Source organism: Falco punctatus (assembly GCF_963210335.1).
Source record: "Falco punctatus genome assembly, chromosome: 9".
Lineage (NCBI taxonomy): Eukaryota > Metazoa > Chordata > Aves > Falconiformes > Falconidae > Falco > Falco punctatus.
In genome coordinates, this window is record NC_137589.1 from 46,304,785 (window position 1) to 46,365,732 (window position 60,948).

At 49.2% G+C, this 60,948-nt stretch overlaps 1 long non-coding RNA gene across 1 annotated transcript; it reads left to right on the top strand.

Moving 5' to 3' along the window:
* Positions 1 to 7,702: 7,702 nt before the first annotated feature.
* On the top strand, positions 7,703 to 38,035 carry LOC308069103. The gene is made up of 2 exons (XR_013930288.1): positions 7,703 to 18,031; positions 19,347 to 38,035. It is a non-coding gene; the product is annotated as an uncharacterized lncRNA (long non-coding RNA).
* Positions 38,036 to 60,948: the final 22,913 nt, after the last annotated feature.

Consider the following 60,948-nt stretch of genomic DNA (forward strand, 5'->3'; position numbering starts at 1 on the left):
GTGCCTGGGGCTCCCTGTTCCCCCCCCATGAGACCAGAGCCCTTGCTCCTGCCCCTCTGCCCTCTGCCCAGCGCCCACAGCCCTGGCCGTGTCTCTCTGCGTGGGGTGCAGAGGTGCCCTTGGGGGCAGGGAAAGGAGGCGGTGCTGGGGGGCACCCCAAGGTGGGACTTGACCTCTGGTTTCTGCCATCTGTGCTTGCGGTGGAGTTTGGTGCCACAGGGATTCAGCCTCCTGCCCCGGCTGCCTGCGGCCAGTGCCCACCCGGGCTGCGGGAGCTTTCCCCTGGCTTGCGGGTGGGGGCTTTGTGCCTGGGAAAGCTCCCGGCTTGATTAAGAGCTTCCTGGGCCGATGCTACACCGAGCCCTTGGGTTACTCTCCGAGAGCCATTTCCAAGTAAAACCTGGATCAAAGCAAAGCGAATCCAACTGCACTGCTCTGTGCAAGGATCATCTTTAGACCAGTTCCCCCTGAGCTTTATAGGTGCTGCTTCCTCAGCTTCCCAAAATATCATCATCCACAGATTTGTCCTGCAGGATACTTCTTACAGCTCCTGGTTTATCAGGGAAAGATCTATGTGCAGATTAAAGCTTCTCTGGATCTGCGTGAACAAACAGCACAAGTATACAAGATGGTTGGGGGGGTGCAGGAGGGAACATCCTTCTGGGTGATGCTGGAAAACCTTCCTTGCAGTGAAGGGAGTTTATTTCACAGTCACAAAGTGGGGGACTGCTGCCTGGAGGTGAAGCTTTCCCCATCCTCAACCTCTGCAGCAGGGGAGGGAGCTGGTCTGCCCACGGCAGCCCCTGAGATACCCCAGTACCTGCATGTGCATGCTGGTGGCCAGCAGGAAAGGCGGCTGTGAGCAGCCTCTGGGCAGCTGGAGTAGCTGGAGAGCTGGATCGCTGGAGTAAAAGGCTATTTTTCACCCTTGGATGTCCCTCTTGCCTGGCAAATGGCTGGACACCAAAACGCATCCCCACATTCCCAGCACAAGCTGTGTTTGGAGAACTGGGACTTTGCTTCAGCCTCTTGCGGAGACCAGAGCCAGCTGGAGAGCTTGGATTTGGTTCCCAGCTCAGGGCCCACCTGCGGCTCCAGAGCCCAGCTGAGTGCAGGGAAGCAGGGTCAGGGCTGCAGGGAAGGGTGTGCAAGGGGAGCCAGCAGTGCCCGCCCCATCTCCGAGTGCATCCCAGTGCATCCCAGTGCTCCACTGCTGGGATGTCTTTCACTGCAAGATGTCTTTTCACAGAAAGACATCCCAACAGCGGAGCTTTTCTGCAGGCAATCGAATAGCAGCCTTCAGTCTGCAGGCATTTAAAATATGCAGCATTTCCTCTCATTCGAACCTGGACAAAGCCTCAAGAGGCTGAACGCTCCCTGCCCAGGTCCCAGGCAGGCAGACACCAGTCCAGGCATGGCTGGTGTCCCCTGGGACTGGATCTGCACATGCATGGTGTGCCCAGAGGCAAGGTGTGCTGGGGGGACCGGTGCATCAGATCTGCTGCAGTTGTGCAGCTGCCTGGGGAAGAGCTGAAGGGAAAAACCTCTCCCGAGCAGGCAAGTGGGAAATTTCTCATCTCATTCTGGAAGCTGTTGCCAATGACTCCTGGGCGTTGCAGCCACAGCCGTTCAGCTCGCATGGCTGTCATCTACCTCGAGGAGCTGACAGATGCATTTATTGCATGGGGCAGCCCCAAAGCCCGTCTTGGGCTTTTCCACATTAACAGCTTCATGTTCAGTCGCTTCCTGTGACATTTTTCTTTTTTTAACTTGACAAAATGTGGCACTTGGTCAGAATTCTTGCTTAGAGTTCTCCTCTCATCAAGGTGCAGCTCAAAAGGCCAAGGGGAAGTGGCTGCAGCGATGCCTCAGCCAGGTTCCTGCAGAAACATCTACACTTGCATCTTTGTCTCACACCTAGCTAAATCTTAAATAGAATGGTGATTGCAGCAATAAATATTATTTGCTTAGTTTTTTGCTATGACACTAAGATAAGGTTGAAATCCCTTTGGGACAGACAGTGGGTTTCCCAGAATGCTGACCTCAAGCTTCTTGCCATTTTCTCAAGAGAGGCAACCAGGAAAAAGGAAGCACGGGAGGAAGAAGCGACTGCTCCAGGGATACCAAAGCTGTGCTTTTCCTTTTTCTCTGTCCTGACTCTGGGGCTGAGCAATTCGGTCCACATTTGACCATTTTGCTAGCGAGTTCTGCAAGGCTTTTGCAGAGTTGCCTGCGTCCTTCTCCAATGCAATCACTTGAAATGGAGCATGAGCTTCTGGGGAGCCCAGCTCGCCCCTGGCACACGCAGCTCACAGCAAAGCGCGGCAGCCCAAGCCCAGCCAGCCTGGCTGGAGCTGCTCTCCCTAAGCTCCAAAGTGTGCCATGATTGCAGATGACAGCCAAGCCTGCATTAAAAGCTCACGCAAGCCAATGCAAATCTTCTGCCCGCTGTAGCGGCTTTTGTGAGGCTTGCTCCGAGGGAACGGGATTTTTGCTGCTTTTATGGGTTATCAAAGCCAAAAGCTAATTTACACACACACACACTGGAAACAACGAAACACAAATGTTCCTGGAAAGCAAATACATCAGGACGGCAAATATGGATGCATTAACAGCTGTAGCTGGATTTAAGCAAAGGCACACACAAAAGCCTCTTGGGGGGAGGGATGCGAGGAGCACCCTTGGGCTGCTGAGCACTGTGCAGGCTCTGGGTCCCTTCTGCTCCAGGGACAATGACACCTACAGAGGGGCAGAATGAGTGCAGCAGCTGGGACCGGTCAAGTTTAAACTTGCCAAGACTCATTCTGCAGAGCCCTCAGCAGAAGGAGAAGAAATCAGGTCCGCAGGTCCCAGGACGTGACCTCTCCTTGCAGCACGACGTAGCCCTTGTCTCTGCTTTGTGCTTTCGGGGTGGCTGTGCTCAGTGAACGCCCCGTTTATACATGCATTCCACACAGCCAATTTACACCTCAGCTGTCCCCTGTATAGATATGTTTTTAGTAGCCTGACCTTTTCAAGCTATTAACACTGTCCACGGGATGATGTCTTGAACCCTTTACAAGATTTTTCACCGGTGGCAGTAAATAGCATCTCCTGACATGTTTGCAGAGATGCAGGTTAGGCCTTTTGATAATACACCGCAAACATCCTGCACGCGATGCTCTCAGCATCCTGAAAGTGTTTGCTGGCTTTTTACAAATCCTTAGGGGGAAGCAGGAGTGCAAATGAGAATTCAAGTGTTTACAGCTTATGGGGCCTCACAGCCAGCCTCCTCCAGCTCCTCTTGGCAAGCGATTCTCCTGTCCAAATGTCCTTTGTGTCACAGAGACACAAAGACAGCCCTGAAAGGATACGTAGGGACCTGAGTCACACTGGTTTCCATCAGTTGGGTGTTGAACAGGAGATACCTGACCACCTCCAGCTCCCTCCCAACACCCGCCTTTGCTTTCCTAATCGCCATATGAAGAAAATATTATTCCTTTACTGCTATTCTTTACACAGGCTATTACACTGTGCTATTTCAGCTCATGTTACAGTTCTAGCCTCACTGTTTGAAGTCAAGACTAATCCTAAATCATGAATGGATATTAGGCAGGTAGGGTGAAGGCGAGGGCACTGCACAACATGCCTGGCTAAACTCCCTGAGTACGTGGAGGAGCCCTGGGAAGGGCTGGGAGCTGGAGCCACTGGTCCCTGTCAGCCACACTGCCACTGCTACCTCTGTGCTGCTACTGCCTCTTCCTCTTCCTCCTCCTCCTCCTCCATCCATTTCCATCAGCATCTCCCTGGATGATTCTTCAGGGCTGCAGCCCCAGCAAAGCACCCACGGGTGCCCTGTAGTTTAGGGCATTTGGCTGGAAAAGTGCTGTAAAGCAGTGAATTCCCCTTTTTTCAACCCAATTAAAATGTTCATTCAAGGACTTCAGGCCTCAGATTACAGCAATTAATTCATTTCCGTGTCCCCAGGCACATCTTGCTCACTTGCTCGGGCGAAATCAGGAAAAGTATTCCAGTTTCTATCTAACCCCACCACTTCAGCTGTCCCTTTGGTGGCTGGGAACTGAGCCTAGACATGAAATAATGAACTCAAATGCTTCAATGCATTGACCAAAGAAAACAAGCTGTCAAACAGAAATATTCCCTCGCTTCTTTTTGAAGCATACCACATCTCCTTCCCATCTGTAGGTATCGTTATGTCGGGAAGGCAGCATAAGTAACTCAGCATGAAATTGTCAGCGACAGCATGTGATACTGTTTGTAGAGCATAAATCAGTCTAGGAAATGAAAAGTGCTATCTTCTTTTTTCCAGGTTTGCTCAGCATTTTATACCTCTGCGGGGATGTTGTGAAGGAGGTTTTTTTGGCAGGTTAAACTCAAGTCCAACATTTGTCGTTAGGGTCTTAATGATGTTCATTCTTCTTTGTGCCATTTGCATCAGCCCATAATACCTCCCTCTCCTGAGCTCCAGTGAACCCCAACAGAGTCAGTGACTCCACTTAAGCATGAAAATGCTGGTGGAGAAGTTGAATCTCCCCAGGTTTGGCGGCTTTCAGCTCCTGGCTCAGCCTGGAGAATGAAAGAAGCCAGAGCAATTTCATTGCCTCTTTTGCATGAGGTTCCCACCACGGCTGTGCTGAAGCTCCTGCCTCCACAGCAACAGTAAATGTGACGGAAGATAATATAGCAAATTGGGCAGAGATTTCTGGGTGTTTAAAGCTGAGAAAGGGCAGCTTTGTGCAGAGCCTCCCTGCAAACTCAGGGGGTTGCTGGCCTTGGCATCTGAAGTCTTCAGGAGCAGCCTGAGCTCAGTCACATCCATGCTGCAGCACTTCCAGCCCAATGCGGTCGACACTTTCCCTGAAACAGAGAGAAACTTTGTGATAATCCTTTAATCCTGTTTAAAGATGACCCAAACCACCAAGTCCTGTACTGAACTCTAAGCTAAATGACAAGAGGCTGTCTCCGTTCTCCATCTGGGGTAATGCAGGAGAGGAAATGTTTGAAGTTGTCTGATATTTGCCAGCAAATACATGTTTCCAAGTCGCATTGGAATAAATCAGGTCAAATCTTACCAACAAGTGGCATCTGGGTACAGTGGTGATGGCACTGTCAGGCTGGCGTGCATTCTCCTCTCCATGCCTGTGTCTCTAATTCTGCTTCCTTGCATTTTGGTATTTTAGTTTTAGGGTTCAGATCTTTACCCAACTTTACACCCCGCCTTCCTGCCTCTCTTCCTTTCCAAAAAGCAAACCAGAGCTGATCACCATGTTTCTTGGAGCTTGCACAGTGCCCGTGCTTTAGTTGCTGTTCAGATCACACAGCCAAGGCTGTGAATTCTCCAGCAAAGCAACAATTAGCACAAATTTTCCTAGACAGCTGCTCCCATCTGCTCCGTGGGTTATTTGTGTTTGCTTAGTGCAGATAGCAGATTTTTTGCTGCTGACATGGTTTCTTGCAGTTGAGTTTGACAGAGTGAGATGGGCCATATAATTTAAGCCAGTTCCTTCCTTTTTTTGCAAAGAGCCTAGCTAAGAGTTTTGGGTTTAACTGCACAATAACGCTGCATAGACCAAAACCTCTGAGGAGGCACAAGCATTAGATATGTCTCAGCTGCTTGGCTTGATGAGCTGTAGAAATGGAATGAGCTTTTTGCATGGCTTTGCATTCAGCACAATCATTGCATTTTTGTGTGGTTTTGCTCAAAGGCACAGGTTTCGCTCAGCTGCGCAGGGAACAGACCCCTCCTTTCTTCCCCACTCTCTCCTGCTCAGATTGCAAATTCAGCTGTGGCTCATGGCCCTGAAGACCATGATGGTGCATCATGATTGCAGATCCTGAGCTGTGACCCAAGCTGCAAAGCTGGGAGAAAATGCTTTCTGGGGTGGTTTGTGTTTGCAAAGAAGAGGGCACCTTTGGGAAGGTGCTCTCTGCAGGACCCCTTGCCTCAGCCTTGCAGATGCCATTTAGAGGAAGGGTGCTGGGTGCTGGGAGGTTAAATTTCCAAGAGCTGCAGCACTGAGTGCACTAGAAAGTGAGACGGAAGGTGGACATTGATCTATTATTTTTATTAGTAAAGAAAGTGATCATCTGACCAGGTAGCAGAAGTTTCTCAATATATCCTTGACAAATCAGGGTTTCAAGGGCTCACTTTTATGTGGCATTAATGTAAATGCTCTTTCACCCATTTCTTCATTCATTGCTGTTCCAACAAGATCCGCTGACTCCTTGCTAAACACCTTGCTGCTACGTTGCCTGCCTCATGGCTTTGAAACCTCCTTTCCCTGCTGAAATACAGATTACTCCTTCCAGCTGAGCAGGTGGGAGGGATGGAGAGCTTCTATGTGGGGCCAGCACAGCCACCAGCTCATGGTGGGGAGGAGCAGGCAGGACGGCAGCTCTGCCAGTGGCTGCCCACCCTTTTACAACCCCCTCTCCCCAGTAACACTGGGGGAAAGCGGGTACATGGCTGAGTATAAGGTCTGCTCCATTCCTGCTAGCAGAATGGCACTGGTGTGAATAGGACCTCAGGGGAGGGCATAAAGCACAGTCATGGCTTTCAAATACGTGTTTGCAAAGAAGCAGGGAAATGTGGACGTTGTTCAATGCAGAAATAAGGAGGTTATGGCTGAATGGAGTTTCCTTCTCTGGAGACATTCAAAACCTACCTGGAGATGATTCTGTGCAACCTGCTTTAGGAAAACTTACTTTAGCAGCAGGTTGGGCTACATGACCTCCAGAGATCCCTTCCAGCCCCAGCCATGCTGTGATTCTATGAATGGGTGCCTTGTGCAGCCCCCCTGGGACACAGGAGTCCAAGGGAGAAGGTGTCCTTTGGGGCTGGGGGCTGGGTCTCTGGGGGTCTTTCATACCATGATAATTCAGACTCTCAGAGCTGGTTCAGCTGATATTGCCAAGCTGAATTCTGCTTAGCTGCAGCCCTGATCCTGGCATGTTGTCAGCTCTGAGTTCATTTCTCCTGGCTGGCAGGTGGGGAAAAGAAATCCCTGCCCTGGGCTGGCAGAGCATCAGGAAACCCTAGAGAGCCCTGCAGGTCCAGGCACCACCTTCGCTGGTATTTTCTGTTCAGCTTGACACCTCTTGCATTTGCAACCTTGTCCATGATGGGGCTTCTTGTCGTTCTTGTAATCCATGCGATATAATCTAGTCCATCTAACTCTTTGGGAAATGGTGTTGCCCTTTCCCGAGGAGCAGCATGAACCAAAAAATTGATAGAGAGCTCTGCAGCTGGCCCCATGATCAGAAAGCAACTGGTCCCCAAATAGAAATGTCCCCCAGATTAAAACTTTTCTGGCCAGTGGAAAGTTATTATGAGGTGTTGCTCTAGCAGCCTTGCAAAACTGGACCCTGCTGCACACCGCTCTGCTATCATCTGGAACGCATTTGGGATAGCGTGTGGTTCAGCCTTGCATCTTGAGCCCAGCAGGGCTCTCAGTTAATCGCACAGAAAGGCTACGCCACGTCGTGATGCTCTGCAGCCTGGAGGTATTGATGCAATGGGTGGGGAGAGCCAGGCAAAGCATTCCATCAAACCTGCTGGCCCCTGGAGGAAGTTTTTATGGGGGCAATGGAAAGTTGAAGAGTGAACTGGCGATAACAGGCAAATAAGTTCATGATTTTTATGTCATATTGATGCTCTTGGGGCCAGTTACATCAGCAAAGGAGAGGGGAGGCAGTGGCGGGCATTGCCTCTGGGGCAGGGGTGTCCTCCCTTGATCTGTGCCGTGTCCCACAGCCCACCTCAGAGCCTGCCTGCGTGTTTTCCTATCGGCATTTGAGGAGGGGGACACCCCTCAAGAGGTTGCTTTCCATTTGGTTTTGATTTCTATCTCCTGCCAAGCTGCTATTCCTCCTTGAAAACCTGCCATCTGTTTCTCAGGGGAGAGCACGGTGACAAGGGAGCTTTGTCCCGCTGCCTTCTCCGTGGAGGAGCAAGGCAGTGTTAGCTGCCTGCTTGAAACGGGGCATTCAAAACCCGTGGCCTTGCGGACTTGGTGTGAAACACCCCTTTGCCATTTTAAAAGCACTGGAGCACGAGTATAGCTGGCCAGGCTGCATTCCCTTTGCCTGTGTGCTGTAGATGCTCAGCCTCCTTGTCCCCGCAAGATCTTGTCCTTGCTGTCCCAAAGCCCTTTGGCCCTGGGGTGCACCAACGGTCCGTGTCATTGCCCATGCCCGTGCATGCCTTTTTCACCTAAGCTCTCCTGTCTGCATCACGGCTATCGGCCAGAGAGATGTGCCCTGGTGCCTGTTGGTTTTGTAGAGCATTTGGAGACATAGAAGCGGCTGCCGTGTCACTTCTGTCCCCAGGCGGCCAGCAGCTGCTGGCACCAAGTGCAGCGCACAGCACCTGAGCCCACGGAGGGCTGCACAGCTCCGGTCCCAGGTGGCAGTGGGGACCCCAGGGGCATCCTACTGACAAAACTTCACTCTGTGATGGAGGGCAGGGGCAAAACATCACATCCAAAAATGCTTGCACCAGCCTCAACTGTGAGCCTCCGAGACTGTCCTCTCTGTGTGTCCTGGGGCTGCCCAGCACCAGCCTTGGTGTGTGCATGAGTGGTGGCTGCGGGGGCGCCGGAGGGGGATTCTCAAAGGGGATGGAGCTGATGGGGCAGGGGAATGAATAGCACTTCTGTTCAGTGGAAAGGGCTTGGATTTCAGCTCAGGGAGGGAGTGTGTGCTGGAGCAGCAGGAGAGGCTCTGGTTTACAAAACAAATAAACCACTGTGGCTTATATGCACAAGTAATCTGTTATTCTAAAGAGCCCAGGGATAATTTACCACCTGATGTCAAACTCCGTTACATTTTGAAAGGGAAGTTAACAAATGGAAGCAGACACATAGAGAGGGGAAGGATTTTTTCCCAAAGCTCCTTTGTTTCTTAACTCCCTTAACCCACCCAGCACATTACTCTGTCTCTGGAGACCCGGGTGAAGACGGCCACGGTTTGTCCCTGAGACCAGGCAGCACATCTGCAGAAGAGCTGGGGGTGCTGCTACCCCAGCACGGCCCACCCTGTCCCATGGGCTGTGGCACTGCTCACCCTGATGCCTCTGTGTCACCTTTCTCCCGGCCTCAGGGCAGCGCCCGCAGGAACCACGGTGTGAGGACACAGGGGGTGCATCCCAGGTAGTCCACCTGCATCTGCTTTGGGGTCAAAACCTGAAACCTTCAAGGGAAGAATAACCTTATTATTTTCTTTGGCAGCTCCATCTGAGTCCTGACAATAACGGTGGCCACCCCTTCCCTGTTTATATGACATCATTCTGTGGTGGTTAGCGTGAGTCTTTTTGTTTGGACTAATTTAATCTTTCTATTTTCAAAATTGCTGATATTGTAAACAGTTTTAAGCCAGTGGCTAAGCTGGATGCTCTATTTCCTTGGAATATGGCACTTGCTCAGCAGTGCTATAAAATCCTGTCTGGACATTCTGTAACCATGGGCAATTAATGTCTGAGATTCCTAGGAACAAAGTATAAGGAAAAAGGACAAGTATCTGATAGACACAGTGACAAGTTCATAAGCCATCAGGGCAACTTAGGAGCTGGGATTTTCCCCCTGGCAGCAGGGGAGGGCTTTCCTAGAAAGTTTCCTGCTGTGTTTGTGGAAGAAACATCAGGTCAACCCTTAACCAAAGAAGCAGCGAGCTGTTTTTTTAAAATTCTGATGCCCAGACCCACCAGGCTTCATCAATCAGCTCCGATTTTTGCCATTTCCCAACTCATCCAGGTAGCACTTTGCATTAGTGTAATGTTTCCACGTGGGCTCGGTGGAGCCCTTGCAAGGCTCTCACCAGAGCTGCCTGGTACGATTGACAACCGTGTCTGTGACAGGGGGTGTCTCTCTGAGATGTCCCCTTCACATAGGCATCACATTGGGGTTCTCATCTTGCTGCTGGCTTTCAGGGACACAGACTGCAGACAGCAATGGAGAGCTGTGAGGCACGGGGAGGGGGGCTCACCAGCAGTGAGAGTCAAGCTCTCATTGCTGATAAAGATGAGCCGTGCTGTGGGAAAAAATTAGTTTTGGAAAGAGGGAGGAAAAAAAGAACAGCAAAAACTCCTTGTAGCCTTGAAACGCCCTTAATCTCCCTGCTGATCCCCCTGTCTGCTTGCTCTGCTGCTGGCGAACCAGAGCAGGAGCCCAGCAAGGGGGAGTGTGTCGATGGGGGTCCTGCTGTCAGAGCTGCAGCGCTGGGCAGCCTCGAGCAGCTCCAGATGCTGAAGTGAGGTCAGGCGGGGACTCGGCCCTCCCTGGTGGGGCCCGCTCTGAAGGGGGGCCAGCCAGCAGGACAGCGCCTTGCCTGCATTTTGCAAATGCCAGGGCAAAGCCCAGCTTACCTTCAGGTTTGCCCCCAGCCCCGTTTGCAAACCTGATCCTGAAGCGCTGCAGGATGCGGAGCAAAACAGGGTGCTGCCAGAGCTGGCAGGCTGTCCGTTCTGTCCGGACACGGGTGTGAGACGTTCCAGATTGAGCTCCAGCAGCTGCAACGGTGATGTAGTGAGCATGTGGCAAGCTCCCAGTCCTGGCTAGAGAGTGACTGGGAGGAGGTGGGTACAGACAGCATCCCCGACCACTGCCTGCACACCTGCGAAGGGCACAGGGCATCCTTGGCAGCAACCAGGAGGGGATCAGTGCCTGTGGGCACCAACACCTGGGATTTTATAGTGTCTAACCCAGGCTGTTGCATCTGCTTTTGGTGATGGGAGCCAGGCAGACCCTCTCGCCCCGCTGCTCTCAGGAGTCCCGTTGGAGATGTCGCTGTGGCTCCTTCTGCCTCGCAGCTGAACTGAATCGTGGGCTGTGTTTCCCTGCCTGCTGCAGGCTCTGGCAGCTGGTACAGGGAGGAAAACACTAGATGGCAGGTTGAAGCCGTGTCTGAGCACCTGGCTGCCAGCCCAGCCCCAGGACAGGGCAGCGTGGGATCACTGATGGCTCGTAGGGTTGTGCTGACCCTGTTTGCCAGTTCTCCAAGACGGGACAGGTACAGTGTAGAGGAATGAAGGCACTGGGTTGATTGACATTGATAATATATGGCTGTGGCCTTGCCGAGAAGGCAGTGGGTTGATTGACATGGACGATGTGCAGCTGTAGGTCATTCCTGCAAAGTGGTTAAATAGCCCTGAGGAGTGTAGGGGAAGAAGCTGGGTGGAGTAGGAGCCCTGAGAAGGAAGAACCTGGATGTAGCAGAGATGAGGAGCAGTGTGGTCTGGACTTGAGAGGCTGAAGAAACAGCATGGACAGTAGAATCTGACCAATGGTAAAGCCTTTGTTGCAGCTTGCTATTTTGCTTGTGATAGTACAGCATCTTTCTGGCTTTATCCAGTTGCATGCTTTCATGAAACTTTTTCAAATGCTTCCCCCTGGGATTCCACCAAATCTGGCAGAAGTTGGCAAGGAGGTCTGAGATGGGCTGGCAGCTTATGCAAGCAAGGCAATAGCCTGAATACCACGTTTACAGAAAGCAAACTAGACTAGAGAGAGATTATTTCAGCCTTGCTCTGTAACACCTGTGCCTGTTTGCTGCAGGTGCTACCTCTGCTCACCATTGCAACCTCAGTCACTTCTGAGGTGCTCGATGCAAGCTGGAGAGAGTCACAGGTGTGGGAGCAGAGTTGGACCCTGTGTCCCCAGAGCAGAGGGCAATGCACCCCAAAACACAGCCCCTGCCCCAGCCATCATCCTGAGCCTTGTTCACTCTGCAGAGCACCCTCTGCAAGGTGCTGTGCAAACTGGGACAAAATGGGATTTCTGTCCCAGAAAAGTTGCTGTTAAAGGGCAAATTCTGAGGAACAGTTTTTCCTTTTATTAAATCTGTGCAAGCTGGAATCCCCACATTTATTACTATCCAGGGATCTAGCAGCTACCTGAAGGGCTGATTGGAGGTATCTTGGGACTTCTTAAGGGTGGGGACGAGAGGTAAGGCCATTCTCTAGCATGACACTCACAGTTACCAGGCTCTTGTGTACCTGTACCGTAGTTTGTAGCCACTCGGTGTCTCTGAGGGCTACCAGGAGCTGCAGGCTGGGGAGTCATGGAAAATCCAGGAGCAAATCGGGGAAGCAAGATGCAGAGGTCTGGGCTTTAGGTAAGTGTTTGCCAGTGAATACACAAAGCTGTTGATGAGCTGTGGTTCCCCTGTAGCTCTTTCAATTCTGGAGAAAAATATTGTTAAAACAAAGGAGATGGGAGCTGTGGGCTGCTGCTTCTCGGCTGAGAGCTGAGTTCTGTGTAAAACCTGTCTGGAGAGGTGCTGGTCGGCTCCAAGTTTGTTATCCGCTTTTGGGATTTTAACTTTAAAGAGAAGCCAATGGTTGGGACACAGCTTTTTTCAGGCCAATTTTGCAGATTGGAGATGTTTCACGTCAGCCGTGGCTGAACTCTTGAACTCCTACACACTTCCCAGAGCTGCAGCCCAGCCCCTGGCTCCAGGGAAAGCCACCTCCCCAGGTCCCCCAGGACACAGAGGGATGTGGCTCCCCAGGGGTAGTTTTTTCACCCGTGGAGCCTCCATCACTTTTGGCGCTTGCTAGTTCAAAGCAGGCACTCAGACCATGCCCTTGTGGGTGCCAAGAGCCGAGGAAGCAACATCCAACCAATAAAAATGGCAAAAGCATGCGTTTGGGCTGCGCACAAAAGAGCAGTTGATTCACGAGGGAGGGTGGTCTGTCGGGAGAGCAATATTTAGCGGGAGATTCCCCCAGGGGCTTGCTCTGAAAAGGGAAATCTGCTGGTGATGTGGCTGTTTTTCGAGCATTCCTGGGAAAATGGGCTGTGATGAGAGCTTGCGGCTGATTTGGATGAGGAGTGGGGCTGCCCCCCGGCCACCGTGTCCCCCAGCAGCCCCTGGCATGTGATGGGCAGCAGCATGGCAGTGCCTCCAGGGCTCTTCACCCACCGAGCTGTGAGTTGTGTGGGTGCTCAGATCCCAAGTGGGGCTGCCCAGGACTCGCTCCTGCCCAGGGTGCCTGTGTGGGTTGCTGGAGAGCTGCGGTGGCTGGGACCATGCCTCAGCAGAAGGGAATGTTCTTCTCAAGAAATTTTAAAAGCAGCCTGAAATGCTCGGTCCAAATCTCATGAGTCACCTACCACTGCACATGTGGGCTCCGATGCAGCCAACATCCCTCAGCGCCAACAGCAACACTGCGTAGCCTAGCAATCGGGAGCAACCCTACAATAATAAACCAGAGGGAGAAGCGCTCACAACCCTATACAGTAAACCCATATAAACTAATTATGCTTGATGAGGATTTTCCAGCAGGATCTGCAATTGTGAGGAGTGAAAGTAGAAGCAAAGTATTTGTTTGATGCAGCCTCAAGGTCAGGGCTCTGTGTCTGCTTGCTGCTCTCACACCTCCTCTGTCTTTTTTTCTTCCCCGTTCTCCCCCCATCCATCTCTCTCTTGAAGCTTCTTTTTCAAATCCCTTCCATGAGGTGTTGGTTGTTGGCCTTGCATTGCTGTCTGAGACTGCCACGTGGACCCCCTCCGGCCATGCAATGCCCCCAGAGCCCAGCTGACATCAGCGAGAGCTGCTGGCTGCAGGCAGACGGCGTTGGGAGCCAGGTCCACGTGTTGCCCAACGGCAGCGTGATCTTCTCCAGGGACTGCAGCAGACTCCGAATCAGGCCCTGACGGCTCAGCGCATCTTGTCTGCTTGGTGTTTTCACATGTGGTTGGCTTTAACTGAGCTCCTCCTTGAAATATAAGCATATGCTTGAGCACTGCTTTCAGCTGCAGGATGCATCCCTCTGCCACAGCTGAGGAACACGGGGCAGTTACTCCGACCCAGGGAAAATATTTCATCCTGAAACATGCTCTCTTTGCTGTTGGAAAAAAACGATTCTTGGAAATGACAAGTTCTCTGGAAGGTCCCTGTGTGCAGGAATAGTTTGTTGCCTCCTGCTTGCTCAGCCCCACGGCCAGCCCAGCTCCAGACACGGGAAGAGGTGCGATGTGGGAAAACACCAGCTATTAGTGTCTCTGAGTGCTGGTTCAGCAATGAAAAGAAGCACCATTAAATGTTCTGAAATTGGGTATAAATTAACTGGTCCAGCTATGGTCATTTATGATGTCTTTCAGGTGAAAAAAATGGTCATCGTTTCTTAGAATTTAAAGTCCCCACCTGCCTTTAATGGGACTATTCTCCTTACAGCTATTGCCGTAGGTAAAGACTTAAAGTCAAACAATAATTACTCCCAGGAAAGAAACACTGTTTTCTTGTCATGTTCCATTAAATAGTTCACAGCATGAGCCAAAGAATTAATGGCCTTATTATCTGGCCTTCAAAATAGATCATATTAAAGAGGAGAAGGCAGCTCTGAAGAATACGGAAGACACCAGGTATGCCACTGCCCTGGATGGTATGGCTGCAAGGCTGTAGGGATCTTTATTATGTTTTAGCTCTGTCTTGGCTTGGTCACCAAGGGATGGAGGGTGGCGGTGGGAAAGGACCCTGGACCAGGAAAGGTGGCTGGGCAGACTGGAGGTGTGCCCTTCCCACTGGGATTTCGCTGCTGCAGAGATGAGGTTTGTTTTTCATCCTCATGTGCGATCGGCTCCATCCTGGCTTCGCTGGAGTGGGTTAGCTGCAGAAGGTATTTTTGCTGCTATGTGAGGGCTGGCATCCACACGTCTCTGCACGATGGCAGATGTCAACTCAGGAAGTGAATGTGCTGCAGCCACGTGCTGGCAGCGGGAACCTGAAATCCATTCGATTAATGCGCTTTGTTGTTGTTTCCCCTTGAGCTGGAGGACCTGGCAAGCTCCAAATGGTTTGGAAGTACATCAAATCCCCCAAGGAAGAGAGATGGAGTTTCCAGCCCTCCCTCACAACCTGAGGGCTCTTCGTGGAGAGGATTCAGATCAGTTTGTCTCCCAGACACCTGTAGACACACTCAGGCATGTGCACATAGGTGGGGTGCTGGCGGCTGAATTCCTCACGGCTGAAGGGCTGCATGTTCCACCTTTCTGGGTCGGTTGATTAAGGGATTTGCTCAGTTTTGATGAAGTTTGAGCAGTTGAAGTTGGATGGCTCTGATTACCCTCAGCTGCTCACAGTTCAACTTGGCTGTTTGGGACAGCAGGGGAAGATGTGGCAGAGCAATGCCCTGGCCAGAGATCCCTTTTCCCTGTACTCCCCTTCTGTAGAAGCCCCTGCATAGGGATGTCAAAGGTTCAGCTCATGGCACAGGCAGTGGTCTCATGTGGATGCACAGCTGGGGGGATGCAGCCCTCCCTGCTGACCTGGGGCTCATTGCACCTCCAGAAATACACAGTGTGACTGTGGCTGGCTCGATCCCCTAAGCCTCTTCTGTAGCTTTTGTTTCCTAGTTAGCCTTCAAATGGTGATACGGGCTTTTTTTGGCCTTTCATGAATATTAAATAGCAGAGTGGAAATGCAGGGAAAATCACTCATGGCTGTCATGGACCAGTGTCCATGTTGCCTCATTTGTCAGCCTTTAATTAGTTTAAGGACAGATCCGCCAATATTTTCATCTCCTCATTTTATGGGGCCAGTGGAGAGAATGAGAGCTCCCTGGTTGTGTCTTTTTATTTTCCCCTTTGCTCAGGAGGTGAGGATCTCTGCTGCTGAACGCTGGCAGAGATCTGGTGCTGCAGGGCCATAGCACCCCATGTTGCTGGACGGGCTTATACAGTCTCCTCTGTTTTGTGCCCGATGGCTTGTTTCCCCTCCGGGGCGTCACTGAGAGGCACTCACTGATGCAGATGGATGCAGGACCCCGGCACCATTCCAGGATGCTGTGCTTGCTGCTGAGGCTGGAGAGGAGAAGCAAAGGCAAGGAAACCACTGGTCAGCTCACAAGCATCGTGTGGAGCCAAGTGCTGCCATCAGGAGGGACGCGGGTCTGCTGCTCCCCGGCAGGGGCCCTGGCCGCCCCAGAACACGCACAGCAGTGTCCTAGACGAGACCTCATGCAGCCTGGGCAAAGTCTGGGAAGGCAGGAGAGAAAAGGCCAGTTGTTTTTTGTTTTCCATCCTCTCCTCTCTTCTCCTTCTGTCTCAGGAACTGGCAGAGACCAGTGACGTTTTAATCAAATTTGGCACGTGGTGAGAGGAAAAGAAGGAAGGCAGGGAATCGCAGGAGGCCAGGAGCCCCCTGGAAAGCAGACAAAGGGGAGGGAGAAAGCACAGGGAATTGGAAAGTCCATTCTGCGTCCATCTGGGGGGAAGATTTCTGGGCAAACCCTTGCTGAGAACTGGACCAGCGGTGAGCAGCCTCTTCCCCCTGGGAACTGGCTGAGGACACGCTGCTCCTCTCATTCTTCCTTTTCTTGCATTCCTTGTTCACCGTTGTCTCTTAACCACTGATTCCCATACATTTGCTGGCTGTTAAATACCTCCAGGATGGCTCCTCCTACAGAGTGGGTGCATTTTCCCCCGAGCCATGGTTTCAGCTAAAGGCACGTGGTTTGAACTCCAGAAAGCTGTTTGGGGAACGTTTTTTGAGCTACTCCATTATGTTGCCTCTTACAGGGGGAGGCCAGAAGTGATGGCAGGCTGCACGACTGCTCCGGAGCTTCCTCACTCTGCGAGGAGGGCAGCTCACACAGGGACACCAGGATCAGGGCCGTGTCTACCAACAATTTGTATAGCACAAGGAAACCAGCACAAGCCAAATGCCAATCTAGGTCTGCCCTTGCCCTCCTCAGGGTATCATACTTCCCTAGGACATGCTTTTTGCAGTAGCCTCTGGGATGTGAAATGTCAGCCTCTGCCACTGGGATGTGTCTCATCGTGGCTGGGGGTGATGTCCCTGCTGCAGCCTGGCAGGGATATGCACAGATCCGGGGGGTGCAGGGAGTCAGGGCCGGGTCTTACTGTCGTCTGCACCAGGATGCCCCATTGCACTCACCCCCCAGCCCTGACACTGCCTCTCGCCAAGGGCACGGTGCTGCCCTGTGCCGGGAAAGCAAAGTCTCGACTCTGTCTACATGTACCTGGCCTCCTGTCCCAGAAAGCTGCTCTCTGGATTCTCTTCCAAATGTGTCAGGCAGCCCAGGAGAGCACAAAACAGAAAGGAAATAAATCTTTATAAAATTGCTTCAAGGTTTCCTTATTTATTTTTTTTTTAGGTTCTGCTGCACCAGTCCTTACAGACCAAACATTATCTTTCACTTCTGGGTGGACTGTAGCTGCTGTAACATTTTTTATAGCACTTTCTTCTTCTAAACACCAGTCTAAAGGCTTATTTTTATATGCATTGGTCTCTATTGATTTCTTTACCTATTTCTATTTCAGTACTGATATTGCTGAAAACTTTAAACTACTCAGAAGACAAAGGGGCACTCTGCTGCCAATTTGTTTTCTGCTTCAGCGACAACATTCATCAGGTTTGCATGATCTTTTCATTTAGGGGGCTGGGCATAATGGCACTTCACGGTTGAAAAGTATCTCTGTACTCTTGCAGGGTACTTACAGCATACGGCCATAATCCAGCAAGCGTAACTGTGCTCCAGACAGTGAACTCTGCTAAGGACAGTGGGACGCTTTGGAGTGACACCAGACATGCATGAGCACAGATGCTGTCAGGGTAGGAAATATCTCCTTCGAAATCAAACTCAGAAGGAAGTGTGGGATGCCAGCAGGCACACAGAACCTACTTTCATTACCTAAAAAAAATTGTTGACACAGGAGGTGTAATCGGTACAGTGTTTTGCAACGTTTTCAAAGATGTTGCTTTTAATTCTTCTTCAGTTTCTGCAGGCACTGGCAATGTTGTGGGTTGGGTTTGTTTGTTGGGTTTGTTGGTTTTTTTTTTTTAATTTTCAAAATGTTCTTTTCCCACATAGAAGGAACGCTCTCCGCCTTCGTCTTGCTCCACAGAGGCGACTAAAAAGCCAAATGCCAAGAATGAAAAGAAAGTCAGGCTCACCATTATTAGCCAGCCTGTCTCCTTAGGGCTGCAGGATCCACAAGCTAATATTCCCACAGTTCTACTTGGGCATCGGAAAATGGAACGTTTTCCAGTAATCGTCTTGGATTTTTCTGGGTAGGGAAAAATATAAAGCTAATGCCCTCTTGTGGCTTCTGACAGCAAAGTGTGTGGCTGCGGAGTGGTAGCGGTTGCCTTACCTTCTGGTTGTTAGGGGGTAGGAAAGATAATGGGGTTGTGTGTCCCCCCTCTTCAACCTAGGAGGTACCTGGGATGCGTTGACGATAACTTCCTTCTCCAAGTGATGGAGGAGCCAACGAGGAGGGGGGCTATGCTGGACCTTGTTTTCACCAACAAGCAGGGGCTGGTGGGGAATGTGAAATGGTGGAGTTCAAGGTCCTCAGGGCAGCAAGGAGGACACACAACCAGCTTGCTACCCTGGACTTCAAGAGAGCTGACTTTGGCCTTTTCAGGGATCTGCTCGGTAGAGTAGCATGGAATAAAGCCCTAGAGGGAAGAGGAGCCCAAGAAAGCTGGTTAATATGCAAGGATCACCTCCTCAGAGCAATGCGTCCCAACAAAGAGCAAGTCAGGCAAATACACCAGGAGGCCTGCATGGATGAACAGGAGCTCCTGGACAAACTCAAACATGAAAAGGAAGCCTACAGAGGGTGGAAGCAAGGACAGGCAGCCTGGGAGGAATATAGAGAAACTGAGCAGCCAGGGGTCAGGTTAGGGAAGCTAAAGCCCTGACAGATTTAAATCTGTCCAGGGACATCAAGGGCAACAAGAAAAGGTATGTCGGTGATAAATGGAAGACTAGGAAAAATGTAGACCTTCTCCAGAAGGAAACAGGAGATCTGATTACTAGGGGTATGGAGAAGGCTGGGGCACTCAACCACTTTTTTGCCCCCGAGTAGATTTAGATTAGATAGTAGGATGAAATTCTCCACCAAGAGGGTGCTGAGGCGCTGGCACAGGCTGCCCAGAGCAGCTGGGGATGCCCCATCCCTGGAAGTGCTCCAGGCCAGGTTGGACGGGGCTTGGGGCAACCTGGGATAGTGGCAGGTGACCCTGCCCGTGGCAGGGGGGTGGAACTGGGTGATCTTTAATGTCCCTTTGAAACCAAATTATTCTGTGATTTCAACGTGATTTTAAGGGCTGTAGATGCAAGGTGGTGTTTGCCTCACACCTGCGAGGGAAGCCTCGGGCATCATTGGAGCCTTGAGCAGGGCTGCGATGAGGCTGCAGCAGGGCATGCCTTGCTGGATGGGCTGGGATGCAGGCAGCACACCTCATCTGTAAGGCAGCATCCCAGATCCTCACCTTGGCGGGCTGTTTCTCACTGGAAAGCAGCGGCTTTGGAAATATGTAAGTCAGTTTTGCAGATTTGCAGGAGAGAGTCCAAAAACCATGATGTTTTTCTCCCAAGGCAAAACCACCTGAAGGCATCAGAGATGGAGGAGCCCACTGCCAGTCACCCAGCTGTCCATCCACAAAGCCCATCCAATCCAGCAGACTTTGCATGAACATTTAGCTTAAGTAAATTAAATTATTTGGAGATTTTCATCAAAGCCCAGTTCTCATTTTCTTTTGAACTGCTCTGAAATGTATAGCCGTTGCCTGTTGTTGGTGCAAGGCACCTAATGACGCATCCAAGTACACCTGAAATATTTTTTAAAGCACAGACATTAATGTATAACAATAATAAAAATTGTCTATATTTTAGAGTCTATGTTCCTAGCCCCAACACCAGCCTTCCAGGAAAGGCCTCCATCAGTCTCTGCTTCCGATTAAACTTCCTTGGGTTCCAGCCCAAAATAACTTCAAAGATTTATTGACTTCCATGATTTCTAAATAGCTCCCAAAGAGCAGTGGAGAGCCCGGCGTTGGCTCCACTAACCCAGTGGGATGAGAAGTGCTCCAAGCTCCTTATCACACAGATTATCACAATATGGAGCCAATCACTCCCCATTTGAATATTAACCTAAAACTATTTCCACCGTGAAGTATTAGGAATTTAGGACTAGTACAATTGCTGAGCAGATTAAACATCAAACCAATGGTCCACATTACCCAATATCCTGCCCCAGCAGTGACCTCCCATTGCCTGTGAGAAGTTCCCATCCATTAGAGGTTACTGTCCTAAAAAACTGCATTTGTTTCAGTCCTTCTCCTTGTAAGTGGATGTTCTGTGTCTCTTTCCAAATAAATGCTGAGCATCTGTTCAAGCCCTGGGAGTATCTGGAGGTTGAGAGTGCCACGCGCTCCAGGACCAGCACCGCTGCTGAGATAGTTCTTCAGTTAATTATTTTTTTTAATCCATGAGAAGTTTCAGCAACGTAAGTTTTCTGTTAAAATACTACTTCAGAATTTTTATGGAGGCATTTTCAATTTGAAGTTTTCCTCTATAAAGCTTCCAAATACCAAAAATAGTGAAGATTTTAATTTTAAAAGACAAGTTTTTTCACTTCTGGCTTTTTGGCAAAGACCCAAACTTATTTTCTTAGGAAAAGTGTGAGCAGAGAGAGGGCAAAGTTCCTTTTGTGATCACACCACACACCATCAGGACGATGCTTACAAAAATAACAGTGGAAGAGCTAAGACATCTTAGCCAAACTGCAGACGTTGCATCGGCTTGCCCCTATCGCGGGCAGGGGCACACTGCTGGGCTCGGAGCCAGGAGCATCCAGCATCCAGCTCTTTGCTCTGCAAACCTCCCCTGGAGTGAGCATCTGCATGGGTCCTCCCTGCTGGGATGAGCCTTTCCTGCCCCTTACCCTCTGCCCAAGCAAATCCTTCCCTTTTAGACATCCTTCTGTGGTCTTGGCTGCTTGCTGGCCAGTATAGAAATGGGTCCTGTATGGACACAAGCAGTTGTGAATGGGGTTGGGCTGTGATATTGCTGCTGTGAGCCAAGTACCAGCTCCCAGATCTGGGATGAACCACCCTATGAAACAGCAGGGAAGTCGCCAAGTGATTCCCTGTTTGGTGAAGAGCAGCCCCAGCACCGTTCCTCCTTGGCTTGACCAGGTGAGATCCTTTAAGACACCACGTGATGGCTTGGGATTACCAGTGTGGGACCATTTAAGCAGAGCCCATGCTTTTCTTTTCCTGGGGTTTTCAAAGCCCTTGTAGGGAAAAAGTAGAAAGTGTGGCAGGCTCCCAGCCCGAGAAGCCCCTGAAGTGGCCACCAAGAGGTGGAGGGGAGAAGCCAGCAGGGAGTTTGGCAGGTAGGCATCACACATCTGGCCCTGTGAGACTGTATGTGCAGCCCCAGTACCAGTACTCTCTGCTCATTTCTCACTTTTTCCTTTTTAAATGTCTTCTTAAGGCAGAGAAATGGCTGAGAAAAGAAGAGTGATCAGCTTTTTGGCCACAGGCCTGGAGAGTGTCTGGCTGACTGATGGTGATGCCAGGAGGGATGTGCCCAGCGGCAGCGGGTGCTGTAGAGGGGCTTTCCAGGGTTTCTTTTATCATGGCTCATGTTTGGAAGGAGGGCTGGGGGTGAGTGGGAGGCAAGCAGATGGACAGCCGTGTTTGGTGGCTGGCAGTGGGACTGACAGCTGAGATGCCATGATGAGGGGAAGGGTAAGGGGTGCAGAAGGGAATTTGCAGCCTCTCAGCATGTTTCTGGTAGGATTTCACTCCTTACTTCCAGGCTCTGTTCAAACCAGGGTGCTGTTTTCTGCCTTGAAAGCAGAGGCTCCTTAGAGGGGCTTTTCTTTCTCTCAACCAAATAAGATCTACTAAAAAGCATGGCTCTGGACTCTGCCAAGAGCTCCATTTCTGTCAGGATTTCAGGGACTACTTAGTGTCTCCATTTTCTGGGAAGTTCTTTCCAAGAGCTTTATGCTGGTCCTTCCTCCCTTTGCTGTAGGTCTGCGGGGAAAAGGTGTGTGGGGCGAACACTGAGACTCCCAGACTTAGGACAGGGAGATGCTCTCATCCAGCTGCACTGCTGCACAAGGCAAGGCGCTGGGCACTGTGTTCAAGCTGCACCTCATGTGCTGTGAAACATGGTGCTTCCTCCGGACCCTGCCACTTTTTTCAAGCTAAAACAACACTTAGAGAAGACACAGAGCATTTTTCCCTGAGTTTGCCTTCCACTGACTCAAGCACAACTGCACTGGAGATGTGCACATCTAGTTTCTGATGCAATAATCACTGAGCGGATAAGCGGCAGGACTCATCGATTAATGTCAACCTGGCCTAACATGCAGCCACTCTGATGGGTTTGCACCAGAGAGAAGGTCTGGGGGAATTACCGTGCTTTGCACAGGCGAGAGCTCTGCTAGGTCTCTCTGCTAAGCAGCGAGTGGGGCAGGAGGGTGCTGCTGCTCCCCGCCTGCCTGCCAAGAGGGGATGGGACTGTTCGCCAGCTGCTGCTGCTTTAAGACAAAAAAGAGATGGAAAAGCCTCAGTCCTCACAGCTGGACAATGTGAGTCATGCTGAGTGCCCGGGGCATCCCAGGCTGCTGCCTGCTGTCCCCCCCTTCCCCCAGCACTGTGGCTGCCTCTTTGCCCTGCCAACAAGGCAAGGCAATGCTTCTGCCTCGGACTCAAGGGGGGAATACAGAGGGACACATGGGAGAGGATGGAAGGACAGCCTCCAGCAGGGAATGGGAAGGAGAACAAGCCCCCAGAAACCTCAGACCAGAGTGAAAGGAGCCGGCATGTAGCAGAGGGCTCCAGCAGGACAGCAGGAGTATTCCCAAGCCTTTGGATCAGCAGTGGGACAGAAGAGTAAATTTGACACATATTTTCCATCCTCAGCTATCCACATTGCCCCTAACCTGATCCCAGTTAGATATACAGAGGCAGCTGCCAAGGAACTTTTATGACTCATTTGAAAGGGAGCCTGCACAAGAGCTGCACATTTGAATCCAGCTGTCTCCTCTCTGTTGTTGTTTAGGGAGGACATTTGTGCTTGCTTAGCTCACCTAGGAAAGGGCCAGCGGGGCCCTGGACACAGGGGAAACTGGTTGTCAGCCCAGCCTGGGAACACACTGTGTATACCTTAAAAAAAGGGAGTTGAGCTGGCAAAGCATCGCTCAGGCTTCGGAGGCGTGAGCAGGAGCCCTGGGCTCTGGGGGAGCCCTCCTCTCCCCATCACCTTCTGCCTTCATGGGTTTGGCTCTGAACAGAGCTATTCCCTACCGAGCATTGTGCTGCTGGGGACGCCAACCCCCCCCGGGGAGCGGAAATCACCGGGGCTTTGCAGCTGCTCTCTTGTTGACAGGGACAAAGGCCTTGAATCTTGCAGAGGCACCAGCAAAAGTGAGATGCAGAAAGCATCAGATGCAACCTGAAAATGGGCTGATGTTCCGCAGGTAGGTCTGTGTGACACGTTCAAACCATGCTCAGGGAGGACCCATAGGAAATTCCAGGTTAAATGAGACCTGAGGGCCATCTGCACCTCTTACAGCAGCCAGATACTGCTGCTCTGGAGGCAGGTGGAGGACTCTGGCAGCAGTGGGTGTGCCTGCCCATATTAAATCTTATCCTGGTCTTTAATAGCAACAGATCAACCTAAGCCCTGAAGAGTGAGATGGAAAATCCCTTCCCAAATGCTTGCTGTTATTATAACTGCAGTGATCCATGCTATTGCCATGCTCCGCAAATTGCCTGCCCATCCCCTGTTGGGCTTTAGGTATCAGCTGTTCTGGGACAAGGTGCTTGGGATGTTTTCAGTTGGAACCGGGCAAACAGCTAGAATATGATTAATATTTTGTGCTGGGTTCAGAGGCTGTCAAGATAGGCTTTGTTAGCAAAACGCACCATTTCTGATTGCAGTCTGGTACCAGAAACCAGGAGGTTTATCTTGAAAGCTCTAACTTTAAAAGAAAACAAATCAACAGCTCCCACCCTGCGAGGGAGCAGAGCAGGCTTTTGGTGGCATTTCATCACTCACAGTGCTGTTCTGCAAAGCTGGCCTGGAGATGCCCTGGTTTCAGAGGTGTCTGTCCTCAGCAGGGTTGATTTTCTGGGCTACCCCCCTGACTTTTAAACATTTTGCTTTCAGTATGGAACCAGCTGTGTTTTCACTCGATACCTTGAAAACTTTCACTAATTTGAATTGTCCTTTTACCACCCATCTTTAAAATACAGTATCTGCGATACATCTCTCACTTGGCTTTCCACATTTCTGAAGCCCTGCCACCCTCTTAGCTCATATTTTCCTAGCGTTTCAAGTAAGTACTATTAAATGAAAGCTGAGACTCTTACAAATTCACATGGTTCTGGGAAATGGATCTGTAAGAACAGTACCTGCTACCCCAAGACCCTTCCCAGCAAGTGCCATCGTGTCTCATGAGCCCAGGCAGGATCCTGCTGATCCCTGTATCCTCTGCACTTTCAGGGACCAATGTAACTTGCATACCCCAGGACGTGCATAGTGTGCAGCCGGAGCAGCACTCTGCAGAGCTGCACAAGGGACAGTGGATCCCTGCGATGTGCTCCCAGGCAGGGCTGTGCCTGAGGCTGGTGCGATAGAGCGAGCATCGTCTGCAACGATGGACCAAGTGCTGCAGCATGGTTAGTGAGCAGGGTCTGGAGGGTTTGCATTACCAGGGATCTCCCCCCGGGACGGGATTCCCTACTTTCCTTGGCTCTGACACTCCCTTACTCCCTCCCCGGGGCAGCAATGCCGCGCACAGCACCCAGCCCCGCACGCCAGCACCCAGCCCGACTAGCACGGGGTTTTTGGGGCCGGTTGGCTCAGAGCCTGCCCGGGCAGCTGAAAGGACGGCAGCATCACTAGATGGTGCTAACGCTTGCGTTTTCCGAGCTCCCGGAGCCCCGCAGCAGCGCCCAGGCAGCGGGCTGCGGGCACCGGCGAGGCAGCGCCGCGGGGGCGCGGGGGGCCGGCGGTGCTGGGGTCCCGCTCCCCGGGGCCCTGGGCAGGCAGCCCTCTTGCCATGAGCGGCCATGAGGAAGATGTTTTCTTTCTCTCCGCTTGTCTCCAGGCTCTCAAGAACGGCCTGGGCTCAGCATGTTGCAGGATGCGTCCTTGGGGTGTTAACCTGCCCTTCCCACTGCTGCTCCCGTGGAGGATGTAGGTGCTGAGCCTGCGACGGGGTGCAGGGATCCCTGTCCCCTCTCTGCATCCGTCTGTGCTGACTCAGACCCTAACCATGTGCAGGTTTGCTGGAGCTAAGGGGCAAAGCTGCAGTGTGAGTAGGGGCAACTGGTTGCAATTCCCAGTTGTAATTCCCAGTCCGTGCTCCCTGAGCTGGGAACACCCAGGTCTGAGCCTCCGCAGAGCCTGTCCTGCTGGAGCGCAGCCTTTTGCAGGTCCTATCCTCCCATCACTGGTGGAATCAGGCATTCCCATGGGAGCTGGTGGGACAGGGACTTCCTTTCTTGTGGAAGGATCACTGGCTTTTGGGAGGTCCTCTCCGAATGCCTGGCTGATAAGGCACAGCCTGAGCTAAAGCTGGCTAGTCTTGCTGGTCTTACTGGTCTTACCCCTCCTCACTAGGGGAATGGCCCTGGGGAGGTGCTGGGACACAAGGAGGAGGGAGCAGGGCTCACCCACACAACCGACTGGATGATAAGCTGCCACAGCCAGACGCTAAACCAATGTGTCTGGGAATGTCATGTTTCCACCCACCAGGCACTCCTCACATCTTACTGGGCTGAAGTCAGGGGGCAGCGCTGATGGAGGAGATGGATGCTTGAAAAATGGGCTGACTCGGCTGGAGGGTGCCAAGGGGCTGATGGTGATGGGCTGAATTCCCAGCAAGCAAGGATGGCATCGTCAGCATTGCCCTCCTGCAGCATCGGCTGAGGCTGTGGTCACTCCCAGATGGGGTGGTCAGCCCCAGCCCCGGGATGTGGCCCCAGGCGCAGAAAGCAGCAAGGATTTTCAGTCAAGAGCATGAGATCTTCCCCAGGGAGAGATCACGGGAGCACTCTGTACCCTGCCTAGTGTCCATAGGGCTTCCAGCTTCTGCAGGGATGGAGTGATTGTTGCGGGAAAAGGTATCTACATGTAAATTTTCTCTTGGAGCTGGGCAAGATATGGATATTTCAAGCTTGCAGAGACCCCTCTTGGGAAGGGCAGGGACAGCAAAGCATCTGCAGCAGAACCAAAGCAAGGCTTCAGTTTGCTAATTCTCATTTGCTCCCACCCTTCCCTGTGAGCAAACCCTTCAGAGCATCACCGACTCAGCCATGGAAGTGACTTATTTGAGGTCAACCCACAGGTCTGTGTAAGAGCTCACAAGGGAACCCAGAGCTCTGCCCCGTTTGTGAGAAACTCCAGCTTTCCAGGTCACGGCTATGGCAGATCCTCACACCACTGGCAGTGCAAATGCCAGTGCCACCACACCAGTTTTCTTGCTCTTGGAAGATAACTTGAGCCAGAAAAACAGAAATGTGAAGGAAACCACATAGGGAGACCAAGGCAAACCCAAGCTCAAAAGCCAGCCATGACACCAATGTTGCCAGCCCTGTAGTGCCACCGGTGGATGTCATCCAGGATGAAGAAACATTTCGACAGCATTTACTGTGCAGGGAAAGAGGCCCATCATTTACCTTCGGCAGCTGACTCTGCTTTGCTGAAGAAGGTTATCCCTGGCTAGGTGAGCAGCTTTGGCTGTTTGATCAGATGCATGGGAGTAATTAACATCTTGATTTTAGGATCTGATCATATCAGGCTGAGCAAATAAGCCCCTGACATTTTTAATCAAAAGCTCTTCTTCTCACACCATGTTCAAAGGCAGAGAGGGCCAGGGAGCCAGGGAGAAGGATGAGAGCCGAGTAGCTGCTTTCTCATCGATGAGGATACGTGTCAGCCCTGCTGCCACGTGCCAGCCCCACTGCACCAGGCTCCTCTCCCTGGGCTCCTCCGCCTCCCGTGGGGCTCACGTAGCCGTGAGTCATTGCAGCCATGCCCGCACCACATCCTCTGAGACAAACCCACACAGGAGAAAAAGCAGCTCAGAGCATTCTCTGAAGAAATTGCTTTCTCATGACTAAATGTCAATGTAAATAAAAAATGAAATACGGCTACAAATTTACTTTAAAATCATCAGTGACTCCCCAGCCCAGAGGAAAGTCTGGTGTTGATGTGCTGGCGTGAAGCAGCTGCAGGGAGAGGGGTTGCTTGTGTTGGTGAAGGCTGCTCAAACTCATCTCCTTTCAAAAAGTTTCCTGTGACAAGCCGATGACCGGGGTGTCAGGGAGCTCCACTGCAGTGGCCTCCAAAAGGACAGCTTCTTGCCTGTGTTATTATTATAAATAATGATTTATTTGTTAGCAGCTCCTTGTGGTACCCAGGAGGGGAGCAGCTGGGATCGCATGCTGACACGCAGACTGGTGGGGAAGCTTCAGATCACCTCTGGCTTTCTGCAGGTCCCCTTCCCGGGCAGGCTGAGGCACGAGCAGAGCAGGAATCGCTGCCAGCCAGGCACCCTGCAACAGGGTCACAAGCACCTTTCTGCAACTAAAATCCATTCCAGCCTGTTGGTGGGGACCCTCACTTTCTGCTTTATTGCCCCTCTTCTCCTTGGGTTTGAGGGCTGTTAGAAAAGTGCCAGCAACACACAAGATAGAGAGTTATTGCAGGTGTGGCTGGGTGCCACCCACCCTTGTAGTTTGGTTAATAGACTAATAGAGGAGCAAATGAAGCCACTGTAGGTAGGACCACTCCACAGACCCATCGTGGTCAGAAATGTTTCAGGCTCCTTCATTAATAAATTTTCTTCTACCGGATTTCATTTGCCTTTGGTTATATCAGGACTGGGCTGGTGTTGGTTGTGTTTTCAGTTCTTCTTGATTTTTCTTTTGAACAAACAAGCATTAGCAGACCGTTTAAGTTCAGTTTGTAATGGCCCGATGAATGTAAAGGAGCAAGCACATAGTCTGGGTGGGGATTTGCTCAAGGTGCCCAAGTTGTGGCACTCAAGGTGAAGGTGTTAACACATTCATTTTAGCTGTTCAGGAGTGGCAGACAGCCCTGGGGCTCCCATGGAAACCTGCCCTGCACAAGCTCTGGGCCCCTGGGGTGTCCCGGCACTAAGAGAGTGGAAAATCCATATGACAGGCCAGAAATGCAAATACCGTGCTTCGCTGAGGAATGGCTTTAGCAGAGGAGCTCTCCCATGATGTAAACCCGGCAAATGCAAATACCATGGCTGCACCGGAGAAAGCCATCATTGCTTCCTGCAGCTCCCCCGTTGCTCATGCTAGCTGGGATTGCCTTTGCTGCCTTTCCCTGTTTCTCAGGCAATGTTGGGCAGCCGAGGCCACGACAAGGATGGAAGAGTCGCATGCTGAGGATGGGAGGGATTGCCCTGCGCACGCAGTGGTTTGCTTTAGCCTGGGACATCACCGATGGGCTACTGGTCTTCTGTACATTCCAAAAGCTGGAGGCTGCAATGCTTCTTGCAAAAATAATTTCCCTTTCTCTGGTTCTGTGTGGTGTTTGGGAGGGAAATGCTGGAAATCAGGATTACTGGTAGTGCTGTGAGGAGCAGGGAGTTGGACTCAATGATCCTTTCGGGTCCCTTCCAACTCAAGATAATCTACGACCCTACGGTTTGGGGTGGAGGTGGCCGGTGGTGCTGAGCAGCTGCTGCTGCAGCCAGGGCAGCTGGTGCCCCTTTTTCCTGAGCTGTGAACAGTGGCAGAAGCAGAGCCACCATGTGTGGGGAACTAGCATCCTCTGAGATGGAAACGGTCATCCTCTGACCGGGCAGAGGAAGCGCAGCTGGGTAATGACTGGGTCCACATGGACATGGTTTATGGGCTCAAGAATGGGGCTATTCCAGGACCTGAGATGAACTTGCAAGCTCAGAAACGCGATGATCTCTGCTGTAACAACTCATGGTTTGCTTTGACTTCCAGCAGACAGGCTTTCACCACCACAGGCTTTTCTCCCTGGATTGCAGGCACCACGAGCACAGCCAAGAGACGTTTCCTACCATGTGGAATTGGACCATCGTTAATTTTAGCCATCTATTCTGGAAAGACTCTTCCTAGTGCATGAGATGGCGTTAACTCCCCTACTCCCAGCAGCAGGCACCCTGAGTGCTGAGAAGCACCTCACTTTCTGCTCCCAGGCAGCAAGATGAAAGTTGTGCCGGTGTTAAACTGTAAATGAAACCCCTCCGTTTGGACTTTCCAGCAGTGAAAGGGGAGGAGGAGATGTAAAAAATCTTTCTGAACTTCCCTTTCCTTCAGTCCTTTTACAAAACACTTCAGTGTAGGGTATTTAAAGAAACAAACAACGACCATCTAGCCCCTTTTTTTCTCCTCCTGCCCTTGAGAATGAGGACTAGAGTGATGAACCACACTAGATTCATTTCCCCACTGATATTAATTGGGAAGGAACAATTCCTGGAGAAATGGCAGAAAAAGGAGTCATTTTGTCTGGGTAAACCAGACCCTCCATTCCAGAGCAGAAAGTAAAAGAGTGGGAAGAGCAGAGAGCAGAGAGTGCTGAGCATGGGGTCACGCTGGCTTGGAGCGAGCTAGGAGGGAAGGACGCAGGTCCAGGAGAAATTCGAGGGAGAACATAAGGAGGCAGAAGGGATTAGTGCCTGCCGGGGTTAGCCAGGATGAGCTTTCACGCTTTTGCCCGGCACTAGGGCAGAGGTGATCTGGACATGTTGCAGGAGGATTTGGGATGTTCTGGGGGAAGCTGGTGGCCGTGGGACGTGAGCTGCCAGGGAGTGCATGCCCCGGTGCGGGGCCCCGTGCTCCGAGAGCTGCCTGACCTCATGCTCTGCACCCGTGAAACGGGGGAGCGAGCGAAAAGGAGTCCGAGCAACATGAGCGAACACAAATGTGTTTCCACTTAGCTGGTCCTCTGAGGCCAAATGATGTAACTCCCGCAAAGCCCTGCAAAATGTTGGCAGGAGGAGCCTAGTGACAACTCCAACTGTAAGTTCCTGAGCTAATGAGCAGAAATGTTGAATAAAAAAAATACTAAAAAATACATTTTTAAAAAAGGCTTTTTCTTTGGCTTAACATAGCGATCCTCCCCAGGACCGTTTTCTGAGCAGAGAAACAGCACGCTGAAGGAAAAAATCCAGCCCCCAAAGAACCTGGCTCCTCTCCTCTGGGTCTAATGGGGCAAAGCCAAGGGGTCACCACTTATCAGGTGGTTTCAAAGTTTCAGATCAGCGGAGCTGGGGGTTTGCTCAGCCTGCCAAGATGCTGAAGCAGATCCCTGCTCCGGACGAAGCTCTCTGCCATCCTGTTCTCCAGCCTTTATGGAGTTAACCACAATTATTATTACTAAGGGTGGGTTTTTCTATGTATGTGTTAGCAGCAAAGAATGTTCTACTACAGCTCTCCACACAGCCACCAGCCTCCAAATGGACCATGTTAGAGTAGAGCTAAATATTGTGTCAGGGACCATGTGTTTCTTGTAAGATGGGCTCAAGCCACAACTGTGTAGGAAATTGTTTATCTCTCTCTGCCCTCTCCCTCTTTCTGCCTTTATCCTCCCACGGGCCGCGTGGATGGCTGGGGCGCTGGTGATGGGAACTTTCCTGGGGATGCTGGTGGAATTTTTTTCACAGCCCATGAGTGCAGAGAGGAGCAAGCTCCTGCTGGGACAGGCCCCCAGGGTGGCTGCGGGCCGTGGTGTCTCCCTGTCTGCTGGGTGACACCAGTGCTGCTGTCCCGAGGGGCGCAGGCAGCTCTCTCGTGGGGCTCGGGTGCCACGAGGCAGTGCCCCAGCACAGGGGCCAGCACCACTGATGCAGGCTGGCTCAGCATCGCAGGGGCCTGGGGAACCTCTGCTGGAGGGTTCGGATGGAGCAAACAAAAGCATGATGCTGTGTACACATGCACGTGTTTCAGAGTGAAATTTGGCCACGGAGGTATTGCCAGCCCCAGGGTCAAGGTGGAGATGAACCACCTTCTTTGATTTGCTGGAAATCCCAGTGTCTGCAGGCTGTGCTATAGTGCCAGATGATTAAAGGAGAAGTGGAGCAACTTCTCTGAAAACTGCTTTATTGCTGCTGCAGCCAATGCAGAACAAAGCAACCCCTCTGGGTGCTGGCCCGAGCCGAGCAGGGTCTGCCACCTGTGCCATCGACGGGGCACTGCTGTCACCGTGGGCAGGGTGAAGGCTTGGCCTCACACTCTGATGGTGCACATCCACCCATGGCTTGGTGCTCGGTGGAGGTACCACGGGCAGGGAAAGCCCTTTTGCCTTCACAGAGAGGGAGTCAGCGGGTCTGGGACTTGTTTCTCCCCTGTACTGCTCTGCAGAGGGATGTTAGGAAAACCTGAGCCCCTCTCAAGTGCCTTCCTCTCCTTATCTGTCCATCTCGACGCCATCGCCAAATGCAAAAAGGCACTTTTCCTTTTTACTGCCTCTGCTCTCTCCTGGCCACCAATCTGCACAACAACATAATTGTATATAAACATCTGATTTCTTTTACTTTGCCTCAGTAATAGCTTGTAGCAACTCTTTCCAAAATCTATTAATACTGTGCTATATATTAGATCCAGACTTCAGATCCCCAAATGTGACTATCTTCAGGATAAAGTGGGGAAAGCCTGAACGCAGATCAAACATTTGCCCTCTGGTCAATTTTAAATATAGTATGAACTGCATCTTGATATAAATGTAGCAACGGTTCTTGCTTCTAAACACCTTGGACTTTTCTCTCTGTGAGATATTATAGATGAGCCCCACCTAGATCAGACTAACGATCTCTAAACATCAGTATCCTGTGTTTCAGCAGAGTCCTGCTGAACCTGGCAGAGCAGCATCCTCCCACTGCCTGTCATGCAGAGCAGAGCCACAGGAGATGGAGATGTCTACTTTATAGAGGAAAAACATGAGCATATAGAGATGAATTGACTCAGCCAAAATCACCCAGTGACCAGGTGGGAGGTAAAAACCACCGGACCTTGATGGTGGTGGCTCCCTTCAGCAATCCCAGGACCTGGGGTGGGTTTCTGATGGGAAAAATGCTGAGATGCCATTTCATTGCTTTACGTTTGATCCTGTAGCACATGGGGAGGTTCCCAGAGGTGCAGTTATTTCTTCAATGATGAAGGCTTCGATTTGCCTTACTCTTTGGAACGGGAGGGGTTTGATTTATGAATGGACTCAAAAATGAAGGTTCTTCCAAATGGACTTTTCTCCTTTCTGAATTGTTTTGACTTCAGGCAGCTTGGGGGGCTTTTCATTGAACGTGGCTTGCCCTACTTCTTACCTACCCACCTGCAGAGGCAAAAGCAGAAAGCAGCAAAAATATAGCTAAAAATAAAAGCCGCATCTAATTCCTGGTCCTTCCCACCATAACTTCAGATAACTTCTGAGCAATTCTATAAACCCGAGCTTGAGCTTTGGCATAGCTGCAAGGCCTGGCTGTTCTGGCATGCAGAGCACCAGTCAACACCATGCTTGGCCAAAGTCAGAGCTAGGAAAAGGGGCAGCACTTTCCATTGGGAAATTATCTTTCTCTGCCCCAAAAGAAAAATCCACACAGTTTATAATCACAAAAAGACATGTTAGCCCTGATTGTACTTCTGAGCTGGGAATGAGAAAAACAGCCAGGGTTAAATCTTCCAGCTGGTTATAATCTGTGGGAAGTGCCCCCTGCCCTTCCTTGTTAGGACACTGCTAGGGTACAGTTTCAAATTTTGAAAAGATCATGTGTTTTGCAAAAACATACCATAAACATGCATCCTCAGCTATATTTTTCTTCCATTGCTCCACTGCATGCACACACCACTGTTAGGGGCTGTCTGTGCTAGAGCTGGTATAAGATGGTAGCGACTGCTTTGTACAGCACATCACTCCTGCAGAGGGATCCAACAGGAAGCTTCATGAGAAAAAGAATTTGGATTGGAGAGAAAAACTGTGGGTGAAGATCTGCAGGGGTTTTCTGGTAGGCTTTCAGGCTTAGTAGGGCTGCTAAAAGAGATCAGATTCTTTTTCCTCTTCAGCAGAAATAGCAGTTTAGGGATTTCCCTGATTCTGTTTTGCTTCTTGCTGCTGGCCACTGGTCTAAACTGGGCTGACTGAAGGAAAGTGGCTGTACATTTTTCTGCTCCTGATGGCTGGGATTGTTAAAAAGCAAGAACTGCACCATGGAGTGGACCAGCCCTTCAGATGACAACCTGCTTTACCACCAGCCTGTGCCCCAAATTTATTGGGTTGCAGCTGAGAATCTTTCTCTTTGATCCATCTCTGCTATTAAACAGCTTCAGATAAAGTCGCAAAGCTCATTTTAGCAGAGGAAGCCAAACAATCTAAATCTTGGAGCTGAACAGCAGTGGGGAGCTGATCTTCAAACTGCATGTCCTCGCCAGCTTCAAAAGAAAAGCAGCTCATTTTAACACACTACACAGCACTTCAGCAATGATTAAAGTACCTTAAACGTGCACCTTTTTCATCATAGACCTGTCTGCTGACAGAGTGCCAAGTACAACAAACCCAATCAAAAGCATCATCCCTGTGATGGATCTAATTGTCATTGTCTTGTTTCCCGAACAAGGAGAGCTGTAACAAAAATAGAGCCTGGAGAAACGTGCACATCCTTGTACAGAAATAACCCCCTAAAAGCAAACTGAAAAGCCATAGAGGAGCCAGCCTACCAGCTACAGACACAAAGTGCCGAGAGAAGGAGATAACTGGCTGGTGAACGCTGGGAAATAATACCCTAAAATCCTTCTGAGCCCATTCATCACCCCGGCTTCAGTGATCATCTCAGCAATAAATTCCCTTATCATCCTATTGGAATTTGACATTAATGACCTGCCTGTTATTTCAGAGGGAGATGGTCTGTAACCAGCGGGTAATTGGTAGGAAAAATTGCCGGTTATAGCAAAGATCTGATACCATCGGAGTAGTTACACCATGAGAGAGGGAGATTAGGGAGGTCTGTTTACCACAAGGGACTTATTCATCCTGAATAAATGTGTCGGCTGCTCAGTGCCTTCCTCTTACACCCTCATTCCCCTTCAGTGGCATCTTAACATCAACACTAACAGAGTCTTTTCCCAGTGACTCTGGTATGAAAAACAGCAAAGGCACTGCACAGTGCGCAGGTGATGGCGAAAATGATTTAAAAGTTCTCCTCAAACTCCCATTAGTTTATGCATTTATTTCTGAGTTGTCTCAGGAAAGACAACTGCCATTTCTTAATCATTCACATTACTCAGAATGCTTCTGCAAACACCCCTGGTCTGCAAAATTTTTTCCCAGGCAACCTCCCAAACTGTTACTGGTTTAGCTTTTGTTTCTGTTTCTCTGCTGGAGCAACACAATAGGTTTATTAACATTTTTCTTTGCACCTGCAGGTCAACTTCCAGTGTGCTGCACCCAAATTAAAGAGCCCCTGTTTGTCGGGGGAGCCTACAGCCTTAACCAAAAATAGGACAACTGACTTCTTCAGAGTGTGTTGGGGAAGAGCCAGAAGCAAGTCCAGAGGTGAAATCCTGGCTCTGCTGCAACAAATAATAGCTTTGCCCTGACTTGATGGGTCTATGCCTTTCTCAAAGGTGTCCTGCTCCTACCTTCCACTTCCCAGCTAACAGGACCAGCAGCAGAGCCAGAATGTCATTTTCTTTGGTGAACACACCTGCTTTTTAAATTGGCTCCCTGGAGTATTCATGAAAACGAAGCTGCAAGGCATGGCCACAGGAGGACTGAATTTGCTACAGAAACACCGGCACATATTCATAATCAAACATCTGCACCATTTGCCCAACTCTGACTGTAACTTCCCATCATGTCCGGCACCTTTCTGGGAAGAAAGAACTGGTGGTGGTGGTGGAAAAATTGCTCCACCAGAGCCGAAGGGGGTTTTGCAACTGCTTCCACTGAAGCCAGGGCTGCTTTTAACCCTGTGTATTCCCCACCTCTCTGTTCCACCCTAGGGGCTCCCCACCGCTGTAAGCAGTGATGGAGGAAAAGGAACTTTCCTTTTCCATGCAAATTCTCCCTGGAGGGCCCCCAGGTAGTGGGGATGGCCCCAAAGCCTCCCACAGAATGAGACTCGCTTTCTCTGAAGAGAACCTGACAAAATTCACCTTCCAGACTCTACTCCTGAGCGCTCAGATGCACCAGCCCGGGTGTGAGTGCAGGAGGGGCAGCCCTGTGTCCTCTGTGCATGGCAGGGAAATGGTCTGCTGCCTCTCCTCAGCATCACCGCAGGACGCCGGGATCTGGGGACAAGGCACATGGTGGTGACATCCTGGCAAAGCAGCAAACCTACCCAGAAAGGCTATTCGGAGCTTTTCTCAACCACTCTTTAAAGCAGTGGTTTGTAAAGGGGCTCGGAGCAAAGATGGAGTGTCAGACCCCTGAAGAGGGAGCAGAGCTTGGAGGGATGGATGGAAATTTTGAGCTTCGCCTTGGTAGCATCTGAGACAGCAGGCTGCAACAGCCCCAGAGCTGCAGCATGCTGCCCTGGCGCTGAACCATCCCCTCCGATGGCTTTAGCAGTGCTTGGGAGTCGATTCCCACATCCCTGGTGCCGGTGAGAGGGGAAGGTGCAGGTAACAAGCTGTGTCCATGCCTCTCCTGGAGCCGATTGAACTAGGAACCTGGAGGCTGGATTTCTTCCCCACAGTCATGTAAAAAGCTGTTAACTGCCACGGCAGGAATCCCAGCTCCCTGCACTCCTTTTCATGGGAGGCTCTTCGTGCAAAAAAGCATCAGCATAATGAATTAAATGCCGTTGTAGTGACCACATTCCCACACGTTCCTTGTGCTCTTCCACTTGACTCACCAATAAGGAAGCCAAGATATTTTGTAGAGGCTGTTTTGAAAACATTCTAATCAATTTAATTCATAGCCACAGCCCTTCCAGCCCACTTGCTGGACACTGCCCCAGGAACTTGTTTAAGCCCTGTTTGCCCTGGGTTGGTGGAGTTGGAGTCCTCCTGCCTCTTGGCTGCGGCACCGTGCCCAGGGAATGGGTTTTTGCTGATGGTCTTCAAGGCCATGCACAAGAATGAAAACATTGGCAACAGCCTGAAACAAGCTTCAATTCCTTCTTGCCTTGCTGAAAGGCATGTTGTTTACCACAGACAAATCGGAGATGAACATGCCGTGACAGTCCAGCGAGTTCATAAAATAAAACCCTAAATAATTGCAATACAATATTCCTGCAAGAAAGGTTTTCTTATCTTGATTTTCCCCCTTTCTCTCTCTCTCCCCACTCCCCATCTTGGACTAATCATTACCAGACCGAGAACCTTCAAACAGATTTGTTTGGAGGCTTGGCATGAGCTCATGGTAGCTGAAGCCTTCTTGCTTTCCCTGTGAAAAACAGACCCCATTTGGAGGGGAAGAAGAGCTCCGGCACTGAAGTCAGAACCTAAACAGCATATGTTACAAACAAGATGAGAAGTAAAAAGCTGCCTACAACATCTCTGGGCCCTTCCCTGCACATCGACAACAGAACCGCCTTCCCTTCGGCTCGTGGCGGCGGAGTTGCAAATCCTGCAAGGAAGAGCCCAGCAGCCTCCTGCGGTTTGTTCTTTACATGTTCGCGAGGCGGATTCCAAAATAAGTTTGAAGGCTGTCAGTCTTGTCTCAAACAGCCATGGGCAATGATGTGTCAGTCCGTGGGAAAGCCTGGGGGTTCATCAGCACCCAATGACTGCTGTGGCAGCACTCCCCCACCGCCCTGCCTGGCTTCTCGCCTGCGGTGATGCACCCATGATGGAAAACAGGGTGTCGTGGGGTGGGCTGCTTGGGGTCTGTAGGAGAAATAGGTCGGGGGGGTTCATGCAAGCTAGTGACAGAGATCCCCCCAAAGGGTTTTGTGGTCTGCAGCAGCCAGGCAGCCCCCAGCCCTTGGGAAATGCTTTCTGGTGCCCGGAGCCAAAATGTGGCTGGGGATGGAGGTGTCACTCACGGCTGTGCCCTGGGGAGCAAAATCCTGCCATGGTGCAGAGGGAGGGGCGTTGTTTTCTGAGGGTGGGAAGGGCTTTTCTGCTCAGCCTGGAGAGGAGAGCAATGGGAATTGAGAAATTGATGTCTTCCTCAGCTGGAAATTTCAGCCAATGGCAAAAACAATGGAAAGGCCCCCAAAACCATGAGAGTCTCATCCCAGGGGGCTGTCCCCATAACCACAGGCAGGGATGATGCCTGGGCAGGAAATATGTCAGCCAGCTGAGCTTGTGAGTCATCCTGGTTGTGAACAACACACTAGTCAAGAGTTGGCTGACATGTGCGTCAGGATGTATACATATCTATGTTCTTCTTCGGAATCTTTACCTTTCTGTCCCAGAAAACATCCAAGCTGCTAACGCTCTGAGGAGGATGATGCAGCAAAAATAAATGTTTTAGCAAGAAACAGAGAAATGAGATTTGCATATGTTTTTCTGGGAAAAATATCAAGTTTTCCCTGTTAGAAAATGAACGTGTTGGAAAGCGGCTTGTAAAACTCGAAGCCTGACTCAAGCACAGATTTGCCATGGGACTGTCACCTACGCTCGTTGTTCATGAGGACTTCTCAACCCTCTGTCCAAAAGGAAAAAAACCTGCTGTTGATATTTTATCGACAGATTTGTGGAAGAGCAAATCCTGGTCAGGGAAGTGACTAGAGAAGCTTTCCCTGGATTCAGCAGCAGGTGAAGAAAGTTTGTGGAACACAAAATGATCCTCCGCTTGCTGCAGAACTGCTCCCAAGGAGATTGGGAGCACGGTGATAAATGAATTTCAGAAAGCCTGGGGGTTCAGCTTGGCTAAGGGAAAAAATGCTGGTGTCTGCTCGAACACTGCAAACCTGATTTTCCGCTTACATGCCTGATTATAAATCAGCAGTAAATGTACTTATGTTGACACGCCAAGTTTTCCCTTGGATGTCATTCTATAGGCACACGCTCCTTTGACCACAGGTGATTAGATTTGATGAAGAAACCACCGAGCGAGGTGCGTTGGTGGGGACCAGCGGGAGATCCTGTCCCACCAGCGCGGTGCTGCCTTCTGCCCTTAGACGCTCCGGCTGCTCTGCTGAGGCAGAAGGGAGATGCTAGCAGAGACCGCGACCTAGCAGAGACCCAGCCAGTGGGAATCCTTTGTCTGCAAAGCTCCTTGAGTGTAAAAACTGGGTTGGAAATCTCTTAAGAGGTTTTTGATTAATGTAAATTGCTGGGGTTTTTTTTCCTTTTTTTTTTTTTTTTTTTTCCAGCAAAGTAAAGCTTTGGTTTATATTCACGACCCCTTGAGGCTTATCCAGTCTGAGGTTTCCTTGCTAAGAAGTATGCACAGCTCTTCATTTTGCTTTCATTTAAGCAGGACAGAAAGCATCCCAGTGCCTGTATTTCCAAAGAAGCCAGGGCCTGAGCCTGCAAACCCGAGCCACCGAAACACAACCTAAGCCATGAGAAAAACAAGGCGAGCACTCCGGGCAGGCTTCTGCAAACTGCAGGAAAGGAGTCACTTGGAAACTGGGGCAAAAGTTGAAACAGGATTTAATTTTATCTGAATTGATTCATCTGTCCCTAATTAGGAATAGCTTTCCAGGGCATGATGTAAGAATATGCAGAGGGTTTTTTAATGAATAACTCTCGGCTAACATAAAATATAGCCATTCTCAGATAGTTCTTTTTATGTGCCAATAGAGATTTGTGCAGTCAAAGATGAAAAATAGATGAGATCCCAGTCACACATGTTGAAGACTAAAATCTTCAGAGTATGGACGCTGTCTTCTTACCAAATTATTGTGGAAAAAACAGTATCTTTTGCATATGCCCTGGTTTCATATCTATATTCACTTTTTCTGAGAGAGGACCCTTAAGCTCCCAAAACTCCACAACACGTGATGCTGTGTAGAGGGATAATGCACAAAACCTGTCTATGATTGCTCTGAAAGTCCCAAAACCAGCTGGCAAAACCCGGTCATGTTTAATGGTACTTCAACAAAATAAATGAAGCAATTAGTCAAATTAAAAAGCCATATTTTCCAGTTTTTCATGGGAACAATGTGAAACTGGGCCATGGGCTGCTCTCACTCACCTTGTAATGCACAGTCCTTCCCTCTTCCATATCATTCCTTTGCTCCTAGTCATACCTCCTTGTGCCATCCCACGTATTTCATCTCAGTCCTCCCTGTTCACACCCTTGAAAACTTTCCAGGCTGCTATCATGTCCACTTCTCTAACTCACCTCTCTGAGCCAAGCTATACATCCAGGCTATATTTCTTCCCCATAAACCAATCCCCCCTGGGCCCTGATCATTTTCTGATATTTCCATGAGCTGTGCAACAACTCAATCAGTACAATTCCAGAAACTTACACCAGAGTGAGAGCAGAACCAGGTTTCTGGGCTCGTTTTATAACTGGAGCAAAAGACAAAGCTTGGGGATGCTGTACACGGTCCTCACTGCACGGTGAAGAACCAGGGCAGGACACGTTGAGCAGATGGTGATTCTGGACTGCAGATGAGGACTAAATTACTGTGTTCAAATCACATCTTTGATACACTTCCAGCTTTTATCAGATGGTTCCACTCAATGTTTGGCACAGCTGATGCGAAGGGAAGGCCAGGAGAGCAATCAAACAGCGTGAGCAGCTGAAGCAGCTCAGTGCAGGAGCAGGGCCCCGTCCCTGGGGTGCCCTGGCTGGGTCCTTCCCCACCTCCTGGGTAGCGTCACGCTGAAGCAGGGACTTCCCTAACTGCTCCCACTCTTCCAGCACCTGCAGAGCTTTAATATTTACCCCTATGTGCAAAAAATCCCGGTACCTCGCAGGCTACACAGGCTGTGCTCCCTCCTGCCACATCACTTCATGTTGCAAGCAGCTCGCCCAGGCAATGCAATTGTAAGTTGAAGTATCTGGAAGGATTGATAGCATATGAGCAATTTCTCAGAGTTAAAAGACTCTCTTCCTTGGGTTTTGGCTTTGGATGACCCGCGCTTCTAATGTACTCCTCACTTAATTCACCCCTGCCAGTGCAAATGCTCTTATTTATGAGGTCGGTAATCACTTTCTATCAACACGCTCTGAAAATCTGCTCCTTCCACAAAACATTCCTTCAAGTAAATCCTTCCCCATGAATATTCTCAGTACAAGCCGAGTCCAGAGCCTGCTCAGGGCATAGGAGAGGGCTTTCAAAGGACTCCCACTGAGTTCAATTGGCTCAGACCCCAAGTGAACACACATCCACACCCACAAAGCTCTGTTATAAATGGCCTCATAGAAGCTCACAAGAAGGAAACCAAACCTTTCCCAAAGTCCTTAGGAGGGTCCGTGGTTGTTTTGCCATCCTTTCGCTGCACATGGACCACAGGGGTTTACCTCTCAGGAGGAATCTCAGGCAGCACCACAAAGCACACAGCTGAAGGGCTGTGCTAATTTAAAATCCTTCCAGAACACTGAGTTTGGTGTCTTTTTTCTTCCTTAACTTAAAAGCCAGAAAAATATCTCGAAATATCTGTGCAGGAGAATCAATCACATACAAAGGAACCTTCTGGGTCCCATGAAAGAGCCCGTGTTTTCAGCCTTGGCAGTTTATTCTTCCTCCATTTGGGAGGCAGCACAGATATGTTTTCCATTTGAAATATCCCAGGGGTCTTGCAGCTCATGCTGAGCCCTCAGAAGTAAACGAGCCACTTTTCCCAGCAGCAATCCCAGCTACAATTAAGAAATGTTTGGCTTTTTTTTTTTTTTTTTTTTTTCAGCATACCCAGACTGGCACTTGGTTCAAGCCATAGGAAAGCAGAGGCACAGGGTCTGTGCCAGAACAGTACCAACAAATACGTAACAGATGAACATCTTTAGCTCAGAGTTTTCTGCTCCATCTCTCTCAGCTGCTTCACAGGCCAACTAAAGCTCTTTATCAGTGTCATTTACTCAGCTATCAAGTGAGTTTTTTATCCTAAAGCTCTGCAGTGGGGAAATAGGAACCTGCAATGAACTTGCCTCAAATTGAAACAGATATTTAACTAGAATAAACCAGTGGACTGAATAAACACTGCAGGCACTTTAGAAAGAATGTAAAGTTGACATAAGATCTGTTGGGTGAGTTCAAGAAATGGGAGACTTAATGCTGAAGTAATAAATCTTCTGTGCTAAAATGGGGACGGTGCTGAGCTCTGCACCTTGGTGCCTCGCCGGGAGAGACCAGTGTGGGAGCTCTGCTGTCCCAAAGGCTGCAGAGCCGTGGGTATGGGCAGGTAGGCTCCTTTCCCATCACAGCTCCTGAGGACTTCATCTCCATTGCTCTCTTCTGCAACCGCTGCAGCTCACCGAAGCCTCTGGCAGAGGGTCCTGTCCGCTGGCCGTGTGAACCTGGGTGTTCCACAGGGAGCTAAGTCTTTGCTGCAAAGCCCTGATACATGGATGTCTTGAAGGACAGCGAAGCCCAAGGTCTCTGGGCCAACCATGTTTGTTCCAGATGGGACAGCCCCAAATGCTGCTGAGGGCCAGGGCAGTGGTGAAACCCAGTGGCTTTTCTGGTGGGGCTGTCACAGGGCATCGAAGCTGCTATGGCTCTCGTTGTGTTTGGAAACCATGGTGCCCTCATATGACCCTGACTCTGCTCTCTTTTTCTTCTGAAATGCAAAGATGGATGAAAAGGTGGATCCGGGTCCTGGCTCCCGATCTCCTTTGAGTTGATCTGAGGGGCAAGCATGTTTCCCCCAGGCTTGCGGATGCTGGCAGCTCCGGGAGGTGTGGATTGCCTGCGGGCTGAGCTCTGTACAGGGCACCTAACTGATTCCCTGCACCTCTGAGAGCAGCCTCAGAATGCCTATAGCCACTAGTACCGCTCAGCCCCGTGCTGAGTAGAGCAAAACCTGCAGCAGTCAGAATTCTCATTTAATGTCATTGGGGAGTGGACTTGTTGGGACAGTCTGCTGTAACACAGGTGGTGGTTGTCACTGCACAGCAGCAGCTGGTCACAAAAAACTTGTGGGCTGCGAAGGAGCAGTTGGTTTGTTGGGTTTTTTTTTTTTTTGTTTGTTTATTTGTTTTTTAAGAAACCTGCACTTATTAAAGACAGGCGTTCAGATACTGGATATTACAGGAGACCATGACACTAATCTAACCTTGATGGATTGCCTGGGCTGGCAGGACCTGTGGCCTTTGCTTGGCCAGGCCTGACAGCCAAATGCCCTGGGAAGGTTTGGACATGACTGCAGTTCTGCCTCCATCTGCAAACCCCGTGTCTTGCGAAAGTAGAGCATGTTTCCCGGGGAGTGGACTGATCTCAGCAAAATGCCTGCCACGTCCCTCCATGGTACCTGCAGGCTGGACTGAGCAGTGTTCCGTGGGGTGAGAGCTCACCCCGGTAAGTCAGCCTGTGCTAAAGCATCACAGATGTTTAATATTTCTGGTCCCTGCTCCAAGGAGAGGGAGAGAGGAGCTGCAGGGAGTACAGCAATATTTTTTCAATACATTCCATATGTTTCCTCCATAAGTCAAGATTAAACAGTGGTGCTGGTCAGAATAGAAATCAGCCTGCCAGCTGCTCTGCTGTCTTTGGAGGGAGAATGAGCCCTAGCACAGGCTCTGACCTGACTCGAGAATACATTTCCATGAGGACAAGTGGAATTGTCATTCGTGCTGTCATCTTGCCTTTGCAAGAAGGACTAGTCAGCCCTGGTCCCACCTGCTTGGTGGAAACCCCTGAATTTTGGTGCAGCAGCTGGGAAGCCTCATGTTATCCTTGTGCCGCAGCCAGGTGAGGTGTTCCCAGGCAAAACACGATGTCCTTCAGATCCCCCCACCCTGGGCCACTGCTGCAAACACGAAGGTGGCACCAGGCTCCCAGCTGCCTTGAGCCCTCGCTTATCCCCCCTCCCACCAGCACACACAAGGTCTAGAAATTCCCTTTGTAATTTTTGCTTTTCCTGCCCTTCTCGCTCAAGCAGCAGCATTTCAGTCTTGTTATTGTCCCTGCTTGCGCTGCTTAGCTCCAGCCACCACAACAGCCATCGCTGGAGATGTCAGGTCTGCAGGGAGGAGGAAAACCCAGCAACCAGCAGGGCAAGGAATTCGCTCTCTCCTGAAGGGCACACTTGGTATAATTATGCCAGCCAAATGTGCACAGAAGTCCTCAGTAATTGCTATGGTAATCATTTTGCATGTGTGGGATTTTTTAGGCTAAAGTATAATTACAGCTAATTGCTGTTTGATTTTGTTCCTGTTTATATACCCATTAAAGGAATTGTTGAAATGTCTCTGCTAAAAGACTTTTTTCTTTCCTTTTTTTTTTTTTTTTTTCCTTTCTTCTCCTCTTTTTCTTAAATTATTCTGGAAAAAAAGGGATCATGTTGCAACACTCGGAGTTCATGAATGGCCATTAGCTCTCCAATGATCTTACAACAAAGAGCCATGTTAAGCCGGCAAGAGCCTGATGTTTTCCCAGTGTTGGGAACCAACGGTCCTTGAATTTGCAGAACTAATGAGAATTTGCAAAGATCTTGGCTGTTTGTTAATGAAACCCTTCTGGGCAAGAGACTGAGTCTGAATTCATGTGGGGTGATGGGAGGCTCTGAGCTGTTTGCTGCAAGCAGGAGAAAAGGTGCTCCCAGCCAGCTGTTCTGGAGAGTTCTGCTGTGTGCTTCCCATGGGAAACTGGCCCAGGTGAACAGTGTACAAAAAATACATCTGATGGCCTTTGTTTTCAGAAGGAACCAGTGTTTTGCAGTGTCTCATTTTTTTCCTTTCCCTATCCTGCATTGATTTTGCATTTTGCCTATCTGCTAGAGCCAGCAACAAGGGCATTGAAGCTGGCAGGGCTCAGCGCAGGTCCAGGGATACACCAGGAGCTTCTCTTGGCAGGGCTGGTACCAATATTATCTCTGATTATTTTTTCCCAACTCTGGTTTTTAACACAGTTGTCCCAGGGCAAAGCTTGGAGAGAATTAAACATCAGGTGTGCTCAAAATCTGGAGAGTTAACATGTTCTAATGGCCTACAGTGAAGCCAGATAATTCCCTTATCAGTTCATATATGTGTGTGTGTGTGTGCGTGTGTGTGTGTCTTTGAGCCATCCATCATAATGGCTTTTGCAGGTTTTATTTTTCTATTGGAAAATCGGTTTTATGTTAACATGCTGAGCAGATTTCAGGCAAAAGAACAGAGTCAGTTTTTCTGTCCTGAGAGAATCCCCTATACCCATCCCCATTTGGAACGAAAAACTGGAGCTGCGAATGATGTTAAAAGGTGAAAACATTTTTGACTATGTCCATTGAAATGCTTTAGGTTCATTCAGCATTTATCAAATAAAACCCACACATAACACATGCACAAAATATACCCATTTTTACTGGAGTCTACTATTTCAGCAGTCATTTTTCCAGGAGTTCTCCCTTACTACGTGCTTCTCTGTTTGCTGGAGCGCTTGGCAGAAGCTTATGGACATGAGGTGGGTGATGCTTGGTAGAAAAACTGCTGAAAGATGGGCTGGAGAGGGGCTTGTACGACTCCTTTAAACACAGCCTGAAAGAGGTGCCAGGGGAGCATCTTCCCAGGCATCCCACCTCATTGAAATGCAATGTTCCTCTGGAGGAGGGAGAGTGGCTCACGGAAGCTGTAATATTCTCATTCCTGAGCATTGTATCCTTCAGAGGGGACCGAGACCACATGAAAACAGTCTTGACTGTGGTGAGCCACAAGCAATTGCTCCAGTCCCTCCTCAGCCACATGCAAAATTCAGAGCAGGGAGTGATGGCAGAGAATGCAGGATTATGTTGCTAAGGGACTGGATGGAGAGAGCAGGCTGGTGCCATCACAGCCCTTTGCCTTGGAACATGGGGACCTTGTTTGCTCTATTTTTTTCCTCTTTCCCCACCCCACCCCCACTTTCTATTTGGCTTCTGCCTCTGCTCCAAGAAGCCAAATTAGCTCATGGTCTGAGGCTCCAGAACTCAACATGGGCAGAAGCAAGATGACATTGGCTTGCAATAGAAGCAGAAGTAGAGCTGTTTACCGCCCTATTTCACTTTGACACTTTGACGGAGCAGGAAGCAATCTCAGGGCATGGGCACTCACACAACCGCCACCGAAAGCACATCTGTAACCATGAGTGTTTCCCATGTGGCAGATGCCTGATGGCTGCTTCTTATACCCACTCTAAAATGCTATGGGAGAGGACATCACCTGCTTCAGTTCGGGTGTCCCACCGCATCCAACAGATGTTAACAAAATGATTTCCAAGGGGCTACATTGCTTCTCCTGACCAGAAGATGGGAGCCCAAAGCTCAGCCAGGAATCTCTCACTGATGCACAATTAGTTCATGGAATACAAAACAGACTGAAAAACACAGTTTGTTTCCCAGCTGACTGCTTATCCTTAATTAAGATCCCTTTGAGTTGGTGACTACATCTGAAAGCTGCTGCCCCTCTCGGCACTGGATATGTGTATATTTTTAACCAGGCTGTTCTGAGGAGGATAATGATATGGTGGTGCCTCCTCCCTGCAATTTTGTAAAGTCTCTGTGTTTGGAATATGATTTCAGCCATGGTACTTACATGCTAAATAGCAGGCGGAAGAAGAATGAGCTCTTGATTAAAATACGTCTAGACAGCCTTCTGTATTCCTAATTTAGAGGACCCAGGTATGGAGGGATTTACATCATTTCTAAAATCTGATCTCGTGTTTCTGATGGTGGTAGGACAGCTCTCATGGTCAGCCCTCAATTTTACCAGCAGCCTCAGGACATTTGGTGTTTTCCTGGTAGCCCCAATGGCTTTAGAAGAATAGCTGCTTTCTTTTCTGTAAAAATAAGAATTTCTCATCCTTAATGATCCCAGAGCAAATAAGGCACAGAGAGGCTGCAGTCTGGGCTGGGGAGGGGGGAAGTGGAACAAGACTGCTATTAAATGGGACATTTTGAGCCATCTCATGACTTCTAAAGGCTTGGGGTTGCTATGCCTGTGGAGGAGACCCTTCTAGCTTTCAGACCATTTGTGCAGTTTAAAATTCCCAATCCTGAGTCCAGGACTGCCATCAGCCTGCAGAATTTCTTTACCCAGCATCCACCAAACCCTCTGAAGGGAAACACTGTCATGCAGGAACGAGTGCCCCAGGGGACTCGATGTGGCAACTGAGTCCTCCTATTTGAAGATCAGCTTGTTCCAATTCCAGCCATGCTGGCAGCATTCTAAGGTTACAGCAAGTGTGCTGCTGGGCCATGAGCTGCTGCTGGGAGGATGCATTTTCTAACAGTGCAAACAGACTCCACGTAAGAGCAATTTACTCTGCTTGTAGAAAAGCATCAGGATCCCAATCAGCCATGCTCCAGGTAGCTGTGACAGCACAAAACCCAGCCTGATTAGTGGAGGCACGGGGTCCACATATACTCCACTGCAATTATCGCTGACGCTCAGCTTGATTTGGAAATCAGGTTACCTAATAGCCCTATTATTTAAACTTGTTGAGCGGACCAGAAGTTGAGCCTGCAGTTTCCATCCACCAACAATCAGCTTGAGTGTTTTTAACATTTGCACCACTCAGCTGTGTGTTCAGTTACACAGGCTCGAGGAACTCACCGTCACAGGCAACTTTGTTGAAGAACTCCTCAATTATTGGCCTCTCGAATGCAGACAGGGTTGATACCCAGGGCTGATTTTGCTGGGAAAGATGCGCTGAAACTCTTTGGACTCCACTAAAAACAAAAAGTGACGTCTGGGTGTATTTTGCAGACATTTAGAGAAAATAGGCTCTGGAGTGTTTGGGTACAAAATTACTTCTGCCAAAATCTATTTCTCCTGCAGAAGAACCTGATTCTGCATGGCGTGGAGCTGCGGGGGGGTAGGGCAGCTCGCTCAGCACTGCAGAAAGCAGGTTTCCAACTGACCACTTTCTGATCTGGTGAAAAAAAAAAACAAAAAGAAAGGAGACACTAACTGAGGTGTAATTAAGTTTAAATTAATTCCCAAAAAGGGTCCAAGAAGAAAATGACCCTAGTTTTCTGGTTCTGGTAGCGGACCGGGTTTGCAATTGCTCCCACGACCAGTAGCATTAAAAAGATCATAGGATAAAAAAAAATATGAGAAATTCCGTGCCTTTTAAAATCCTCTGTTCTATTGGGTTTAATGCCTCTTTCTTTTCAAGAAAAGCTTCATTCTATGAATGTGTAACCAGCATCAAGAAGAGGATGGCATTGTGCATCTGGAAAAATCCATCATGACAGCTCTGTGGAGGTGGTGGGGCTTGAAAAACATTAATGAGAAACATAAGTTTGCAAAAAGTGGGTGGGAAAAAGGGTTAGAGACACAGCAAAGTGGTTTGCATCCAGATCGCAGGAATATTTAATGACTCAGTACTGATTTTCGAGCTAGGGATGTTGTGAACTCCTTAATGATTTCTCCATCCATGGGCCCATTAAGATGGGTTTAATGTACTTAAGATGTGAGTTGCTATTCCAGCCCCTACAAGGTAGAGAAACCCAGGGAAAAAGATGAAATGGGTCCTTATTTGGCCTGTGGATGGCTAACCCTGGGAAGTCTCTAACTGTGTCATTTCAAGGGTATCATTCAAAACCGGTACAGGAACCCTCCCAGTGCCACACCACGATAGTGGCTGGGCAGCCCATGCCACAAGGCAAGGTTTATTTTTGGATCTGGGTCTTGCTTTCGAGGGCCATGATCCCTGCTCCCATTGCCTGTCAGCATCCTGGACTTCTTCCAGCCTGGGACCATCCCAGTTCCTTGGATGACAGCTCATTTCAAAGGCAGACAAGGCTTCCCACAGCTATTGTCCTGTGGCTGTCTGCATATTTCAGCCCTTCACTATCCCTGCTCCCAGCAAGCATCTGATCAGAAGCTCTGAACTCCATCTGAAAGCACACAAATTAAACTTTGAACTAAATAAAAAGACACCCCCCCCCTCCAACCTTTACTGAAATATTCTTTAAAAACAAATCCTTATATTTTCTAAACTCAAAAACATCTGGGTTTCCAAGCCTCAGGAAATTACAACTCCCATTCTAGAAATAAAATACATGTTTGTCCATATATCACATTAATTAAACCCCATAATATGAAAGAGGCTAGTAAAATGCTTTCCTGATGGCTGACAGATTTGCATAGCAATTTATCATATTATTATTATTATTATTATTATCATCATCATTATTATTATCATCATCATTATCATCATCATCATCATCATCTTTTCCTTCTTGTCAGCTGTGTGTAGAAAGATAGTGCAGTGTGTTCTTTGCTGATCGAGAGAGGAAAGTATCTGGTCTCATAGATTATTAACATATTTATTCACATATTATAAACATAGATTATTATTTATGTGCCCCGTTTTGCACTGGGGAATCCCAAAGCCTTGTAGACATGCTGACTTACTGACAGTAGCATGTGATCTTAGCAAGGAAGAAATGTAAAATTGAACGATGCCACTAGTCATTTATAAAAGCAAGTTATTACAGACTGAAGGAGGCTGCAGACCTGTCCTCCAGCCTGCGGCTGGAAGGGCTGGGGTTACATCCCCCCACTTCTGTCGCAAGGACAACTCCCCATCTGCCTCTGTTAAGCAGTGGGTGGGGAAAGCCCTCAGAGATGGGGTCTGCTCAGTGCCACCACTCCTGTTCCAGAGCCGTGTTCCTGCAGCTCCCGGCCCGTGAGTGGGATGGTAGGAAATGCCACATCAGAAGCATTCCAGCTACTGGGGAAAACGATTCGGGGACTGGGAAAACTGCAGACTTCAGTTGTTCTTCATGGGTTTTGCATTTTTTCCTAGTGAGGTACAGTGCATGGAAAGCCATCGTACACTGTGGTCAGCATTTTTACCATAAACAGAGCAGTTGCACATTGTGAAATTATTACTAGCTTAGCTACCGCTGGGAAGGTTGTCTTAGCCTCCTCCAACAGAACTAAAACAAACCCCTGTTGGCCCCCCAGGCTCTTGACTAGCCTTGACTCTTGGCTAGTTAGTACGAACGCATGGCACTCCTCTGATGTGCACTGGCTCACATCTGTCCTCCCAGACACTGACCCTTCTTCCCCCGCAGCCAGAGGGAAGAAGTTCGAGCAGGCATGCCTCATCAGAGGAAATTCTTTGCAAAGAGAGGGGTTGAACTTGTGGAGACTGAGCAGAGTCCAAATTGCCTCAGACTTCAATATATGCCTTCATCCCCCCGTTGTGACAGCCCATCCAAAGGTGAAGAAGTCACTGCCAAAGGAAATCTGGACCCAAAGTTGGAATTCCAAGCTCTGAAGCTGGCATATTTGTGTCAAGAAACATCACAAAATTAGAGATTTTCATGGCCAATTTTTTCTGCCTCGACACAGCTCATGCCATTCAGGTATGCCAACATCAATACTAATTCCATGAAACAGTTTTATGGCATTGTGCTGTTCCTATGCCACGAGGAAAGGGCATTGCTTTATCAGGAATGGTCTGTCAGAAGAGCACATAGCAAATCCAACTCTCATCCTCATCTAAGGGGCATCCATCAAAACCAAGTTTGGACTAGAAGCAGCTGTGAGTCTGAGCCTGAACCTGGAGTGACCATACCGCTGCGAGGGGAGGAAGATTTCAGCCTCCCAAGTCCTGCCAAACGGAGACTGCCAAGAAACGTGGCAGTCTGCAGCGGTAATCTCCCTGCCATGAAGATCTGCTGCAGCGGCAGCTGGTAGCAGTGTGTTCGGTCCCTAGTAACTGCCACTGGATGGGAACATGTCCTGCACCCCAGCACCGGTTCCCTGACCTCCCCAGACCTCCTCAGCCTGTGCAAGGGTTTCAGGGCTTCAACTCCTTCCACAGCCCAGGCAGGCTCATTCTCTGCAATTAACAGCTACATAATTGTCAGCCAAGTAACTGTTTACTCCATATGCGAAATGCAGGAGATCTTGTGACAGCTACCTCGTCTCACAAAGCAGGGCATGTTGAGCGAGGTGAAACATCCCGTTCCCTCTCCTCCCTTGTTAAAATAAATGTCATATACTCTGATCAGCCTCTGTGTACATGCACACCGCAGCAGGAGAAAATCAAACATCAAAAGGGGAAAAAAAACCCTAACAGGATATTGACATCAATAGGAGTTCTGTGAATAGAGATGAAATATAAAATTGAGTCGCAATCCGGCTGATAGAAGTCAAAGACGCCGTTAACCCTTGAGCAGATCTGCTGCTGACATGAAAGGGAGGAGAGCTGTTAAGGCTCAGGGCTGCTTGTTCTCACATGAGCACCTGGGCTTTGCTTTTCTCAGGGATCTGGAGGGAATTTGGCACCCAAATTCCTTGGAAAGCTCAACACATAATGCCATAAGTTCCTTGGAAATTGCCACTTTAATCACTGCTATAGATCCAACACGTCAGTGGGGAGAAAAACAGTTTCCTTCATTTTTGTCTCACCATAATTTTTCCTTTACTTCTTTCCTAATGGAAAGAACTCTCTGTTCCAGTGATGAGGCAAAAAAAAGGATGACAAAGGAGAAAAAGAGCAAAGATGCAGGATGAAATTTCCTGCCAGGATTTTTGGTTTGTGTTGCAAAATAAAAAAAGAACTAAAATAAATTCCTGATGGAATTCCTAGCGGCTTTAATGTCACAACCTCTGACCTTTGGCCGCTTCAGCCAAAAAAACTCCTGCAGACACCCTGATGTATTCCCAGCACTACGGTCTGAGCACTGGCTCTGGATTAATCCACCCTTGCAGAAGCAAAGCTCAAGCTGGGAATCAGACCCCAGATCCCATTCTGAGGAGCTGGCAATCCAATTCCACTCCCAGGGGCTCAGACACCCCAACTACAGCCCCTACTCAAGGGGACACGACCCCTCGCTGCAGCCTGAAATGTTTGATGTTATATGTATCCTTAGAAAACTGGATTTATATTCTTAACATCTTTTTTTTTGTTGTTCATTTTGAGAAATAATCAGGAGTAGAGTTTGTATTAAGGACTGGCTTTTCTTGCACATTTTTATCTGACGGAACAAGGGGATTTATTTCTGCAGCGGAGAAAGAGCAAAACAACTTGTTAAAGGCGCACCATAATTCCATCTATTTGAAGTTGTCTCTAGCTCTGCCGCAGCCCCAGATAACTCAAGTAGTCGCAAGTTCAGAAGGGATTGTTATCTTGCTGCCTGCAAAAGCATCGCCTTGACTTTATCAGTAGAATCTCAACATGAGGCTGTTGTTTAAATAACAGGAAGCGTGGGCGGTCACCCCGGGTCCAAGTTTGCCCCAGGATTTGGGATGAAAGCCTGGCTGTCTGGTGGGGGACCCCTCTCCTCAAAAGAGATCCATCCCATGGGCTTTTGTGCCATGGATGAATTTGGGAGAGACTCCCAAGACCTGTTGTTTTGCTGGGTCTGGAGATCCCTGGTGCTTCAGGGGTCCTCGGCACAAAGCGTAAAGCGATGCCTTGATGGAAGAGAGTGGAATAACTCCACGCTGACGTTTCCTGGACCGTGGCAGGGTGAGCAGGTCCCATCCCTGACACAGACAGGCACGTTCCCACCAGGACTTGGGTTTGATTCTAAATTGCTCTGTCTGCTCGGATGATGCCAGTTGTTAACCAGCACCACTTGCTTGGCCTGAGCTGACCCGGCCAGTACCTGGAAGCAATGAAGCAAAGAGGCCACGAAGGCAAAGGGGTTGTTATTTAATGTGTTTCAATCCCTGAGCAATGCACCCATCAGCAGGGTCATGGTGTTTTGCACTCAGGAGGGGAAAGGCAATTTGCACCATCACCCTGAGTGTGGGTGCTCAGCAGCCTCCTGGGTGCCCGTGCCTGGGGTTCCCGGGGCAGTGACTGCAGAGCCAGATCCCTGGTCCCCTGTGCTGCGTGACAGGTGCCTGCAAGGTTTGCTGCTTCTAAGATCTAGCTTTTCAGCTTGCATTTCTTCTCCCATTTTGTTGAAACAGCCTTAATGATTCCCTGTTGAAGCAGGATTAGGTCAAAGTTGATTAGCTGCAGGTTTTCCTGCATGTGCTCAGGCAGAAAGTAATTCCTGTCCGTGCAATGCTGCAGACCTGAGCCTGAGCAAGTATAGCAGTTGGCTTTGCATTTGAACATCACTAGAGGCAGAGCTTTTGGGACAAAATGTGTGTGTCCACTGCCAGGAGGGGCAGGCAGGAGGCTGTGGGTGCTCAGCTCCGAGCAGGATTGAGCAATGGGTGCATTACCAGTCTGGCTTTCTGGGATCCTGGCTACGCGGTATATCACAAAGGCGACGACACAGAACATATGGAGCTCTGTGTTTCAACATAAAAAAAAAAAAAGTTTTAAAAAAAGCTATTTAATACATTCCTTCGTGCAGAGTAATGTGTTGGAAAGGATCCAGGCTTGGGGATGTTTCTATAAACACGTCATCTCTTGCTGCTTTTCTACCTCTTTTGCTGTGAGCTGAAGGATATGGTGTTTCCCTTTCTTGCTGTGGAAACCTGGGATGCCACTTAAGATCTTGCTGGTCCATGAAAGCACAGTCTTTCATTTTTACTCAACTTTCAAGTCAGCGTAGTCCACGTCAGAGAACCTCACAGTCTGTAGCGCTTCATATACTCTGTGCCTTGAGGAGATGATTTCCTAGAAACAGCCTTCCATTTCTCCAGCTATGAAAACATTCCCAGTACATCCCGTATGTGGAGATGATTATATGCGGCACACACCCCAATTAGATTGGTTTTTTTCTAGCTTTTTATTTGCTTGAATTGTTACTAGAGATAGGTGATATTTTCTCACAAAGCTTTTTCAACTGGAAAATGCAGGTTCAAAGACACTACAGTATTTGAAAATATGTGTTGAACCTACCTATTTCATCATTTAGGAAAAAGAGAATCATTCAAAGTCATTTTAAAACAGTGAGTTGTTAGAAGCAAGCTATATGTCTATATTTCTGTAGAACCAGCAAACAAATATATACAATACATTGGAAATACCAGATCTGTTAGGTGGGGATCTTTACTTGAAAAGGACAAACATTTTAAATCTTGGACTCAAACCTGGATGCTTTGTTCAAACCCAGGCAGGTGTATTCCAGCTGGGGAGAAGGAGGTATTCAAAACAAAGTCTGATTGTTTTCCCACAATTTCTAAATTGCCAAAAAGCCAAATCAGCATTGGTTGTTACAGACTGATATTCAAATCCACACTTAACTGAGCTTGAAACTATCATAGTTGCTTATTTCCCACAGAAGAAAAATTCGGTGTTTGAATTTTACAGTGGGAGATGGTACAAAAAAGCTTCCCTTGGCTGTGATGGGCAGAAATCAGCCTCTGTCCCCAGCATCTGGGGGTGACCCAGAGCATCCTGAAGAATGTGCTGAAATTAGAGATTCAGCAGTAAAATCAATCGAAAATTATTATTTTTACAAAATAGTTTGCACCTGGGAAATGTAAATCTTTTTAAGAAAATATGTCTTTTCTAGGGAAAAATTCTGCCAGGGGGATGGCAGCAAGGTCTCACAGGATCCATCCACCTCATTTTCTCCTCTTCAGTGTACTCAGCTTGGTCCAAAAAGAGACAAATTGGGTAGAGCAAAGGCCCTGGAGCGAAGGACTGCTTGGGCTGAGTCACCCGCTCACTCTCCTGCTCTGTCCCAGCAAAGTGGTGACGGTGACGGGTCCCTTCTCCCTGCGAGGCGGATTGAGAGCAAACGCCACAGGCGCGACCTCGCCACTCTTGCATTTCTTGCTCTCCCGCCGGCCCACTTCAGCAGCTTTCCTCAGGGCAAGGAAATCTTTCTCACAGCCTTTAACTTACATTTTTGGTCCAGTTTTCAGAGCTTGGCCTTTATAATTTGGACTTTATTTTCCTACCACTTTCTGGCTCTGATCCAGCCCATCGTATCATCATATCTGGAAAGAGCCTTTACTCAGCAAACTCAGCAACTCTCCACTTTTTCTTTTCTCCTTTCTTTTTTTTTTTTTTTTTTTTTTTTTTGGTGTGTGTGTGTTGAGGTTCTCGATACTTTCAAAGCAATGCAAAATATAAGAGTTAATTGGAAGGTACAATGCAGAGTGCCCTCCAGGCACACATAAATGACCATCCCTGCTCTGAATCCTTGGTCAAATTACCCAGCGCAAGCAACTTGTGTTGATGCTGCACCTTCGCCTTCCTGCTCAGGCAAAGGGCTTTGATCACATCCACAACCCTGACAACATTCATCTACCAGTGATCGCTGAGATCGTCCCATGAGCTAGTGCAAAGTGAGCATAAAGGGAGAGGGTGACTTCACTGACCCTATTTAAGAATTTATAATTAACATGAAATCTCTGGTATTCATTTTTCTGCGGTATTCAACTGGCTTTGCTGCACCAGTAACTCACGAAGCATCCCTGAGGCTCAGGATTTACTGATGCTGTCCTAAAGGAGGGGATGAACAAGGGCATGAACAGAAGGGATTTGGGCTTCTTGGGAAAGGACATGCAACAATTAATTCTCAAAGGACAGATCATGGCCTGACTCTGTCTTGACCTTTGCTTGTGTCCAGACCAGCTCCCCAGTAGCTGTGCTGCAAGGATGTGGAGAACGCATGTCCCCAGTTTCCTTGCCCTGCACCATGCACAGGTATCTCACAAGGGCATTTTTCCCTACAGCTAGCCATCACTGGGCACCAGAGGGAAGTGCTGTAATGTTCTAGGTGGTCCAACAAGCAAAGAACTACACAAGCCCTGCTCATTGCCCAGTACAATCTGTTTAATTACAGTTAGAAGAAGTGGACAGTAAGTTAGGGTCATGTTTCTACTTTGTTCTAAAATGTCATTAATGTCTTTACATCCAAGCAGAGATAAGCAGGTTCTGCTGGGCTTTACTCTTCTCTTGCAAAACTGAAATATGGCTTTTAATAGATCTTCACCTTTTTCCTCAGAAATACAGACTAGCCATGTGTAATTAGAGCAAAAGTTACCTGTCTGCATTCAGAGAGTCATACCAATAAATGCAATTTGCATTTGGACCAGTCTGGATTTAAATCTAGGGGCTGGATCAAGATAGCTCCAGTTTTATTCTAAATGCTAATTGGAGTCTGAGAGCTCTTTGATTGAAGTAACAAGGAAAAACCAGTGTGCACCATTTTGTCCAATTTCCAGAAAGTACTAGGCATGAGAACTAGACTCCCAGTTTAATTTATGTTGTAAGAATCCCTCACCACATAATGCCTCTGTTTCCAGATATGAACAGAGCTGGAGTGTCCTTCCATGTGTTCTGGTGGAAAGAAGCTATAAATCAAACACGCTTCTGGGACGATTGCAAAACCTCCATGAAACTTGAGTCACAGTCTAAAAATGTGCTTGTGGAATGGCTGTTGCATCATGCAGGTGCTGCAAAGCAAACACAAATTGGGGAACCTCCTCCCTGCATCGACACTCTTTCCTGCAGCACATTGCCACACATTTCCTTCCCAGGGAGTTGCAGGATATTGGAAGTGCATCTCCAGGAACTTGCAATGCTCCTTTACATCTCTGCTTCCACTGCTGCTTTTTGTAGTAGCAAAAGCATCACTGGAGCTGGGATCAGAGAGGTTTGTTTCAGTTCCTGAGCTCTATGGCTGCAGTGGAAGAGAGTAAAAGAGAAGGGAAGGGAGAGGAGAAACACATCTGGAGGTTGGTGCATGGCAGCTTGGCCTTCACTTCCAGCGAGCAGCGTTCGGAAAGGAAATTGCCTTGTGGATAGCTGATATGAGTGTTTGCTCAGGGGGGAGCGGTGGGCCTGGGCAGGGAAGAGAAATTCCTGAATGTCAAGTCAAATATAGGAAAAAGAATGTAGATTGTGCAAGAAAAACTATCCACTGGAGAGAGGCAGCTGGCTGCTGGCTGGGCAGTGGGGACGGGCAGGTTGGGTGGTGTTTTGAGGTCCTGGTGTGGAGTGTGTCCTGGTGTCCTGGCATCCCAGCATCCCAGTGCAGCCCTTGGGCCCGTGCATGGTCCAGTGCTGCACTTGGGAACGTAGGCATGGCTATTATGTGTGGCAGGCAACAGCCTCTCGTGGTTTGTCCATATTTGGGCTCATCCCGCACCACTGTCCAGCTTCTTTATGACGTGGAACCAGTAGTGAGAGGAAAAAAAGGAAAAAGAAGGCAAAAAAAAAAAAAAAAAGGCAAACCAAAACAACACTATTTTCTGTGACCCTCCTCTGGCTTCTGCTTGCAAAAATCTTGGCATCCATAACGATCAGGTCTTTGATTGAACGACATTTTAATTTGGGATATATTAAAACAGCATGTTTTCATGGACAACCTCAGCACAGAAAGGGAAGATGAGGCTCACAAGAACCTCTTCAGCTTCAGAGTCATAACGTGTGCCCCAGATGCCATCACAATATCTTTGATAGGCAGGCCAGTTGATTTAAAAGAGGGCAGGGGGTTCACCTAATTGAAACCATTGCGTTATGATAACCAAATGTCCTATATCTTTTGCATCTCCCATAGATGGCAATGCATACTGAAAAAAAGAAAAAAGAAATAATAATGCTACGTCCGTTTTCAGGGAGAGATCAAAGGCTTTCCTGGAAAGAAGAGCCCAGTTGTCCCTTGACTGCATCTGGGCTGCAGACAGCCTCTGGAAAAACCTCTTTCATTCATTCACGAGGTAGAGGAATGCTTTGTAAAGTGCAGGGGCTGGTTGCGGGAGGAAAAGGTGCTGTGTAAAGGGAGCTGTGGGACCTCACCATGGCTTTTGTGGTTGGCCATGCCCTGGGCAGCTAAATGTCTCTTGCCCTCCTACTGCAATGGGGTCCTCTGGGAGCGCTGTGCTTTCCAGCTGGTGCTGTGGTACCCATAAGGGAGCTGGGGTGTGTAACGAGGTACGTGGCAACCAGGGAGAAGGAGATCCAGTGTGGCAAACAAAAAGAAATAAATCCAGTGGTACCGGGAAACCAAAGCTGACTGTAATTCCTGGGGTACTCTGTTCAGCATTCTCTGGACTCATCGCTGTCTTTGGAGAATTAAGCTCCAGGAGCCAATGTGCTCCTTGAAAGCATCTTGGCAGAGATGTATTTCTTCATCCAGACCGTGGTCTCTGAGGCAGCTCTGCCCCCGCTTGCTTTCAGCTTGAATTTGGACCGGAGCTGGTGGATGCACTGAAGCTTTCTTCACAGCAAAGGAGATGCTGTCTGGATAAATCAGAATCTTCACAGCCCTGTGGAAGAAAAAAAAAAAAAAAAAAAAAAAAAGGCATGTCCCTCTTGGGATTGCCCTGACACATTCCTCTGCAGAACATCTGCTGCTGCACACCCAGCTGCTGCTGCTGCTGCTGCTGCTGCTCCTGCCGGGGCTGCCGCTCACCTTCCCCGCTCCTGGTGCTCCAACCTGACCCAAACAACTCGGAGTATCCAAGAACCACTTGTGCAATGGCTTTTGGCTCTTCAGCAGGAGAGACCTCCTTTGTTTCTAAGTTAGCACTGTTTCTGCAGCAAGGGAAATGGCAGTGCCCGAGAATCAGATGGTCTGAAGGAACCTTGCTGTGCCCCTGAAGGGATGGACCCAATTTCTCCCTCCCAAAAGGCAAACAGCCACCAGCAGCTGCAAACAAAGCCCAGACAACCCGGCTCCTCTCTCCCTCCTGTAACCATGGGACCAGCCCTTTTCCTCATCACAGGATAAATCCTGTCACAGGATGAATTAAAAATAACACATACATAATTAGTGTAAATTAGAAACAGAATATGGAGGGGAAAGGAGAGATTTGTTCATTTGGTGCAATTTGGTCCTGCTCTGGGTGCCTCCAAGGATGCCTCTGTCCCTTGCTCATGGAGATATTTCTAAGGAAAAAAGGGTGGGTTTTGCTGATTTTTAAAGGCATCTGATTGCACCAGCTGGTAAATATATATTTTTTCATTCTCCTGAGAGGATGCCCTGTGAATCACCTAACAAGGCTTTATTGCTTTCTTCTGCATCTCCTGGCAAATTTCTGAGTGCAAAAACTCTGTTTTGTTTGCATTTATAATGAGGTATTTGGAAACATCTGCCAACAGCTCAGCTTACCAATCAGCCAGAAAGCCCAATTGCATTTACGGGTATTTTAAATGGCAATTAAAATTACAGACCATCTCCTCCTTATACTTCCACAAGCAGAAATATGAGGAATGGCCTCTAGAAATCCAGAATAACTGAAAGCAGAGCTTGCCCCTATGCTTTGTCAAGCATTATTCTGAATACAGAACATAACAACAAAACAAAAAAACTTTATTAAATGCATAGCACTGAGTTTTGCTAAACATTTATGAGATATTGGAAAATTCAGCTCCAGCCCTCATGTTTCATCAGCTGCAGCTAAATGCTTCAGTACAGATGGACAGAGCCCAGGTGGCAACCTCGTCTGTGGAATTTGTCTCTGCTCTGGACCATATGCTGCTCACAAGTACAAAGGATGCAGGGCTTGCTTTGAAGCGTGGTCTGTGGTGCTCTGCAGGCGGCTGGGTGCCACATGGAGCCTCAGACCTTCTCATCTGCATGTGACCGACCTGCAAACCGAACCCTGGTGACATGGCAGGGACAGGGACGTGGTGCTGGCAGACCCATCAGTGTGTACTTGTGGAGGCACATCCTACCGGGGGGGAAGGGCTGTCCCAGGGAGCTGTGGATGTTCATGTTGGGACGTTGTGATGCCCTTGTTGGGAAAGTGGATAAGACAGATGGGGATGCCATCAGGGCAGGACATGCTTTTAGGATGGAGTTAGCAGCGAGGGTTTTTTTTTCTGGAGAACATGAGAGCTGGGCAAGAATCTTCAGTGACAGCCTTTATAAGTCTGCAACTGAATTTTGTCTCCTCTCTGAAACGCTGCTCCTCTGCATGTAGAAATTAGTCTTCTTTATGCATTCCACATTCCCATGACATATTCTGTTGCAGGTGCCAAGCTTTGGATGAGTAACATTCCTCAACTGTGCATCAGTTTTATCAACACCTGGTTAGCCAACCAGCAGAATCAGTGTGAGAGGAGGATGTACAGGGCTCCTAGACACGTGCTTAATTGCTAAGACTTCATTTTTACCCTCAAGCCTGCTGTGCCTGGCTTGCTGCGTGGTGGCAAACTGGGGCCGAGGCTGCCTTGCTTCAGCACAGAGGGGCACTTTTAAGGAGTCACTCATGGAGTCCCAGATTAGAGGAAGGATTTGGGGATAACATGCAGGTGGATGCTTGATAGAGACACAAATGTCTGCTGGAGAAACCGTAAGAGGGGGAATAAACAGATTCAATCAAGCTGTGTTTGCTCAGCAAGGTGTGCCATGGCTGATACCTCACCTCCATTTACCTTTGCTCTTGGGCACCGGGTGCAGCTCACGGCAAACACTAGGAGACCTTCTCCATCGGTGCCATCTCCACCGCACCACAGCCCTTGTGAAGGGGAGTGTGGTAGGGCTGGGTGGCCTCCAGCCTGCTCTGCACCGTGATCCCCCAGGCTCCAACTCCCGTCCCTGAGCAGGGACCAGACAAACCTTCAGAGTCCTGTGCAATGCTGATGTTTCAGAGACATATGTTTTTAAAGGTAGCAGATGTTCAAGAACACCGTTTGCCAATTCTCTTTGGTTTAACCACTGCTCTGGGAGATTTTCCCTTATTTATTACCTTGGAAAGCAGGAATGTGGTATCAGCCTTCATGGCAATGCAGTTTACTGATCCCCGTTTTTCATCCCTCCCTTGCACTATGCAGATTTTCCCCCTTCCCAAACCCCTGCCATCACCACGAGCACTTGGATCTGGGCACTGAGGGCAGAGGTGGATCCTTCCCCCCTCCCTTTCACCCTCCTGCTCCCCGCTCCCTCCACCTCACATTTCAGCATGGCTCTGACAGAGAAGGAACGAGGCATTTTTATTGCACACACAGCTCTGTGTATCTTTTCCTTAGCATTTGCTTTTCCTAGATATACACATTTATCCACACCATTTCTACAGTCAGGGACGGTAATTTGGCATCATACACGGAAAGTTTTAGACATCTGATCAGAATCTGTACAAGCTTCTGGGAGCTGGTTGCCAGCTGAAAGAAAAAGAAAAGGCCGATATGAAAAAGAAGCCTTTCCTTAATAAACGTAAGTACTGCAAATATAAACACAAATGCTATTAACTGTATTTAGAAAGTTCTGGTGATATTGATAATATTGATAATAAAGTGTGGAAGTGAAAGAGTCAAGCACAGGCAATGAAATACAAACTTTGTGGGTTTTTTTCTTCTAGTACTCAGAGAGATCCAGGCTTTAAAAAGTTGTCTCTCAATCTACATGTCTGATTTTCTGCATGCAGCTCGCAGTGTTTGCCTCGGACCTGACCCAAAGTCCTTTAAAGTCGTTGTGATGGACTGGGGTGGTGCTTCCAGGAGGGTTCAAGCGCACAGCGTTACTCCACGAAATGCCACCAGCTGAGGGCTTGGCAGCTGCTGTCCCAACCATTCCTGCTGTACGGGAGTCCGGAACAGAGGAGGTGAAAGCCTCTGAGCTGGCCTTCCCTGAACACCTTCTTCAGGTTTATCCTGGACCAGGCACCTAAAAAATGGGGCCAGAAGGAGAGTCTCACACCTGATCCCACCCCACCCTCGCTCATACTGGTTTTAGAAGCAGTGGGGGCAGGAACCCCGGGTTCGCTCTCCTGCTAAAGAGAGCTTGGTGACTCTGTAAGGGCTTTTTTTTTCACTTCTCCTTTTTTTTTTTTTTTTCCCCCTGTAAGGCACTCAGGGTTTGGCATGTCTGGAACTGCAGGTGCAACGCTTAGAGGAAGGCTGGCCTGTAAAGGACCATGATCTTTTGCCGAGGGGGATTTGAGTGCCTTGCCCATCGGCAGAAGGACTTGCCGGACTGCCGCAGCTGAACATGCAAACAGCACAGTGCTCTCCAGATCCCCACCAAGTGCTCCAGGGACAGCCAGAGCCTGATGGTCTCCTACATAGCTCACCGAGCAAAGTCTGCCTGTCCCTTGGTCCCCACCCACTCACCACCACCACCACCCCCCCACCGCCCGAGCCGTCCCTGCAGGGCACGTGTCAAAAAGCCGCCTTCATTTTCCTGACATGTTTTTCCTGCTCCCAGGGCTGAATTAACACTAAATGAGACCCAGATTCCTCTGTAATTAAGGGCCTCTGCTCCACATCAGTCTGTTAGTGAAGATGCTCTGTCGCAGGGGAACTTGCCTGTTGCTTCTCAACAATTCCCTCAGCTCCTCCTTTTTACGTCTCCTTGTCCTCTTCCCCTGGGATCCAGCTTCA